General features: G+C 44.7%; 1 long non-coding RNA gene across 1 annotated transcript; it reads left to right on the forward strand.

The window, feature by feature from the left end:
- The first annotated feature begins 5,860 nt into the window (after positions 1–5,860).
- Positions 5,861–24,579, forward strand: LOC142047837 (uncharacterized). Its single transcript, XR_012657102.1, has 3 exons — positions 5,861–5,995; positions 14,536–14,673; positions 24,415–24,579. It is a non-coding gene; the product is annotated as an uncharacterized LOC142047837 (long non-coding RNA).
- The last annotated feature ends 47,510 nt before the right edge of the window (positions 24,580–72,089 follow it).

Below are 72,089 nucleotides of genomic sequence, written 5' to 3' on the forward strand. Positions count from 1 at the left end.
TGCAGCCTGCCAGCCACACATCAATCACACTCTCTGATTTCCACCAACCTTGGTTACCACTTACAAGGTGACCCGAACACACTCCCAGTCCTGGATTTCCCCCTAAAACATGAGTCCTACATTGTCCATCCCCCTCCTGGGCAATCCAGATATATTAGGTCCATTGCCTCCTAAGAGGATCAACATACAACAGTTTGCTACCCTAAATGGAGTTACTGAAACAATTCACAACATTGGATTCGTTTTGATTAAAGAATAAAGCAAATTTAACTACAAGGAGAGAGATTTTATGTGAGCACAAGTATAAGGCATTAAAGTCAGAAATTCTTACAAGAGGAATAAAGATAAACTTTCTGGTGCTAAAACTTAATAAACTAGACTTAGTGCAAGATAAAGTTCTTCCCCCATCCTTTCCACAACAGGGCTTACCTAATTTCAGGTCAAGGTCACTCCCAAAGTCAAATACACTGGTTTTTTTTTTGTTGTCTTAGGTTAAAGAGGAAGTGATGAATAGGAATTGATAACTTTGGGTGGTTTTGCTCTTTGTTTTGAAATGTCACCCTTTGAAATGCATTCTCCTGAGGGTTACTCTTAAATAAATTTCATTCCTGCTGTGAGGATGGAGACAAGGAGTCTGGTGGTGAAAGGTGTGCCAAGCTGCTGTGTGCTAAGGGCAGATCTGTATGTTCCTGCCCTCATTCCTTGCCAATAATGGCCACTTGATTGGTGATGGCCCATCAACTTTGATGGCACCTGGCTAGAGGTGTCAGCTTTGTCTTTGATAACCCCCCCTCTCAGACAGTCACATTGCTGCATAGGTTTCACCATGATGATATTGACCAGCAAGTTATTAGTTTCAAATGATACCTTACAAGTCATATTTTGTGCAAAGATTATTACAAAGGTGTGCAGAGTGGGACTGCAGGAGTGCATTCGATCACAAGATGCTTCTCTGAACCTCTTGAGTAACTGATGTTTAGGTACCAATCTTGGGTGAACAAATGCTGTGGCAGGATATGCAGTGCTTTCTAACTACATTTCTGCTGTATGTCTCTTGCAGAATCAGGAAATGCAAAAGCAATAAGGAAAGATTATGGGGGGTGTGGCGGAGAGCGGAGGAGGTAAATGAGAATGAATTCTTTTCAAACCTCCAACATCCGTTTCATGTCTTGGGGAAAGCTGGAGATAGAATCTTATTTAATCAAAGCCAATTTGCCCATCCTTGCTTCAGCCTGCGGAATGACTCTTCATTAGCAAAGTTGCAAAACAGGAGCAGATCATTAGTCTATCAGTATAGTGAAGGCTCCAGAGGGGGAAAATACACACCCCTCCCTCCACTGGACAGGTTAAAGACTTTGTTTTTTTCCCCCATAATATACTTCTCATGCCTGGAGCAAGTCAACTTCTGCCATCTTTGTAAGCTAAGTGTATTGCACCTACAGCTCTAGTTCTATTACTCAAGCCTTACTGAGCCTTTTTTTTTTTTTTTAAATCTAGTGAGTAAGAAGTAGAAGGGGATTACAATAAACTGGCTAGTGTGCATGAGTTCCACAGCCTTTTACTGGATGGAATCAGAATTGCCCAGCCACATGACAGGCCCCATCCTACCAATGGCTAATTGAGATACTCCTTCTGTTCGACTGGGAGGGGCTCTTGGCCTTTTCCAGCAGTGTGACGGGAGCCCTAATCCTGCGGTGAGGCACTTCCTGGTTGCCGTACTGTTCAGAATCATGGCAACTGTTAAATCTTAGGTGTGTCTAACGTTTTAAGCTGGGAATTCTCCCTCTAGTCTATTCAGCGCATCACTTTGTCAAGCGAGAAAATGTCAGGCAAGATGGGAGTGCTTGAAACAGAGCCTAAGAATAGTTCAAAAAGATGAGCTGTTCATTTTTTGACACTCTTTTGTTGAACTTTGAAGAATTTTTGTGCCGTGTCAAGGAAAGGGTGAACCTTGCTGCACGTTCTCCTGTCAGTGGTGAAGAGCAGTCTGCTCCCTTGTTACCAGAACACAGCATGTTGTTGCCATAGAGATGGGCTCTCTCTCTCATACAGATTGCCACTGCATTGTAAAGAGATTGAGTAATGTTGTGCTTCTAGGATGGAATTTTTTATCTGGAGGTGATATGCTGCAGAAAGTATGCTGACCTAGCTACTGATCCAGAGTCCTCACAAGGTGAAAACACCTGCTTGACTGTTTCTGAACTTCAGCTTCCTCCACATGTGGTAGAATCTCCTTCCAAAAAGGTTTTTAAGGTCAGGCTTGACCCCTGGCTGAGATGATTTAGTTGGGGATTGGTCTTGCTTTGGGCAGGGGGTTGGACTAGATGACCTCCTGAGGTCCTTTTCAACCCTGATATTCTATGATTCTAATTCTATGATTATGATAGCTTTTGGCTATCTTACATTTTGGGGAGAAAGCACCATTTTATAGACGAACATTTGAGTTAGGGCAAAATATTCTTTGTTGGCCTGCTTGCTGACATTCATGTATCTGGGTTTGTTCAGTTGACTCACGTGTTCCCTTAAGGCAAGGTAAAGAATGGTTGGCAATTGTGGTTCCAGGCAATCTAGAAAGACTATAGACTTGAAATGGGCCTGACCAATCTAAATGCCCTTGAAACTGGTGGAGTGAGAATTCCAATCTGAAACTGGACCCAGAGCTGAATTTTGTGGCTAGTTCCAGGCTACACAGTGACCGTGACCTGAGTCTTAAATTCAGATGCTTGCAAAATTTATGGTGCTCAAAATCTAGACTCAGAGCAAAATTTTGCAACATTGTTCCATATTTAGTATAAGTATCTCATAGGTCTCACAATTAAAGATTCTCAATTCTCTTAATTTGCCAATCCTTTGAGATGATATATCCGGTCCAAACAATACCATTTGCAATAATGTTACAGTAGGACAGTTAGGGGGGTCACATTGGGAAAGTGAATTGGTAGGATATCTGCAAGAAACAATCCTCTGTAGGGCCTGTTGCTTTATTGAGCGATGACTAAGGTTGACATTTCCTAGTCTAACAGGAATACAACTTGTTTCCAAAACTGCTGCTTTAATTCATCTAGCAAATTCACTCTTATATGCACAAATTGTCTCCTGGCACTCCATCAGTTTCAAGGGCATTTAGATTGGTCAGGCCCATTTCAAGTCTATTTCAAGTCTTTTTGTAGGCTGGCCACACTGCATGTTCCAAACAAGAACTGCACTAACCCTGATTCTTAGATGAAGTGCAGGGCAAATTTCCTGGGAACAGAACTTCATCATCCAGATAGGCATTCCTCTTTCTTAGACAGCCATTCTCACGTTACACAATGGCAGTAGATAAGGAAACTTTCTAAATGGGCTCAATAAATATGAAAATCTTGTGTTGCATCTGATGTAGAAACCATTTCACTCTATGTACAAGAAAAACATACAGTACAATTCCAGTGAGAACCTAGGAATTAAGCCAAGCATGGTTGGCCTGCAGCTACTTCCTGATCAAGGTCCTTCCCAAACTATCAGTCATGATACTAAATATTAGTACCCAGGAAATGAAAAAATTCTCTAAGTCCCTCTCAGCCCCTGCACTTTCTCCCGTACATAATGTTACTGCGTAAGACCAGTGAATTCCTTCTTGGGAATATATCTGTGTTGCATGCGTGGCCATTTACATTATGTTTTCAGGAAGGGTTGGGTGAGCTGCAAAGGAATGTGCCTGAAAGATGAGTCTTGGACATAAAATGGGGAAGTGCCATGTGAACATGTCTTTATTGCCATCACCAGTTGCATTGCAAACTTTTACCAGGTACAATCTCTTAAACCAGGGGTGGGCAAACTACGTCCTGCGGGCTGGATACGACCCGCCAAGGCTTTAGATCCAGCCCACAGGATTACTACCCCTGTGGCACTGTGGGGCTAAGGCAGGATCCCTGCCTGCCCTGGCCCTGTGCCACTCCCAAAAGCAGCTGGCACCACATCCCTGCAGCTCCCTAAGGGGGCGAGCAGAAGAGGGCTCCACGCGCTGCCCTCATCTGCAGGTGGTGCCCCCCACAGCTCCCATTGGCTGGGAACTTTGCTTTGTTACCCCTGCATGCATTTCCCGGGGCATGTTTGTGCAAGAGGTGGGTGGGCTGTTCTCCAGCCCAGGAGAAGTGGTGTAGGCTATAACAGAAGGAATGTAAAGAGTGTGTGTGTGCACTGTGCTGGTAAGTAAACAAGAGGGCAGGGGAGGAAGGGCTGGGGGAGTGATAAGAAGCATGTGGAATGCTAACAAGGTGTGTATCTCAAGCGCTTAGTAGGCTGGGTCTTGGGGTCAATGGTGCTGCAGTGGAAATTTGTATTTGACTTAGCCTTTCTTATTTGTCTTGAAATATATGCTAGGGAGAACAAGGACTCTTAATTTCTCCTCTCTCTGCCAGCCTTTAAAGTGGGATGTTCAAGAATGCTCAGTGTTGACCTACTTCTCCCCCCACTTGACCAAATGTAATGGGAATTAGGTGTTTAATGGCTATTGGCCTTCTGAACATCTCCTCCTCCTCATCCTGAGTTAGCTCAATGCTGAGTGCTTCTCAAAAGTCCCACCCATACTTATTGGGACACTTGGACAAATGTTTGAAAAAGATGAAAATAAACCTCTCCATCCACTCCTCCATCATCAGTCCTCCCAAAGGTCCAGGAAAGTAGGTTTTTGACACAGCCCCACATGATATTCTCATAAGCAAACTAGGAAATATGATCTAGATTAAATTACTATAACTTGGATTCACAACTGATTGAAAGACCATACTCGGAGAAGTTATCAATGGTTCACTGTCAAAGTGAGAGGACATACCTAATGGGGTCACACAGGAGTCAGTCCTGTGTCCAGTACTATTCAATATTTTTATTAATGACTTGGATAACAGAGTGGGCAGCGTGCTTATAAAATTTGCAGATGACACCAAGATGTAAGGGGTTGCAGCACTTTAGAGGACAGGATTAGAATTCAAAACAACCTTGACAAATTGGAGAATAGGTCTGAAATCAACAAGTGCAAAGTACTACGCTTAGGAAGGAAAAGTCAAATGCACAGCTACAAAATGGGGAATAACTGGCTAGGTTGTAGTACTGCTGAAAAGGATCTGGGGGTTACATTGGATCACAAATTGAATATGCGTCAACAATGTGATGCAGCTGAGAAAAAGACTATCATTCTTGGGTGTTGGGAAGGGGTATGAGCCCTGCACTGGCCTGGCAAGAGTTGAATTAGCTAATTAGGCTGAAAATGGGGGCATTTTAGGCTGGTGGCAGCTAACTGAAGAGACACTCACCTCTAAGGGACAAGTGAGACTTCTACAAAAGACAGGAAATTAGAAGCAGAAGGGGCTACAGTCATTCCCTGGGAAAGTGGAGGTGTGTTGGGGGGCTGGAGAAATGAGCTGTCTAAAGTTACTCCATGGGAGGAGGGAGTGGAGAGACTGGCAAACCAGAGGAGTGGGCAGGGCCAGGACTAGTGCTTAACTTGTGCCAGGACTTGCCAGGGCTAAGCCCTCTAGGCTTGGCAGTTTATAGCCCCAGCACCTCTGGGCTTGCTGCATCCATTATGAATGTAAAAAAAATTGCTTGAGCCATGGCACCTCTTTCATTACATATTAAGCACTGGCCAGGAAGTATAGAAGCAGCTCAGGAAAGGGCAGCAAGGTGCAAGGAATGGATCTCGGCTGCTGTGTACAGGGTCTCTGAGCTGAAACCCGGAGTAGAGGGTGGGCCCAGGTTCCCTTGCCAGCCACTGTGGGAGTGGCCCTGTGAGGCAATGAAGCCTCAGGCTGCTGAAGAGTGGGAACCGTGATACACTCTCCCGGAAGGAGAAACCACAACAGTGAACTGGCTGGAGGGCTGAATCACGAAGAGGACGCTGCCGTTCCTGAAGCGAAAGAGTGGCTGCAGAGGAGAAACTAACGGTGTAATCGCTGAAAGGAGCCTCTGCCTGGCTGAGCTAATCCCCAGAACTGCCAGGTGGTGGCGCTGTCCAGCGGTGAGTAGAGCAACCCTGTCATGGGTGTATTAACAGGAGGGTCCTACGTTAGACATAGGAGGCGATTGTCCCTCTGTACTTGGCACTGAGGCCTTAGCTGGAGTAATGTGTCCAGCTCTGGGCGCCACACCTTAGGAAAGATGTGAACAAACTCGAAACAGTCCAGAGGAGAGAAACAAAAATAATGAAAGCTTTAGAAAACTGGACATGTTCAGTCTTGAGAAAAGACGACTGAGGGGGGACCTGATATCAGTCTTCAGGTGTGTTAAGGGCTGCTATAAAGAGGACTGTGATCAATTGTTCTCCATGTCCACTGAAGGTAAGACAAGAACTAACAGCTTAATCTGCAGCAAGGGAGATTTAGGTTTGATTTAAGAAAAATGTTCTGACTATAAGGGTAATTAAACTCTGGAATAGGCTTCCAAGGGAGGTTGCAGAATCCCCATCATTGTAAGTTTTTACACAGGTTGGACACACACCTGTCAGGGATGGTCCAGGTCATGGGTGCCCAATTTATGGCCCGGGGCTGTACATAGCCCACCAGAGCGTTTCATAAAGCCTGTGGTGTGCTCCAACACAACATACTAATGGCTAAGTAAGGAGAGGGTTATGTGTTCTTTATTTTTTTTCCTCCTGTTTTCTATAATTCTGATACATGTTTTGTTCACTGATTTCTTTATTTGTTTTTGAATAGACAATACTACACATAGGTTGTTTCTATCTAAAATATAAATCAATACAGGTGACTTCGCGTCTTATGAAAATGTGTCGAATCTGTGTGGCCCACACAAGGTTGTGCTTAGGTTTGTGTGGCCCTCCTGGTAATAAGGTTGGGCACCACTGGTATAGGTTTACTTAGTCCTGCCACCGGGCAAGGGGCTGGACTTGATGACTTCTTGAGGTCCCTTACAGCCCTATATGTCTATGATTCTATGAAACATCAGTTGCATAATGGGGCATTAGGATAAGGCTGCTGCACGTCTAGAAAAGAATTTGTCAATATAATGCTGACCAGGAAAGTAGAGTTATACCCTCCTCTTCACAAACTTGCACTTAAACAGCTACCAGGATGAGTGCACCTTCAGCTGATCAATACAGTCTTTTTAGGTAGGTGCTACTGTAACCTGCTGGTGAGTGTGACAAACCTACTTCTGTCCTGATCTGCAGAGGATGAGAGTGTTACAACCCCAGCTAAAGAGATTTGGCCCTTTTGCTCAAAATCATGAGCCTCTATCATCTATTTCAAGAGGTCCCTGGAATCAAGATAGCAGCTGTTGCTCTGCTATAATACAGACCACCTTCCCTAATCAAATAAGGGCCATATTCTACAGTTACACCTGTGCAGCAAACCCTTTAAAGTCGAACTGGTAGAGCAGGGTAGAATTTGGCTAAATGTAGCATTTCCAGGAACTAAACTGCAACTCAGGGTAGAGCAGACTGGATGATATTATGTTGTTTCTTCACACAAGGATTTCTTTGGAAAAGGTGCTGAAATGCCTACGCTGATTGTCACTGGCTGATCGTGCAAGGACTGCAGGTAGTACAGTTATCAGGAGGATCCCTGATCATCTTTTGAAGTAACGTGAAATGTTTGCACTCTGCTACAGAGAGGCTAAACCTGGAAATTCAGAAGTATGGGATGTGAATTCTTGTGAAACCTAGCCTGTGAGAGTGCCATCAGACCTGCTGCTCGATATGCAAATTAGTCTTTCTATGAATAGAAAAGCTGCTTCTCTCCAGAAAGTTGTTCATCCTATTTTTAAGATGTGGAGGTGGCTTGAACTGTGTGCTCATCTGACTCAGACTTCAATGTAGCTCATCGCACTGCATGGATTCAGTTGTGGAGGAGTCAGTGAGACTCCAGGTGCTCCTAGGGTAAGAAAAGGGAAATGGGAAAATACTGAGAGAGAGGGGATCTGTTAGAGAATACTTCAGAAAGTCCATTGGGGGAAAAAGGAAACCTTTCTGGGTGCCAATTACAGTAGATCTTGTGTGATTATCCCTTATTTCAGACCGGAAACAAGGCATGTTTTTAGAAGTGAGAGTAATAAATTGTTGTAACAACTTACCAGGACCTGTGGTGGATTCTCCAGCACTGACAACTTTAAAATCAAGCTTGGCTGGTTTTAGTCCTAGACTTTTTAAGGTCAGAAGGGACCACTGTGATCATCTAGTCTGACCTGCACAATGCAGGCCACAGAATCTCACCCACCCACTCCTGCAACAAACCCCAAACCTATGTCTGAGCCACTGAAGGCCTCAAATCATGGTTTAAAGACTTCAAGGTGCAGAGCATCCTCCAGAAAATGACCCATGCCCCACACTGCAGAGGAAGGTGAAAACCCCCAGGGCCTCTGGCAATCTGCACTGGAGGAAAATTCCTTCCTGACCCCAAATATGGCAATCAGCTAAACCCTGAGTATGTGGGCAAGACTCACTAGCCAGACACTCAGGAAAGAATTCTTTGTAGTAACTCAGATCCCACCCCATCTGACATCCCATCACAGGCCATTGGGCATATTTACCACTAATAATCAAAGATGAATTAATCGCCAAAATTAGGCTATCCCATCACATTATCCCCTCCATAAACTTTTCAAGCTTAGTCTTGAAGCCAGATATGTCTTTTTCCCACACTGTTCTAAATTTTTTCTAAAATCTGCTCTAGGAATTATTCTGGGGAAGTTTTCCGGCTTATGTTTTACAGGAGGTCAGACTAGATGATAGTCTGGCCTTGGAATCAATTAAGTAAATCTGGATATTTTGTGGAATTAACATTTCATATGAACATTGCTATATAAATTTTTGTATCTATGTACATTAGAGTTCTGACCTAAAACCCTTTGAAGTCACTAGAAAGACTCCGATTGACTTCAGTGGGCTCTGGATCAAGCTCCATATAATTACCTAGGTCAAGTCTTGAACTCAGTTTATATTGTTTTCTGAAGTCTTATGTTAGTCAATCGTGTGTCTCAGCTAACTCAGGGGTTACCTTCTTGCAGCGTGGGGCCCTTTCCAGAGCTGTGAAGCCCAGGTAAAATGTTTGGCGTTCTTGCAGGCTTTGTGGCATGGCGAGTTTAGTATTTTGATTTGGGTCTACTGTAACTATTCAGCCATTGTAAGCTATCTACCATGTACTTAGTTACTAATTATTAAGCAGGAGGCGTATGGCATTTGTGCCTTGCAAAAGCCTTGTTTGGTGTTTTACTTGATGGTATGTCAAAACCACCAGATTCTGCCTGGTTTAAACTATAAACTGGCCCAGTTTCACTTGGCAGGTTTGCAATCCTAGTCCAACTCTTGGATTTATAACCAAGAGACCAGAATAACCTGAGTTATGGGCTCGTGTCGCACCACATTGATGGGTTAGGAAAGGATCAAACACATGAGCTGGAACCCCTGACCCAGAGGACCAACCCTATATACTACAAAAGAGCCTCACTGCTTCACCTGAAAAATAAATAAATGACATGTGTCCCTTATTTTGAGTTGACTGGTCTCAATCCATCTTTGAGCCATAATCCATCCCTTTCTGCGTACACTGGGAGACCATTGTTCTACTTCTAATTAACAAGGCTGTGGGGGAGGCAGTTCCCTGAGTGCTTTCCTCTCTCCTGTTTTTAGTGCAATCCTGGTCTCCCATGGTAGCTTGATTTAAACATCTGGTGCTGAGCATATGGGGAATCTGAGGCTCCCTTCCAGAGAGTCAGCTTCATTGTGTTTTGTCTTAACAGTCCCTATAATGTTTCTGTTAAGAGTTTAAACCCAAAGTCATATCCATAACCCAAATGTATTACTAGAGAATTACTTGGCTCTGATATTTGGACGTCCCGAGCCTTTTAATTGAAACACTTAGCAGTATTATAGCTCAATTTCTTGGTAAATCAGTGGTTGTTCCTGGCACATCCAAAGCTTTCCCAAACCCACACTCGCAGCCCTCTCCATCTAGGCAGCCCAGCATGTGGGATCGCTGAGAGCTGAACATTTTGCAGTCACGCTGCTCCAAGTGTTCATGTCTGTTTCTCAGTGTGCCTCCAGTATCCTTGCACCTTGATTTGTATCTCCCTGATGGAGTGGTATTGTAGATAGCGTCATTGCTTGTTTTAGCTAAAGTGGGCAAAACAATGTGCTGGACTCTGGGTAGGGTTGCCAACTCTGACTGAAGCTATTCCAGGAGACTTTTCCCCCCAACATGACGTAATGTCATTTTCTTAAAACGTCCTGTTAAAATCACCCTGATTACTTTCAGTAGAGACTTCAGGCCAATCCTGGAGGGTTGGCAACCATAACTCTAGGCTATGTAACCCACCTGTAACAAGGAATTCTAAGATGAGTAGGAAGGAAGGGCTTGTAAACAGACCTTGAAAGACCTAGGTTCAATTCCTGACTCTGATAGATGCTATCTATACTTGGATCCTATGAAGATATGGGCCATCTAGGCACATACATAGGAGTGGATGAACTAGGTTCTGAATTGACTACTTCTCCAGGGGTGAGCTGGCATGTCAGAATTGGTCCACTGGATCAGACCAGTGGCCCAGCCTCTCTGGTATTATCTCTCTGATGGCGCTGATACCAAAAGCTTCATAGAAAGTTTCAAGAAACCCCATAATGGAATTATCTGCCCACAGGGGAATCTTATTCCTTATCCCATGAACTAGTGGCTGGCTTAGGCCCTGAAGCATAATGTGTTCTTACTCCTTAGATGGTTTTGATCCTATGCTGAAGAGTCTGGAGCAAGAAGCACCTCTGCAGAGTTTAGTTGAAGAGCTAAAATCAACATAAGGAAGTTGGAGTAATTATTTCCTGTCACCCACATCCCGTTTGCCCACCCTGCCTTCAAATGCCAGCTGCCATAATTTAGCACCAAACCAACCACAAGAAAAAAAACTTAGCTAAACTTTCCTGAGTTCCTCAGCACAGCACATGGTTGTTAAATATATTTCTGTGTGTGTGTGTGTGTGTGTGTGTGTGTGTGGTGTTCAGCTTGGCTTTCATTTCCTCTTCTCAAGGGGATTAGGCATTTAAACCCATGAATCATTGCAGAAGCCATTAATGCTGCCAACTCTTCTCGGTAATGAATATAAAGGAACTGATGATAATCCCGATTTAGGTCAGCATGACTCCAAGAGAAGTTCATCGGTGTCTCAGATGTGCCATTGTTTCTGGGGTGCAGCGAGGACAAGATGTTTTCGTTTGGCTGTTAACCATGAAGCAGGCTGCTGAGAAGGGTGGGGAGGTAGGATGGGGATGGATTAGAACACACTTCCTCAGGTAAACTGGATGCCTCCCATGAATACATGCCACTTTGGCATCTAATGGAACTGCGTTCTGCTTGTAACGTTCCACCTGCATCGTGTCCATAGGGAGCCCTATATATCTTGGCACTCTCCTTCAGTTTCTGAGACTGCAATATCTCCTACAGTCAGAGGTGACGCGTGAGGGATGGGCATGCAGGGTTACATGAAACACCCCTCCATGCACCCCAAGATTTGCTGCTTGGCTTGGATGGAGCATGCTCAGTAACACTTCTGAAGCCCTCACTGTGCTTCTCCTCCCGCCCCACACACACACTTTTGGCAGGAACATATAGTTTCTGCAGTGGTTCTCTGCATATGGGTGACTAGTTGTCTCTGCGGAAGTGGTTCAAAAAATTTTTCTGGTTGGTTTCTCTCTGCTCCTCGGCTGAAGCTGATTTGCTCAGTGACTACTTGCTGGGGTCTACTGGCCCCCAAGCCAATTTACAATGCCCATGCTACCTTCTTCAGCAGATCTGGGAATATCCGCTTGAAGGGTTCCAGAGCACTGTTGAGTTGGGGCTGGACCTGGCTGTGATGAGCTGAATGGAATAGCCAGCTGCTCACTGCCACTTGTCAGGGAAGTTTCTGCCTGGCAATGTGCCTGCTGCTCCTCTCCCTTGTGGAGACTGAATGCAGCTTTGGGACACACCACATTGCTGATCTTTTTTCAGAAGCCAAAGTCAGGAATGCAGAATCAGGCCACACTTCCACTGGCTTTGCTAAGTGAGAAGTGCAGGATTGAGTCCCAAGGGCCAAGACCTAAAGCCCAATGAAATCAGTGGAAAGACTCCTGTGGACTTCACTAGGCTTTAGATCAGGCCATAAGTGAAGCAGACAGTGTTCCCAGCTATGACTAGGTATTGTATGGGTTTTTTCTGTTTAAAAATAATGGGAGTTAGATGGGACAGAAAGCTTCTCCTTCATAGCTTTCATAGCAATCTATCTTTGGCTTGTGGTGAATCTTTGATCAGTAGTGCAGTAGCAGAATCTACAACTTCTGTCCTGGAGCTGTCTTGGATTTTAAATCCTGTGGGAAAAAGTTAACAGCAGAGAGCAAATTATCTGCAATTTGCTGTACTTTTTATACAGTGCACTTCTGCTAATGATTGAATAATCTATTCAAAGTATAAGTTGCCTAGTTCTTGAAAAGCTATAGCTCACTGTAAGATATACATTTAATAACAAACTACAGTAGACAAATGTAGCAGAAACCTGCCACAACTGTTTTAGAAAGGGCACCAAGTGAAGTTAAGAAGAATGGGAGGGAAAGCGGTAGCATTTCAGTAGGGACTACAGTTTGTTTTATTTGGATTACAGTAATATCTAGACACTAACTGCAATTAAGGGGGTAGGGAGCCTTTCTGTGTGTGTGAGTTTCTGCCCCAAAGAGCTTACAATCTAAAAAACATGACTGTCAAAAGATCGGAACTGGGGGAGGAATGCAACTTACTGGCAACAAACAGTATGTTGATTTGCAAACATAATGGATGTTCAAAGATATTTGGGCAATTCTGGTGCATTGTAATAGTCATTGATGGAAGCACATGGATTTACTGGGGCAATGCAAGCACCAATTCCAGTATACACAGACAGGACTGAACATCCTGCTCGCCCTCCAGGTCAGATCGACAACATACAAGATAACATTAAGATAGTTATCACTATCTACTGGTAGAGGTGCTGTCTACATTAACGATTACAGTGTCTCAACACAACTCCACTGATTTCAATAGATCAAATCTGTGAGGTGGGCAGGCCCCAGAGAGAACATACATTTGGGTCCAAATTTGATGTGATGGTATCCATCTCCCAGCAGAAATAGAATGCTCTGTAACTCCCATAAGTGGAGTTCATAGTGCATGTTGCCTTGCTTTAAATTGTTATAGCATCTGCCCCACACAAGAGATTTAAATGGCTCAGTAGGCTGGGATTTATTGCTGGGTCCTGGGTTCAAATCCGACCCCTTTTTGAAGCAATGCAAACAATTACTCATTGGATTGCTATTCAGGGGCTTGGGTGTCAACTTGGTGTTCCCAGCACAGACAGCAATACACAAATCATCCTGACAATTGGCATTAGTTGACACCCTCACTAGCAGCCGTGGCAAAAGGGGGTATAAAAGAGGTTGCATAAAGAGCTCCCTATAGATACCCAAGGCCAGTGGGAGGCACAGTTGCCAACTTTCACACAGTAAATTAGCACCCCGACTTTCACAATAAGCCAAAAATCAAGCTCATCTCATTTCAAAACAAGGCCAAAACAAGCCAATCCCTCAGAACCCCAACACTCTGTGACTAGATTCCCCCCGGCCTGCAGTCTGGGACTGTGCACCCCTGACTCTCTCCCCATCTTGCCTGTGCTTGCCCCTTGCCCCTGCTTGCTGGGAGCCAATCAAAAACAAGAAGCAACAAGCTGCAACAAGCTACAAGCAAAAAACTAGCCAACAAGCAACTCTCAAGCCAATGAAGCCACAGGACGGTTCAAAATGTTGTACACGCATCTCCAGGACACACAGTAAAGAGGAGCTGCTTTTTCCATTGACAATGAAAGGCCAGATGTTGAAAACCAGCCTCCCTCTTTGGAGGTGTAATTTCTTGTGAGGCAACATGGTCCAGAGAACAGTGCACTGGACTAGGACTTGGGAGCGCTGGTTTCTATTTCTGGCTTTGCTGTGTCATCTGCAGCCAATCCCTTCACCTCCTTGGACCTCTGTTTTCCCCTCAGCCCTGTGGGTGTGTCTATGTTCATATAGACCCTAGCACAACAGTAGGCAACCTGCAGCCTGTCAGGGTAATCCGCTGGTGGGCTGTGAAACAGTTTGTTTACATTGACCATCCTCAGGCATGGCCACTCGCAGAGGCTGTGGTTCGCTGTTCCTGGCCAATGGGAGCTGTGGAAAAGGCTAGCACATTGGGCCACGAAGTGCTACCATAATACAAACGCATGATGATGAACCATGGGTTCAAATGTATGTATGCATTTGTTGAAGTGCCTAACCTCAAATCTCTAGGTGATGGTACATCAGTTCTGTAAGGTGTGTTGGAGGCAGGGACTCCTCAAGGTATATGACTTGCCTTATTAATCAAATAATCCTGAGGCAAAAGGAATGTGGCTTTGCCATAATAAAATAAGGAGCACATGTGATGGAATCAGAGCTGCTCTGTACTAATTATGAACAATGTATGTTGACCTGTCTATTGGGATGTTTACTATCTGAATTTTTGTTTGTTTGTTTAATAGAGGGCTGTTAGGGGAAAAACAAGCAGGAAGGGAAGAATGACTCAAGACAAGCCACTTCTCAGCAAACACTTGAGACAATTCTAGGAGAGGAATAAAAAGGACTGAAGAGGTTTCAAAAGAGCCTCCCTCTCAAGAAGGGTGAGTTGTTCAGGGGGGCCATCCTGACACATGGGGACCCCACTGGGGTCTCTGCAGAAGCTAGCATTGTTGTTATAAAAATCAGTGAAAGGCCTGAAGAAGAATGGACCAAATCTGTCATTTCCCAAAAGAAACATTGCACCTCAGGAGTCAGAATTAAAAATCATACATGGTAGCACATGCCTGCCCACATCCATCATTCTGAGTGCTTGATTTGAATTAGTGACGGGCAAACATCAGTAGGTTTGGCATTTTGTGGGTTGGTCTCAATAGACATTCAAGCTCTTATCATACTTAGCTCAGGCACTTTGCTGCCTACCTCGAAGGCATAGTGTCGCCTCTGAACTTAGTTCATATCAGGGACAGATGACATTCCAATAAAGCAAGATCTGACCTGAGCTGTCATCTAAAATTCAAACAGTGCCCAAGATTTTCATAAGTGATTTCAAGTCCCCAACTTGAAAGACCTTTTAATAGGGCCTGATTTTCACAACACTTTCAAACAGGGCCTTTTTATAGCATGCCAATTTGGCCACCCAAAAAAATGAGGCTCCAAAAATCTCTACTCATATTTGCAAATCTTGTTACCCTTTAGATATTTCCTAATGCTTTTAAGGATCTACATTTCTACATCTACATTTCTAGGTTCTGGCTGAGAGAAGGAGCAGATATGCCACAACAATGCCATACCAGTAAGAGGCTTCTCTTTATGCAGCAGGGCTGTGCCTGGAGTTCATTCATGAGCACAGGTCTCTTATCTCTCTGACTGCTACTTCATCCTCCTCTCTTTGCCTCTATTATGTAAACACAGCATCCTTCTCCATTGTTAAATCAACGCCCACTCCCTCTTTAACCTGCAACGTTCAAGAACTCAGGTCTATTTTATTAAAGCTTTTTTCAGGCATTCTTCCCTGTACAAAGGGGGCTTCTATCTGCAGATGGGTTTTCTCTGCCTTTAGATCATTGTTGTGCTGGGGCTGGTTGTTGCTACCTTCTCTTTTAATAGAGAAAACCCTGGCACAACACAGCAAAGCCAGAGGTTGCCTGGGGTCCCCATTGATTCAGCAAGCAGAGGCCAGTGTGTGAAAGAGATGACAGAAACACAGCAAGTGTCTCCCTCCTCCCCTTTTATTCAAGGAATAGGAGCTGGTTTATGAATGAGAAGCTGAGGCTCATTCACAGACTGAGTGAATAACTGATAAGCTGCACAATTGCAAGCGGCTTACAAACTACAGAAGTGCTTAAGATGTGGCACTCCCCAAAGGAGAGCTTAATTCCCAATGACTCATTGATGTATGACAGATGGAAAGAGAACTATTAAAATATGAAGGAATTATAAAGCTTTGATCTTCTAGTTTTGAAAAGAGCAGGTTCTGTTGCTGGGGGGATCTTCTTTTGAAAGAACTACTCTGTGAATTGCGGTTTATAGGCTAAGGTCCTCATTCAGCAAGGCACTTAACTGTATGCTTGACTTTAGTCATAGGAGCAACCTCACCCCTGTTCAGTAAAGCATTTATGCACCTGCTTAACTTTAAGGGCATGCTCAAGTCCTGTTGATTTCAGTGGGACTACTCACCTGCTTAAAGCTAAGCACCTATTTAAATGCTCTGACAGAACAGAGCCAGAGTGGAATGCTTTGCCTTGCAATGGTATAAGTGAGCCTATGATCCCAATGTGACACACAAGAAAAGATAACATAACATTTATTTATGGTCCAAACACATCTATCTTCCTTCAGCAGCCTCAACTGTTCAAAAAAATCAAAAGACCCCAAAATACTATGCGATCTTAAATTTTGGGCTCTATTTTCCCGTCTGATGTCTGAGCCCTTATCATTGATGTTTTCAAGTTTTAATCCAGAACCCTGAGGGCTAGATCCTTTATAAAAAATAAAAACGCAACCTGAGATTCCCACATTATTACCTGACTCTAGGAGTTAGGGCTTTAAAAAAACACCATGAGACTTGTGATAAAAGCATAGGAGTTAGCAAAGCTGTGCTCTATAAATTCCTGTGGGCCCTGCATATCTCAGGGTTCTTTGCTACTGCTTGGGGGTGCATGTGGGAGAAGGTAGTAGATTGTAGGATCCCTGCCCCTTTATGCCCCAAGATGGTTGGGACTAGCCCAACCCTGTTCAAATCAGCCCCTCTTGTGTTGTAATTAACTGCAGCCCAGCCTGAGAGGGCAGGATGAGGGGTCAGCTGTTAGGACAGTGAACACTTGAGTCTTGTGATAAAATGGCTTAAAGGAGCACAGTCAGAAGGAAGCTGGGTTAGGAGCTGCAGGCAGCAGCTTAGGTTCCTGTGGGAAGTTCTGAGCTAGGGCCCATAAGAAATAGGGAGGCCACTGGGAGAAGCTTCTGGAATCCCCAGGGAGAGGAGGTAGTAGGAAACCTGTCAGGCCCAAGGGGATAAAGCATGATGTAGTTTGTTTGTTTAATTGGACATCTGCTACCCTGGAAGAGGACTGATCTTATATGTGATCAGTCCAGAGGGCCAAGTCAGTAGAAGAATACTGTGGCAGAACCACATCAGCTGGCAAAAGGGGATGCTTGAGGTGAAGACCCTCTGCAATGCCACATTCTGGTGGGTGGTGTGGTGGTGTGTAGAATTCCTTAATGGAGGCTCCTGTATAGCTTTTTTCTACATTTCCTAAATTCTGTGGGTTTGGGTGTTTGTCCTTAGTAACCATAACCTTAACTCAGTGTTGGGATTGTTTTGACATTTTTTTTTTTTTTAATAATTATTGGAGACAGCTCAGGTTAAAGAGTTACACACTTTTCTTCTGCTTCCGGCTATGGTGCTGCTATCACCAGTGTTCTGGTTTGTAAACCACGTTCCAGCCTCCTGTTTTCCAGTCAGCCTGTGCTGACCTTGCTCGGTTCACTCGGTTGTGCTCACTGTTTAGTGTCAGGGATGTGACAATTCCATCTCTGGGGATGCTATAGCTGGCTCATGGTAAGGTGACCAACTCCTAAACTGGTTTCTAGTTTCTTCTAGCATCAGATTTCAGCTTCTCTGCGTCATCCTGCAAGCCCAGATACAGTCCTGTCCCCACAACATCTCTGGACTCCTTCTATTGATTCCCTTTCACTCTCTCTCCACTCCTCTCAGTTTGTTAGTCTCTGGGCCAGAGCCTTAGATGGTAGAAACCACCACAGCTTCCCTGAAGTCACTGTGCTATAGTGACTTACACCAGCTAGGGAATCTGGCCCTTTGGTTTTCCTTTTCCCTCATATGCCGGTTCATGCCTTGATTCCCCTACAACTGGAACACCTTCCCTGTGTTCAATTGCCAAGCCCCCGTCTTAATCCTATTTCCTCTAGCAATCCCCCTCTCTTCTGATCAATGACCCCCTCCCTTCTTCTCCTGATCTGTCTGGCTTGTCTCTGTCTTGTTTACGTTGTTGCCCACTCTTGCAATTTTGGTGAGCAGTCCTGCAATATCTAGTGTCATTTTTTTTAAAGTTCTGGCTCCTGGAGTCAGGTGACTAGGTGAGAATCTCTGTTTTCATTTTTAAAAGATTTCTAATGCTCATGGTTATAGAAAAGCTTGAAAATGTGACCTGAGTGTGCTCTGATGGCACAGAAGCCAAAAGGCAAGTGAATGTCAATTTTTATTAAATGTCATGGTTTTGGGGTTGGGAGAGGAGATCTGAGTCACAATTATTGAATATGAGATTGACAATACTGGGTTCAGCTTATATCATAAGCTTTTTTTATGCAGTGCATGAGTCTTATTTGAGTTTGTAAAGAGTTGAATACACTTGCAGTGCTATAGAAATATGTTTATAAGATCACTGGGGGGATAGTTACAGCTCTGCTGTGTTTACAAACAAAAATATCCTTGTTCTGCAGTGATGGGACTGGAAATATGAGACTATCACATGACAAGTCTGTGGTGATTTAGTAAAAGACTGTATCAAAGTTTGCTGTAATGCCATGGTGGTTCCAAAAGGCATTTCAGGCGGGTGAACAGGAAGAGAGGAAATATTTTTGACATCAGGGCATACAGCATGCAACCTCAGGGCTTTAATGGTGCCCTTCTATTACATAAAAACAGTACTTAACTTGTTTTTCCATGAGTTCTTCAAATTCCTTGGCCAGTCCCATGGCCATTTAATCATAATAGCTAAGGGCTGCTGATCAAAGCACAGCATGGAGTCTGCAGATGTGTAGCAGAGGAGTAATTATTTCTGCTGAGTATCATGGATCTGACTCTATCTAACTTCACTGTTTTTGTTGTAATCTGTGTGGTGGTATAAAAATCCACAGGGCCTGCTTACTGCTTATTCTGGCCAATCAGCCCCCTGCCAAGGATCGGAGAGAGTCTAACACTTCCAGTAACTGGCTATGTAACCAGTGGCCTGGGGAGATGATGCCATTAGTGGAAGTGCATGAAACACCGCGCAGCAGCCTGATTCTGGGAACACCTCTGGCACGCAGAAACCAGCTAGAACTGGTCAGGAATATTCTGATATAAATCTATCAAAAAGAGAGCTCTGCAGGAAAGAGAGAGCTTTCAGAAACTTCTCATTTTGAAGAAAAAATTGAAAAGTTTTGAAATTGCCAATGACCTGTTTTGACATTTTCTAAGGGGAAAAGTTCTTGTTTTGTATTCTAATAATTATTTTGAAATTTAACCTAATTTAAAGTTTTAAACAAGATTTTAATTGAAACAATGTGATTTTGATCACCCCAATTTAAAACTTTTTAATATTTTCTGTTCACAAAAATATTTGAGACATTGACTTTTCCTGTTCTGAATTAGGACAAAAACTTTTTAAACCTTAGATTCTCGCAGAATGGGAAAACAGCTTCCCACCTAGCTGATCTGACCGTTTGCCTCTATACCTAGGATTCTTTTCCTCACATGTGTTTGCCATCTCAGGGCCTGACCCACTGGACATAGTGATTGGCTGATGCCATGCCATGCCAAGGAGGTAGAATGGGGGATCAAGGATTTGGTCTCTAAAGCTAAACTATTGGCTACATTTATATTTCCTATATGATACCCCGGGCACAGATCCTTTCCCTTAAAAACATGTATACATACCCAGGGCTGGCTCTGGCTTTTTTGCTGCCCCAAGCAAAAAAAAAAGGGGGGGTGGGGCCACCGGAGCAGCAAAGCGGGGGGGAAACGATGCAACTGGAGCGACAAAGCGGGGGGTGGGGGGGACATGGCACAGCTGGAGCAGCAAAGCTGCGGGGGGAACAACACAAAAACAGTGAGACTGGAGCAGCAAAGTGTGTGTGTGGGGGGGAACAACAGCGCAGCCAGCAAAGCAGGGGAAAAACAAAACAAAAAACCCTACAGGGCAGCCGGAGCCAGGGAACTCCCTGTGCTGCAGAGTGCGCACCCAGTCTAATGGGAGGGAGAGGGAGCGGGAGGGAACGAGGGGGAGAGAGAGAAGAGGGGCAACCAGCGCTTCAGCAGGGCACTCGCCCTGTGGCCCCAATTTGCCGCGCCACCTGCCAGGAGGGCTCAGCTCCACTCCGGTCGGTGGGGTGGGAAGGCTGCGGGCTGCCCTGCCAAGTTTGCTGCAGGGCGCTCCCCTTCTCTGAGCCACCACCCCCTACAGGGCGACCAGAGCAGCAAACAAACAAACAAAAAAAAGCGACCGTGCCACCCTAGGATTAGGTAGAATGCCGCCCCGTAGAATCTGCTCCCCCAAGCACAAGCTTGCTCGGCTGGTGCCTGGGGCCAGCCCTGTGGATACCCCTGGCAGCACAGTCTCTTGGCTTCTGTGCAGGTTTGCCTTCTAGCTTTTGGATGGCAAGTACCTCATTTATGCCATAAAGTAAAACTCATTTCACAAAATGCAGGCCACCTGCTCACAGTCCAAGTCTAGACTAACTCACAACAATCTGGCTAGCAATCTGTATCATTCTGATGGAGTAAGACATTGTTAACATCCACCTGGGGCTTGTCTAACTGGAAAGCTAATGCAGGGCAAGCAAGGGTATTGATCTGTAATGCACTAGCCTGCTGCACAATAAATGGCCATGTGGACCTTGCTACCGTGCACTTAAAGGTCCCTAATATGCATTTAGTGTGTGGTAGCAGGGTCCACCCAGCCAGTTAGGGCATACACATTAGTATGCTGTAGACTTATGCTCCAGCTTGCCGCTCACTAACTCTCTGCCTAAGGAAACCCACAGAAGGATGCAGGGTAAGTAATGCTTCTCAGGGGAAATGCACTGCAGAGCTTTGGGATTGCCTCAAAACAAGTCATTAGTGGTGAGACATAAGGCTGGGCTGTCCCTGGTCTTTGTGCCCATGCAGTGTTGGTTGTAAGGGGTGGAAGGGTGTTTTATATCCATACACAGGTTGCCCAGCCCCTTGGGCCTAGTCGTGCAGGGGTAATTCAGTGCTGTGCTCCTGCAACTCCACTCTAAGCAAGCACGCAGGAAGGGGACAGTCACCTAGTACACTGGCCAATCTAACTGAGCAACCTCAGAATGGTCCAACCTCAGTGACAGTTACTATCCCCACATATACCTCCAAGTGCTAGGGGGAAGAGAGGAGAAGACTGTAACTCTGTCTAAGGCACCATCTCCCTTGCTCTCGGGCTGCTTCTGGGGTGGGGTGGCTGCCCATTGTAGTAGGAAGAGAGCCTAAAGGCCCTAAAACGTAGAATCATAGAATATTAGGATTGGAAGAGACCTCAGGAGGTCATCTAGTCCAAGCCCCTGCTCAAAGCAGGACCAACACAAACTAAATCATCCCAGCCAGGGCTTTATCAAGCCAGGCCTTAAACATCCTCTAAGGCTGGAAATTCCACCACCTCCCTAGGTAACCCATTCCAGTGCTTCACCACACTCCTAGTGAAAATGTTTCCCAATATCCAACCTAGACCACCCCCACTGCAACTTGAGACCATTGCTCCTTGTTCTGTCATCTGCCACCACTGAGAACAGCTGAGCTCCATCCTTTTTGGAACCCCTCTTCAGGTAGCTGAAGGCTGTATCAAATCCCCCCGTCACTCTTCTCTTCTGCAGACTAAACACATCCAATTCCCTCAGCCTCTCCTCGTAAGTCATGTGCTACAGCCCCTAACAATTTTCGTTGCCCTCCACTGGACTGTCTCCAATTTGTCCACATCTTTTCTGTAGTGGGGGCCCAAAACTGGACACAGTACTCCAGATGTGGCCTCACCAGTGCCGAATAAAGGGGAATAATCACTTCCTGATCTGCTGGCAATGCTCCTACTAATGCAGCCCAGTATGCCATTAACCTTCCTTCAACAAGGGCACACTGCTGACTCATATCCAGGTTCTCATCCACTGTAATCCCCAGGTCCTTTTCTGCAGAACTGCTGATTAGCCAGTCGGTCCCCAGCCTGTAGTGGTGCATGGGATTCTTCCATCCTAAGTGCAGGATTCTGCACTTGTCCTTGTTGAACCTCATCGGATTTCTTTTGGCCCAATCCTCCAATTTGTCTAGATCACTCTAGACCCTATCCCTACCCTACAGTGTATCTACCTCTTCCCACAGCATAGTATCATCTGCAAACTGGCTGAGGGTGTAATCTGTCCCATCATCCACATCATTAATAAAGATGTTGAACAAAACCAGCCCCAGGACCGACCCCGCTTGATACCAGCTGCCATCTAGACACTGAGTCATTGATCACTACCCGTTGAGCATGACAATCTAGCCAGCTCTCTATCCACCTTATATACCATTCATCCGATCCATACTTTTTTAACTTACTGGCAAAAATATTCTGGGAAACCATATCAGAAGCTTTGCTAAAGTCAAGATATATCATGTGCACCACTTTCCCCATACCCACAGAGCCAGATATCTCATCATAGAAGGCAGTTAGGTTGATCAGGCATGACTTGCCCTTGGTGAATCCATGTTGACTGTTCCTGATCACCTGCCTCTCCTCCAAGAGCTTCAAAATGGATTCCTTGAGGACCAGCTCCAAGATTTTTCCAGGGACTGAGGTGAGGCTGACCAGTCTATAGTTTCTTGGGTTCTCCTTCTCTTTTTTAAATATGGGCACTATATTTACCTTTTTCCAATTGTCCGGGACTTCCCCCGAACGCCTCCAGTTTTCAAAAATGGCCAGTGGATCTGCAATCACATCAGCCAAATCCCTCAGCACCTTTGGATATATTAGATCTGGACCCATGGACTTGTGCATGTCCAGCTTTCCTAAATAGTCTTTAACCTGTTCTTTCACTACTGAGAGCTACTCACCTCCTCTCCATACTGTGTTGCCCAGAACAGCAGTGTGGGAGCTGACCTTGTCTGTGAGAACCGAGGCAAAAAAAGCATTGAGTACTTAAGCTTTTTCCACATCATCTGTCACTAGGTTGCCACCCCCATTCATTAAGCCACATAAGTCCTTGTGTCAAAGGCCTGGCATAAGGCAAGACCTTCTCACAAAGTCTTGAAAGAACAAGGCTAATATTGCAAAAATACACATTCTTAAGAAATGCTAGTCACAAAGTACTCAGGCAAACACATCTCAATATCAAGTGGTACCAAAACATCCCAATATTAAAAATGGTACAAAAACATTCCCCCAAAATAACAGGAACGTACTAATCCCTCCTAAAAGATAAGGTCAGGATAATAGTACGTAATAAAAATGTTTTGATGGAACCAACATGTACAAGGTGATGGGAAATAACTAGCCACATCAGAGGGGTAGTACTAACTTGTTTTTATCAGGGTATAAAGATGTGTCTTGGAGGGAATGTCTTTATCTGCCATTCACTGAGCTGGTCCTTTGTTATGGGCATACATGTATTAGTGGTCCAGTAAAGTCAGTCGAATACTAGTACAGTGCTTCATTGAAAATAAACCTGGCTGAGTGTCTTTGTCCCTTAACGGATCTTGTGGTCATTGGGTGGTTCGCTCGAGGTCTGCCGTGCCAGCTATCTTCACAGGGCTGGGGTGGCACACAAAGAAAACACACATACACACAGTCAAACGTTATCAACTTTTAACCACACCCATCACCATAAACGGAGGGACTGTAGCTAAGCCACAGTCCAGGAGAGCTGCTTGACACATACTGTACAAAAAATGACCTTTTTGAAAACCACTCCAAAAAACTTACTTTTTTGGTATAACTTTTTTTGCTGCCTCTTATCAAGCCAGTTACAAAAAGGACATTCACTAATTTAAACGTGGGTTTTCTTAAAGGAGCATTTCAAGAAGATTTTCAATTAAAAACTTCACAACAAACCTTCAAAAATGAAAAATGAGTGTCTCATGAGCCGTGGAAATATTTCAATTCCCTTCCCATCCATTTTTGACTTGCTCTGCAATATAGCACATAGCAAAATATATAGAAAAAATGAGACTGAAGTTGAGTTGTCTTTTGTAAAATGATTACTTTCTCCCCTGTATGTATCATCTGGACCAGATACAAATTCTTCTGGCCTGAACTAGAAAATATATTACCAGATACTGGAAAAGTACATTTCCTATTGAGGAATGGAGGGTGGAGGGGAATAATGCACTGCTATAAAACAGAGGGGCATGACTGTGCCAGGAGATGCTATGAGAGACAGCGTTTTTGTGTTCAGTATTAGTGTGTGGAGGGGGAACTTGGCCAAAACATACTTACATGTCACTATGGTGATGGAGTTGACAGACTGCTGTGACTAGCTCCATTTGTAAAATGTGGAGGGGGGGGGAGCAGGGAGTAAGATTGTATTAAAAAGGAAATATATTAATGCATCCTCTCTCCTACCCTTTGTTGGTTTTGTCTCTTTAGAATGTAAACTCTTCCAGGCAGCTAGTGTCTTTCACTCAGTATACAGTGTGTTTAACACAATGGGGCCCTGACTGCCTCCTGAAGATACTACTATAATACAAATAATATATCAAATTGCAAAAAAAACCTGAACTACACTCCAGAAGGATTTAAAAACCTTTCCATATATAATTGATTCTGTAACTGTGGGATTCGTTTTGGTTGTCTATAGTCTTTTTAGAATCAACAACAGAGTACAAAAATGTAACTGACCATCTATAACTCTAATATTCAGTTTCATTCAAAGTTTGTACAAAGATTTGAACCAGTTTATCTATGAGACATCTTCCAAAATGCCAACTTCCACTGGAGTCACTGAAAAGACTGCTGTAAATGTCAGTGGGAGTTGGGTCAGGTTCTAGGTGCTGAAATAGGCCTTGATTCAGCAAGGCACGTGCTTTGGTGAATTATGTCAATAGACTCTAGTAAGCACTATGGGCCTGATCTGGAGCCTATGGGAGTCTTGACACTGACTGAAGTGGGTTTTTGGATCAGAAAAATCTCATTTTCTCTGGTACTTTTTGCTGTCTCTAATGGGGAATTCCATCATGAATACAAAGCTTGGGACCATATCTCTTGCGGAGGTTTTCTGTTGCAGGATGCATGTGCATTAACTCTGGGTGCCTGTGGTTTAACCCTGCATTGTCTTGTCTACTCTTAAAATTATACACAGAAAAGTATTGGCTTGTGAGGTGTTGATTTTTCCAGACTCTGTTTCCATTAGGCTTTTACTGCTTGCAATAGTTGCCATGTCTCTTCATCAATCCAGACCTCTGCAGCCTCGGTTAGCCAGAGGTGAATATAAGTTTGCTTGATATGACTGTTTTGATTGGGAAGTATAAGCCCTGGGGTAAATGACTGAGTTATCGGTACTCAGATAGAAAGAGCATCCTGTATACACCATAGTGCCTGCAGTATCCAGTGCGGGAGAGGTGACTCCAAGTGAGAGGGACTAGAAATAATACAGAAAGTCTCTGCTCATGGAGAGATGATCAGATTTAAGCCCCAGTTCTTCACTGTGGGCCATGTGAGCTGATCCTTATGCCTGTATGAAGTCCCATTGATATCAGTGGGTCTCCATTCAAGCATAAGGCTCTAATATTCTGTTTCAGACTTGGGGCAGGACAGGCACTTCTTTTGCATAACTTCAAACCTACTTGAACATAGTGGGTTAGAAAGCTTCACTGGCACTAGATTGTTATTGGGTTCCCATCCTGTTTAGGAAAGATTGTCCCCCTCTCCTGCTATCTCACAACCCAATGGAAACAGTTGGGGGGTGGGAAAGAAGTAGAGCAGACCGTGGAAAAACATATAAAGAATATGGGCTAGATGGGGCCTTGGGCTGTATGACCACAGAGGAAAGGATGTGGGGGGGGAGTGTAAGGACTGCCTCTTGCATCTCTACAGACCCCAAGCGAAAACAAAGAGCGCTGCCCCGCCCCCCTCGAGCATCGCGTCGCCCAAGTCCCCTGCCCTCAAGCATCGAGTCGTGCCGCCCAAGTGCCCGCCCCCTCAGCACAACACCACGCCTCCCAAGCCCTGCCTCCCCCCAGCACCGCCCGGCTGAACCAAAAAAACCAAAAACAAACCCCAAGTGCTGCCCCGTCCCAAGGTGCTGCCCCAAGCACGTGCTTGGTAGGCTAGTGTCTGGAGCCAGCCCTGCCTACAGAGGTCACCTACACCATGAGTACAGGTGCAAAGGAGGGTGGTGGGTGGGTGGAGAGTGGATATGGGGGGGGGGATGAGAAAAAGATCAATTTGGTCCCATCTCTGGCCAGTGCAGCTGAGCAGAGTTGGTGGGGGTGGGGGTGGGTGTCATAACTGGCTGCTGAAGTAGGCTGTTGACAGATTAGTATCTCTGGGATGGTGCTGCTTAAATACGTCTCCTTACTCGGGGCTGTGTCTAAACTCAATCTAGCCCTGTGGGGAAATTGGCAGAGGGATCATTCTAATGAGGGATAAATACTGATACCAGTCTAAGCCTTGGGTGAGAGGATGCATAGCTAATACAGAGGCTTTACCATGGGCTTCTGATAACTAGAGGAACAGGGCTGGATTTTGTTTTAAATGAATCCTCCTGTAACGTAAGGTTGAATTACTGGAAGAGAAGGCTTTAGGGGTGTGGGTTAGCTCTGCATCCCCCCTAAAATAGCACCAGAGGTCCTGGCATCCTCAGATTCTAGGAAGCTTGCCCAGCCATCATCCATGTAGCAAACTTTGTTTCTGCCAAAACCTCACCCTTGTTAGGCATCTCTCATGCCTGTAATTCACAGCAAGAAAATGGGGATAATAGCAAGCTTGTGGGAAACAGAAGTAAATTTGGATCGAAAATGAGGGACCATTGAGAGGTGGTGTGTTCAGGGGAAATCTTCACTCTGGAGCATGCGGTAGACCTACATGATGGTTATATCTCCTATCACTGTGTTTGAGAGGCTCTGTGCCAGCTTAGCTTGCTTATATAAATCCCTCTGACCTGCCTGTCCCCTGTGGGAGACAGAAACCAGCTCACCTCTCGCTTTACAGTAAAAGGCTGTAAATGAAACAGCCCATGACCACATGCCTTCACCATCACTAGGAATGGTTGGCTATAGCCCATATATAGCATGGGGAACAGAACTCATAAGAACCTCCATCACTGGAACTAAAAGAACCTGCCAAGAGTATTGGGGCATATGAAGCCTGATTTCCAGACATGCTGAGTGCCTGCCATTCCTGTTGACTTCCAATGGAGTGTAGGTGCTTGGCATTAGAGCTGGTAGGAAATTGTTTTCACAGGACAGAAAGATTTCAAAAAGTCTTTTTCTACAACAGGACGAAACTGAGACCTTTGACATTTTTTTTTTCCTGATGAGAGAGAGAGAAGGCACAATGCCCCAGAGTAGCCAATAGCTCATTGGTCAGGGTCTTCCCTAGGTTGTACGGAGGCTCAGGTTTTTCTGATTCAGAGCAGGGATTTGAATGTGGGTCTTCCATATCTCCCATGTGTGCCCTACCCGCCAGACAATTGGCTAAACTGGGATGCCCCTCTCTGGTTTTGATCAAAATTCCATCCTAGAACTGTTAGAATTCTGCAAAAAGGTTTGGTTTTGATTGAATCTGCATTTTCTGATTGAAAATAAGTTATTCTTTGAGAATCAGGCCTGCAGCCTCTAACTGAGGCTAGCTACAAGGCAATGGATTCAAATACTTGGGTGGGTCTGATTTCATATCTGAGCAGTAGGGCACATACCAAACAGCACTTTACACTACAGCTCTGGGGAGAGGGATTAACTTTTTTGTTCCATGCTCTGTCGTTAAAGGGACTTACTTTGACCTCTAATCATTTAGAGCCAGCCTGGAAATGCTTCAGTTGCATGAGCAGTCCCAAAGGGATTGGTTCTGTTTCAAGAGTGTTAGGTGCCCATTCTTTGAAATGGGGTCCCTTCAAGGTGTGTCAAGTTGGACATCCAAAAAATGGAAAAGCTAAAAGTCACTAGTCACTTCATGAATTCTAGGGGCTGGATCCCCGGATAGTGTAAATTCAAAGATCTACTCTAGCAGAGAATGTAACTGGAGCTACCCTGAGTCACACCAGCTGGGAATCTGGCCCTATGTGTTGAATCTATTACATGGCATATGTGATGCAGAAGCAATGCAATCTTATTGATCATTTTATTCTGTCAACACCTAATTCAAAGAATAAAAACTCTTTTCAGACGTTTCTTCTATGGAAGGGAGTATTTCCAGGAAACTAAGAATAGAAGAGCAAAGAGGCAGTATGATGACACCCATAACTACCGAGGAAAACCACATTGCATACCCCAAAGTAATTATGGAGTGGTTGTTAGGAATGTAATTTTAGGAGGCGATGCACATGGATGCACTACTTGTGTTCATCGGTCCCATCCAGGCACTATACTGGAGTCTTCAGATGAGATGTGGCTCCTAGCCAGTTCCCTGGTGTTTACCTCTTCTGACTTGTGTTTTTGTTTTCTGTCCAACACTTTCAGCAACCATAGATCCAAGATCTAATGGCTTAAGAGTTAGTTTTAGCTGAAATCAGAACTAGGTGAGAGGCCATGATATGGGGATCCACTCCCATAGAGGGCTGATATGTAATTCTATCACACTGTTACCTAGTTGGTGCACATATGGTGCCACCTGTGACAGGCCTGGTTTGATCACCACAATGAGGCCAATTATCAGAGATTAACATGTTTATCTTTGGAAAGGCTCTGCTAATCTTGCCTTTGCTCTGACTGCAGCAGTTTGCAGTTCCTTGTCACGCACAGTGCCAGTGACTGTTGGCCTTCTGGGGTGTGTGCTTTGCTGCCTGAAACAATTAGACTTCAGAAGATGATTCCTTGTCTCATGTGGGAAGGAAGAAAAGCAAAAGGAGTATTAGGTGAGGATAAGGGCAGGGATGTTTGCCTAACCCAGTCTGTCAACATTACAACATAAAACTAGGTGTCCACTGTTTACTAAAGAGTTTCCCAAGGTGAATGGAACTGAAGGCTCAGAGAACAACCACCTGTTGTTCCATTAATATGGAATGCAATAGTGGCTTAGCTCAGGCACGAAAGCTGCTGTCTTATAGTGTTATGATTTAGACTTGTAACACAGCAGCCATCGTATTCAGGAAGTGTTTCGTAATAAGGTTATACTGAGGGACAGGGCCAGATTCACTCTCCTGTGGGCCCGGGGCTATTAGACTTTTGAATACAAGTCTTTTTCCTGGGAGGGAGTTTGGGGCAGGGGACTGGGGTGCAGAAGAGGGTGCAGGGTCTGGAAAGGAGTTTGGGTGCAGGAGGGGGTTCTGACCTGGGCCAAGGGTTTGGGGTGTGAGGTGCAGGCTGCCTGCCATAGCCCCACATTGCTCCCAGAAGTGGCTGGCTGCTAGCACGTCTCTGCAGCCCTTGGAGGGAGGGGGGCAGCAGGTCTCCGTCTGTTGTCTGTGCCTGTAAGTGCCATCCCCATAGCTCCCATTGGCTGGTTCCTGGCCAATGGGAGCTGTGGGGACAGTGCTGGGACAGAAGCAGCGTGCAGAGCCGCCCTCCCATCCCCCACCAGGGGCCACAGAGTCTTGCCAGCATCCAACCACTTTCGAGAGCAGCGTGGGGCCACACAGGGCCGGCGCTACCATTTAGGCGACCTAGGCAATGGCCTAGGGTGCCATAATTTTTGGGGTGCGCAATTTTGCCGGGGGGGGGCAGCACAGGGCTCCGGGGGACCTACCACAGTCATGTCGGCGGACAGTCAGCTGCTGTGGCGGCTCTGGTGGAGCTGCCGCAGTCGTGCCGGCGGATGGTGCGCTGGTCTAAAGGCTCCAGCAGACCTACCTCAGTTATGCCTGCGGCAGGTCCACCGGAGCCTTTAGACCAGCGGACCGCCCACTGGCACGACTGTGGCAGCTCCACTGGAGCAGTGGGGGGCGGCGAAACGGCCGTCCGCCTAGGGCGTCAGAAACCCTGGCGCCACTCCTGGGGCCACAACATGCAGGCAGCCTGCCTGAGCGCCCCTTTTAGTGGCTCAGAGATTGCTACCTGTGATTTTTTTTGCGGGGCCCCCTTTGAGCCCCTAAAGCCCCTGCCTTAATCCAGCCCTGCCGAGGGACCCCAATCAAGATCAGCACCTGGTTGTGTTGGGTGCTGAACAAATGTACAGCAGGAGACAGTTCCTGCTCCAAAGAACTTACTTTCTAAACATACAAGGCTCAAGGGAACTGGAGGCACAGAAAGGAGACGTGCCTTGCCCAAGGACTAGGAATTAGAACCCAGGTCTCCTGATTCTCAGTCCAATGCCCTGTCTCCTGGGCCATACACCCATAGATATTTCACCATATATTTGAAAACTTCCCCCAGCGGAAAGAGTCCGTGCAGGGCCTATAGAGCACTTAAGCCCTTAAAAGAGGGTTTTAGCAGCAGACAGACATTGTGCAGTGCCTCTGCTCAGGAGGGCATTTCAGCCTATACAGCCTTGGACATTCCTCTCTCAAAACTGTTGAGCCAGAAAACTGGGTTTACATCCCTCTCTGTTCATAAACTGCCAGGGGCTTCTAACGCCATCTGCCCAGCCCCAGAGAAAGGCCAAAAGGCCTTTTGTTGCCTTATCTGAAAGGAAAGTTCAGTCTTCCCTCCAGTCTGTTTGTCCTGTTTAAGTACTGGCATGGCACCAGACAGTGACACTTGGATGTCCTGGCCATGTCTCGATGGCCTGTCATTTACCACCAGGGGCACTACAAGTGAATTCAGTAAGGCAGGGTGGTTGGCTACAAAGATGCCGTCACATAGACACTGTTTAGGAGGGACCTGGAATGAAAAGGCACAAGTTCTGAAGCCACAGAATGAAGGATGTCAAGAAAACAATGAAAGGTTAGCAGAGGATGAATCAATCTCTCTCTCTCTCTCTCACGATTCCTTGTCTCATACCAGTGCTTGACTACTGAAGAGCAGCAGCACCTTTAGAGATACTATACTGGTGCAAACACTCATGACAAAATACTTGGCTGATCTGATCTGTGGAAAAACCCATTTGGCACCTGATTATAAAGAATTTTCTGATCTGTTCCCACCTGCCTCTTGTGTGCTGATTAGAGGAATCCCCCTGTGGAGCCTAATGATCCCTTTCACCACCAACCATGCTGCAGTTGCGAGTACAACCTAGGCTTGCCATGTCAGACTCTCACTGTAAGTCCTGACCCCAGTTGGAATGGAGAGATGCCAAGAACAGATATAATTACATGCCTCATACACCCTCTAATAATCCTCCTGCCTTTTTAGTTTACTTCAGCTTCTTGGACTAAATGCAAGATAAATGGATTAGACAGAGGGGAGGGGGGTCCTCGCAGAGTAACAGTGGGCTATGCAGCTTTTAACCCATATGTTGCCAGTTCATATCCAACCCCATTTAGTAGTGCACAGAAACAGGTGCAATGTGATATTGGGGGAAGTCCCATTATAGACAAGTGTCTATATCCAAGAAACTGGTATTTGGTATTAATTGGCCCTTTATCAGTTTCAGCAGAGAAGCAGAAGACTAAACTGTCCCAGCAGTTCTCAAACTCTGGGTCAGGACCTCATTTTAATGTGGGGTCGCTAGGGCTGGCTTAGACTTGCTGGGGCCCAGAACCAAAGCCTGAGGGCTTCAGCTCTGGGCATCAGGACTCAGGTTACAGGCCCCCCCTGCCTGGGGCTGAAGCCCTTAGGCTTAAGCTTTGCCCCCCACCCCACCAGGGGCTCAGGCTTCAGTCCCCTATCCTGGGGTCGCATAGTAATTTTTATTGTGCAAACATGGTCACAGTGCAATGAACTTTGAGAACCCCCTGAACTATCCTCTTGAGAGGGTGTCCTCCAAACAGGGTTGAAGCAGACTGGCAGGGACTAGAACTCTGAGATGGGGGCAAAATAGAAGAATATCAATCTAAAGTTTTTAATTTCAAGAAATATTAAAATATTGTTGGTTTTCCTGGGATGATTGGACCAGTAGACCTACAGCATTGAAATAAATTGGCATTTAGGTACCTAAAGATATTGGTGGATCTGGGTCTGTTATGATATTTCCTTCACACTTAAGCATATTTCTCCTGGGATCTTTTTTTTCCCCAGCTAATGAGATGTTTTGTGGGTTTCTGGGTTTGTTTTGGTTTTGTTTTGTGTTTTCCTATCTTGTACTCATAAATCTTCCTAAAACCTCTTGAGTGGCACATCTCACAAGTTTCTTACACTTCCTGCACATTCAGATTGCAGCATTTTCTTACAGACTTTGTATAGTCCTCTTTTTGTTAGAATGAACTGCAGAAGAGCCAGATGGTTTGGCAGAATTCCAGTTACCTAAGAAACCTAGTACTAGAAACCTACAAACAGTAATGTTTTCTCCAAAGATCATGTTCCATCTGCCTTATTCTAATAACTAGTTTCAAGTCAACATCTAGCTTTCTAACTCTTTCCATCAAGACCAGACGGGAATCAATATAATTGATCTCATTGCTTTTTCCTCCCCTTAAATTATGTTTCTCAACATGACTCCTCCCTCATACAGCTGGATGCCATAGCACATGGTGCTTTTGTTGTGTACATCCTCTTCAGGAGTTTGATTACACTACAATTAACTTCTTAAAGGTAAACTACTGTTGCCTTACTTAAGCTATAGAGTCAGATACACTAGATAGGGGGAGACCTCAGACATGAGGCAGTATAGCTGCTTATGGGGTATTTATTTGTATCGTAGTTGCACCTAGGGTACATCTACACAGCAAAAAAACTGCCCATGGCAGCAGACCCAGGTTCTGGGACTTGCTGCCGGGGGCTGTTGTGAAGACACACCTCTAGAGGCCCCACACAAGCTCAGAATCCTAGTCTACTAGGTGCTGTATCAGCATAGTGAATGACAGAGCCTGCACCTGAATAAACAAGGAGGACAAAGTAGAAGATGGAAAGTACCATTCTCCCCCTTCTCTGTGCCTCTGCTCCCCCTCTGTAAAAGGGTGAGGTGAGGTGAGATGCAAGCTCCCAGCAAGCACCTTTAGGGCAAGGCTTTCCAACAAGCGCAGCCCACCCAACCAGCTGTCGGTGGTATGTGTATTCAGGCTTTAAAAACAGCTCAGCATCACCTGGGCTGAGCTGTCTGGAAATCTGCTCCTGATAAGGCAACAAAAGAAGTTGCTGGAGTTGAGTTCTCTTTGAAAGTGCACCTCTGAGCTCCTGCAGAAAGCCAGCCCTACTGACTTGCCCAAGGTGTGTCACTCTCAGAACTGAACCCTGATCTCCAGAGTTGAGGCCAATGCCTTAACCACAAGATTCTCCTTCCTCTCTTCAGCATACAGATTGTTGCCAAGCCCTTTATGTTATTGGGGGTTATCTATTGGAGGTTAGTCTTGCTCCACTTTTTAATTGGCATCCATCAGAATAACCGGGTGACATCAGATGTCCCCGCAAGCAGATGTAAAATTTGTTGTCTTTCTGGTGCCTCTACACTTATTTTGGGACTTGATTTTAAAAACCCTCCTTTACCCAGGCCATGTAGGAGTTTCTCTTAAAGATGTGGAATGTTTATTGCATACCACAGGCAAGAGATTATGCAGACATGGGTCTTAAAAACACCTACTATTTCTAGACTACATATGGTGTATATGGATTTCCTTGTACTGACTTCACATGGGAACACACACACATGTGACATTGTGTTGCTTTTCTAGGAAATATCTGAGCACAGCCTTGCAAAATAATACTTCCTACTGTTACATCTGCTGCATGAGGGGGAGGGTGCTGCCTTCATGTCCCAGGCTGCTGGAACTGCATGCCAAAGCTCATGAGTCACTCACCCTGAGTGTCGTGCTTTCCAGGAAGGCAAAGCCCAATTTTAGAAAATGTCAGACTGAAGAGTGCTGTAGGGAAATAATCAAGGAAAGGTCACCAGATGTTATCAACTACCCTGAGAACTGGAGGTTTCCAATGGGGACAGTGCCAGGAAATGCATGATTGGGAATGAGAGAACCTGTTATGTCAAGGCAGCTGGAATAATGCCAGCCAAGAGCTGGAGCATGCTCTAAGTAAGGGGGAAATGAGCTGGTAATGCACAAGTGGAGGAAATGGGGGTGTGTGTGGGGGATCTAACTAAGTAATAGCTAGCATTTAGCTGCACACATTCAAAGCACTGTACAGATATTAGCAGGTGATTCCTCATTGTCCCCCTGTGATATAGTAGCTCTCCTGTTTTCACTAGAGCCAGGTAAACTGCATATCCCACAGAGCATCTTGAACTGCAGCCATATTGCTTGGGCTGGGATCTCTCAAGCTAAGCAGTGCTGGCCAGGGCAGTCCTTAGGTTGGAGGTGTTCAAGGAAAACTCAAATGCTGCAGGAGTTGGTGTTAGGTGGAGCTCTTCCTCCTAGTGGGTGCTGAATCAATGCCTTGCCATGGTGCTAAGGGGCACTGTTCTTCTTGCAGGTGCTGCTCTTCAGATAAAATATCGGAAATCCTGCCTACTTATGGTCCTAAGGCTGGGATTTTCAAAGGAGCCTAAGGGAGTCAGGCACCCAATGGGAACCTAAATTCCGCCTACAATTTCCATTGCATTAGTAGCAAGAACAAGAGTGCTTAAGGGTGTGTCCCATCCAAATTCTGACATAAATAATTCCATTCTGCCTGCATCAACTCTTCCTTTTACAGTTTAATTGAATATTATTATTCCTACCCATTTTGGAAATAGTGCCTGGCTATTGTACACAATAGCAATAGTTGATGTATGCCACTCCAGTCATGGCTGCATTTCACTAAATACAGAGTAATACATTTCCATCCAGATCCTTGGTCTGCTTAGTTTGAAAAGCTCACAGTCCTAGATGGTCATGCAGGCCATATAGAGTGTGTCTACACTGCAAAGAAAAACCCATAGGTGCCAAGTCTCAGGTCAACTGACTGGAGCCCAGGCTGTAGGATTAAAAATAGCAGTGTAGACATTCCCACTTGGGCTGGAGCCTGATCTCTGAAACCCTCCACACTTGTTTTGTTCCAGAACCAGGTTTTTCTTTGCAGTGTAGACGTACCCATAGTTACACAGAGTTACTGTACCTGTGACTAGACCTGGATGGCAATTTTTGACTAACAGGTGGGGTTTATCACACTTTTTATGTAGGTAGAAGAGGGGCTTTTAAGATTTTTGAGTGGAAAAACTAAAACAAATCTTGATTTCTTATGTCCAGTTTGGTTTTTTTGGTCATTGTAGGGCTAAAAATAGGCAGTGTAGCCATCCTGCTCAGGCGCTAAAACTCAGCGGCGGGGTGGGGAGAGACACCTGTGAGACCCCCTCCCCTTCTTTCCCTTGTACTCCAAGGCTGTGGTAATATTCCCTAGCTGTGACACTGTTTATGGGTAAGCAGTTGGTCAATGGGCAATTGGTCACTATATCTGAAGCTCCAAGATGTAGAAGTTCCTCTGTGGCAGAATGAGAACAATGTAAAAGAGCTGAATCCCCTTGATTTATCATGGTCCAGAGGGATTATGTGAGCAACGTGGATACAAATTCCTGCCTCACAGAACTGAGACTAGTAGTTCCAGGGTATGGCTGGGCGACAGCTAATAACGTATCAGTGGATAGTCTCACTCCCATGTATCCAGAAAGAATTGTGAGATATAGGAGTTGGACACAGTTAACGGTTCTGCTAGTTTTCCAAGATGGAAACCACAAAGTTACTTGTGTACCTCAGTTGGCCTATAGCTAAAAAATTGCAGCTAAAAGTTGCAGTGTGGATGGAGGCCTTAGAGTATTAACCATAGAGAGCGGGAAAATGTCCAGTGAGAATGATGACTCTGACTATTATGGCTGCTTATAGCAACCTACGGACCTTCTGGCCATGATCCAATGCCCCTGGAAGTCAATAGGCTCCCACTGATTTCATTGGAATTGGATTGGGCCTTAAATTGTAAAAGTTTGTCCCTTTAAAGCCACCATACATTTGTAACCAAACACCATTCCCTGTGCTGCTGGAGGATAGACTTTCAAGAGCTCTGCGAGAAAGGAGAAGGCTGCTAGTAAAAACAGTATTCAACTCGACCCCGTGCATGCTCCTGAAGCTATTTTCCAAAGCAGTGCGTAAACGAACATTCAGGCAATAATACTGAGCCTGTTCAATGTGTTCTGCACTAGAAATGAAATATCATGAATTTCTCTCAGTATTGCACCTTTGTCTATTTCTACTACTGCTGAATGTAGCTTATTGAACTCCTGAAATTCTAGTGCATGCAGCATCAAGGCTGGATATAAAGCAGCAGTGTCCCCTTGGCATGTGTCGAGCAGCCACACAGGAAGTATTTGGGTTTTATATTTAGGGGGTGGGAAAAAAGTCTGAAGGTTGGCTGAGGTTCATAAACTGCTGCTAATCCTAGGGTTTCACTGACTTTAATCCTGCACTAGCACAAGGGCCACCCAAAGGATTCAGGGGGCCTGGGGTCTTCGGCAGCGGGGGACCCCCACTTCAGCGGTAATTCGGCAGTGGGGGATGCTTCCACTCCAGGACCCGCCGCCGAATTGCCGCCGAAGACCTGGCACTTTGGCAGCGGGTCCCGAATCAAAAGGACCCCCCACTGCCGAATTGCTGCCGAAGACCCGGAGTGGAAAAAGCTCCAGGAGCCCAGGCCCCGTGACAGTTTTCCGGGGCTCCCAGGGCAAGTGAAGGACCCCTCTCCAGGGCCCCGAAAAACTCTCATGGGGGCCCCTGCGGGACCTGGGGCAAATTGCCCCACTTGACCCCCCCCTCTGTGCGGCCCTGACTAGCACTGGGGCGAGCTCAAAAGGCGTGTGTGTTTTGTCTGCTTCAGATAAGCAGCCAAAACTAGCGGTTCCAGGAAGCTCAGTACCAAAATGATCACAGAAGAGCAGCAAAAATGAATAAAGAGATGGAGGTACTGATTGATTGAGGAGAGATTAAAAGGAGTAAATATTCATAACGTAGCTAAATGATGAAACTAATTTCTTTCTTCTAGTTTTCAAAAGGGCTAAACACTTTGGAGGAAGAGGGAATTCTGCTAGCGGGACCCAGAATGGGAGGAATTGGATGACCTTAAGAAAAGGAAAACATAAATGGAGGGTGAAATTCTCGACTGGTGTAAAGTGTTGCAGTTCCATTGAAGTCAAAGGATCTGTGCCAATTTATACCAGATGAGGACTGGACTCTGAACGTAAATTAGATAGGGTAATGATCTCCCAATGGAGGCCTCGTTGTTGAGGCCCATCTAAAAGCAACCAGCTCACAATCTCCCCAATTTACTACAGAGAGTAATCCTGAAAAGAAGTGTTTTGGAAGGAATATAAACCCTCATGTTTTTGGGGACATCCCCAACCTCTAACTAATGGAAAGTTAGGAAAAAAACTTCTGTGGGCGTTTTGTCAACTTTCTAATAAAAGGGAAGACAAAAAAGGGAAAAAGTTTTCAAAGGATTGAGGGTTTTTTTTTCCTCGCAAAAGTGACCAGCACCCACTTTCTCCCAATGAGACTGCTGAGAACTTTTGGCTACCGTACTCTTTTCAAAATCCAGCCTTTGAAGACTTTTTTCCCTCTTCCTTTTTATTACCTGATTTCCTGGCTTCTGCCCCCATGACTCCAGCTAGCATTTGTCATTCTGCTTTTTTTTTTTTAAATGACAATTTAAGGAGCATAAGAATAAGCAATGGAGTTTGGGGGGAAGGGTGCTCTTGCAGAGCTTTGAACCATTTGAGTTTGCTGCGCTGTGCCAACTTGACCTATATCCATGATGCTTGGACTGAAAAGAAAGATATACAAACGTGTAATCCTAAGCACTGCATCTGCTCACTTGGTTAATGAGGAAAATGATCTGTTAAGGATACAATAGCAGTCCAGAGTGGCACACAATTAACTGCCTCCCACTGTGCTGAGAGCATGCACAGAAGAACCATTCAGCCCTAAGAAGTTACATAACCACTCTCCACCTACTTCTTCTAACACAGTGATCAGACACAGTGGCCGTACACATAGGAGCACTGGACATATACTCCACACTCACTAACCTAATGAAGGGACATTTGTGTAACGTCCAAATACAAATGTTTTCTAAAAGCAAAACGGGACAGCCACGCCCCCTGGAAGGTTGGTAGATTCTAGCATGAACTTCCAGTGCAATGCTGTGGCTAAAGGAGTTAATGCGAGTTGGAGATGTATAAACAGGAATATCATGTGGAGGGAAGTTGGGGCTGCTCTGTAATATGTACTGTCTATTAACCTGGTTATTGAGAAGCTTACTGTATGACTGTATTTGTGTAGCTTCATAGTATCCTGTAAGGAAAAGCAGGGAGGAAGAACATACTGGCTCCAGATAAGACACCTGTTGGAAAATATCTGAGGATGGTTACTGGACCATGAGAGAACCACGGGTTGTGATACTTCTGGCCTTAAACGCAGGGCTGTTCCTAGCCATTTGGGTGCCCTAAGCAGCGCCCCCGCAGGGCGGCTCTTTGGGGCCCCAGGCCTCCCCCCCAGGGTCCGGAAGGCAGGATCTGTGGGGGGCCACTTTTGGGGGTTCCACAGGCTCAGAGTGGCCCAGGGGATTAGCGGGGGAGCAGGAGCAGCCTGCTCCACTTCCCTCACCCTGGCCCCAGCCATTTCGCTCAGGAAAGGGGACTTAGAGGAAGGGATCCCCCACTCACCAGCAGTGGCAGGAAGCGGAGCAGCCCAGCCCCAGCCCACTCTACTCCGCCAGCTCCCAGCCGCGGTGCTCTGCTTCCCGCTGTCTGTGAGAGCCGGAGGTGGTTCTTTCCCCAACCTGACTGACATGGCTGGGGCTTGGGCCAGGGCCAGGGAAGCGGAGAGGAGTGGGGCCTTATCTCTCTGCTTCCCGCTGCCGGTGAGTGCAGGGGGCAATCTTTTCCCTGCACTCACCAGCGGCAGGAAGCAGGGCGCCACAGCTGGGAGCTGGCAGAGTAGAGTGGAGCTGGGGCTAGGTAGCTCTGCTTCCTGCTGCTGCTGGTGAGTGTGGGGGTCAGTGGGGGAAGACGTTAAATAGGGGCAGGCTGGGGGCGGAGCAGGGGGAAAGGGTAAGAGGCAGGGTGGAGGGAGTTGTCTGGGGCCTCACGGGCCCCTAGAGATGGCCCTGCCCCAGATTTCATGGTGCCCTGCGCAGCTGCATATGCCTAAAGACAGCACTGCTTAAACTCAATGGATATGTTTACACTGACCCATAAGCCCAGGGTTAGTTACCAAATTAGCAGACCCTGGGTTTGTTAACCTAGGGCTTGAGCATCTACATTCATTTGTAACCCCAGGTTAGGAATCTCTACTGCATCCCTGAGTCCAGTCACCCATATCCCAGGCTTTGTAGCGCCCTTCCAAACTGTGGCAACTCTGTACCCCTTTGTTCATGGTGCAGTCTGGAGAAACTTGACTGCTCAGTCAAGACCTGCTCAGTAAGCACGGCTGATATGGAGGACAAGGTATTTCATCTCAGTCTGGTCACACCTGGAGAACTGTAGAATTCCACCATAGCAGGGAAAGGCACGAGGAGCAGGGGAAAGAGGTGCAGCTAGCCCTGCAACCACGACAGGAGGTTATATTAGCTCTGTATTTGGCACTGAAATACTGTGTCCAGTTCTGCTGTCATTCAAGAAGAATGTTGGTAACTTGGAGAGGGTTCAGAGAAGAGCCACAAGAATGATTAAAAGATTGGAAAACCTGCCTTATAGTGATCAGCTCACGGAGCTTAATCTATTTAATTATCAAAGAAGGTCAAGAGTAGACCTACTCACAGTTATGGGGCTGTCCATAAAATATATGATGCCTTTTTTTGGTCATTTTCACACATCCACCCACCCTTAACACTGAAACACATAAAATTAATGCAGGGCCGGCCCTCAACATTTTGGCACCTGGGCAGGGAGCTCAAATGATGCCCCCATGGGCCCTTGCTTACGCCAAAACTTTGAAAGCTCTCAATTCTGCCTTCTTCCTGTTCTACTCCTCTCATGGCACAGTAACTCCTTACTTAAAGTCGTCCTTACTTAATGTTGTTTCATTGTTATGTTGCTGATCAATTAGGGAACATGCTTGTTTAAAGTTGTGCAATGCTCCCTTCTAACATTGTTTGGCAGCTGCCTGCTTTGTCCACTGCTTGCAGGAAGAGCAGCCCATTGGAGCTAGCTGGTGAGTGGTTGGAACCAGGTTGGACCAGCTGCCCCCCATCAGCTCTTGCTATCAGCTCCCCGCTCCCCTAAATTCCCTGTGCAGCAGCCGCCCAGCAGGCTATCAATTGCCAGCAGTTCAGCTGTCCCTCCCCCCACTGCCATGTGCTGCTCCTGCCCTCTGCCTTGGACTCTTGCTTGCTGGGGTGGGGGGGAGGGGCAGAAGAGGGGGGCTACTGTCAGGGTATCCCCCTGACCTCCTGCTCCTGCACCCCGCTTACCCCATCTTCCACAGAGCAGGCAGACACACGATAGAGGGAGCTTCCAGACAGCAGCAGCTGCCAGGGCCGTCCTTAGGATTTATGGTGCCCTAGGTGGGATTATTAAACTGGTGCCCCTGTGCCTGTCTTGCTCTTAGCAACATGAACATAAGCTTACACTACTGGAAAACTTGCCACATGCATGTTATTAAAACCAGTTTAACATAGTTAAGCACACTGTAATGCTGATGGACTAGCACTAAAGAAGTAGCACTATAGAAAAAATTCTGATTTGACAGAATAATGCAAATAATATCATTTTTTTAAATTTGTCAACGTTTTATTGGAAATTTATATGAAGAGGTATTGGAATAAGGATTTGTCTTTAATCAAAAGCAATCTTTCTGGCTTTTTTGGCTGCAAAAGCAGTAATAATGTCATCATATGACAAAGACAAAGTGATGTCTTGTTTGATTGCAAGAATAGCAAGACCAGTCAAGTGTTCCTGACTCATTGTAGAGCGAGAATATGTTTTAATGATTTTAGTTTGAGAGAACTCCGTCTCCTGATGCTACTGTTACAGGAAATGTCAGTAGAATCACAAGTGGTAATGTACACATTAGGATATATATACTTATTATATATATATAATAAGATATATATATTACTATATTATCAAGAAGTTTGCTGGTATGAATAAACTGTGCATGTCCATCAATTGATTTGCATGTGGCAACATTGATGACAGTGTACTTAATTCTTCGTACAGTTCAAGTCATTTAAATCAAACGATCGCCGTGCTTCAGGAGGCTCTCTAGTCAGGGTCCACAACGCTGTGCCTGTGGGTGCCAAATGCGCCCACAGAGGCCCTTCAGTACGCCTGCGTACTGCCAGCGGACCGAGCATCTGCCGAAATGCTGCAAAATTTGACCAACATTTCGGTGGCGACGGCTTCTGGATACACCTCTGCGCTGACAAGCAGCAATCAATCCAGAGCACCACTGCCGAAATGGCCACGGAATTTGTGCAGCATTTGCGCGATGCTCCGTCCACCACCACGGTAAGTGTGGGGACCACTGCTCTGGGTTCTTGCACTTGGTCATTAGTTGCTCTTGTTTCTATTGGCGTTGAATTAAGTCCTGCCAGCCTGCTACCCAGCTGACTGAATGAAGCCCAGCTGACAGCAGTTGAGTGGCTCAATCAGGGTACAAACCGCAGGCCTCCTCACCCACTGAGCCAGCCGGTTGCTTAGGGAGTTCCAGGCCAGCATGAGTGCGAAGGCCGATTGGCAGGAACCCTGGGTGGCAATAGGGCAGCAGCCGGAACCCCAGAGCACGGCAGGCTGCCGCATGACTCTCACCATGCCGCTGCATACCATCAAAAAATCAGCTTGCGTGCCACCTTTGGCATGTGCTCGTCAGGTGCCGACCCCTGCCTCTATAACCTAGTAACAGAGATGAGCATATTTAGCAGTAACAGGGCTATAGGAAAGTAATCAACATTTTTTTTCTCTGATGAAAACTGGCCCACTCCCCTTCCCATACCAAACTTTCACAATAATTGTCAACACTTAATCTTCTGTTTTTGGCCTAAGATAGTGATTTTAAAAAAAATATTTGAAAAGAATCAGGATTGTTAGGCAAGAATTTTGGTGAACAAAATTTGTTAAATGACAATCTTAAATGGCAACACAGTACCCGCTTTCATGCCTTGGCTCACACCCCCAGCCTGCGTCCAAAAGCAATGCAATAGAGGAGGAGAATAGGTGGGAAAAACTGCAGGACCAAAATCCACCTCTCTGGGGTGCAGAGTGGGCCAAGAGCAGCAAACCTCAGGTCTGATCACACGCCATTCGGCAACCACCGCCACCCAACCAGAACCATAGGTGAGATGTCTCCAGCACAGCATCTTCTCAACAGACGGGCACCCATGGAGCCACACACCGTCATCCTGCCCTGTGCAGCTCCCCCCGGATGAGATGGATCACTGCGAGCTCGGAGGAGAGACGCGCTCCCCAGCTAGGGTGACCAGATCCAGATGTCCTGATTTTATAGGGCCAGTCCTGATATTTGGGGCTTTGTCTTATATAGGCACCAATTACCCCCACCTAGGGTGACCAGACAGCAAGTGTGAAAAATCAGGATGGGAGGTGGGGGGGAATAGGAGCCTATATAAGAGAGAGACCCTATTTTTGGGACTATCTCTATAAAAGTGGGACATCTGCTCACCCTACCCCAACCCCTGTCCTGATTTTTCACACACGCTATCTGGCTATTCCCAGCCCAGCCGTGTGTGACCATTCCAATCCTGGCTGCCTGCGAGGAAGTAAGTTACTTTCACTGTCATTCCTCAGCAGGCAGGCAGCCAGCCTCCCCTCCCACCCAACCCAGCCCTGATGGAGGGAAGGGGAGAGAGAGGGGTGCTCCATGGGGGGGAGGAAGAGAAGGGAGGTGGTCTGTGGGGCAGGGGAGAGAAGAATGGATGTTATGGGGGACAACAAAGGATACTGCCAGAGCCGCCAAGCCTGCCTCACCTCACACTGGGGAAAAGAGTCACACTCACAGGTGAGTTCCTTCCCCCATCCCTTCCCAGAGACCCCAGCAGCCAATCCCCTCCCTCAGACTGTGCTGCATTTGGCTCTCTCTAGGACCCAGCAGCCCTGCTCTTACATTCTCCACTGCTTCCTGTCTGTCCGGGCTCCCGGCAGAGTGGTGCCCTCAGACCTAGTGGTGCCCTAGGTGGCTGCCTGTTCTGCCTATGGCTAAGGACGGCCCTGGCAGTTGCAGCCACAATCAGGTCTTAGCTTTCTGATCTAATTAACAAGGCAATGGACTTTTGACCCCACTCTTCATACTTAAAAGGGAAATGCGCGTCTCTTTCTCTCTCACACACACACAGGGTGTGTGTCTCTGTCCCTGTCTGCTCTCTTTCCTTTCCTGCTGCCTTGTAGAGTGTGAGAGTTAACCCTTGAGGGCTCAGCCCAGGTATGGCTCTATTTTTTTGCTGCTCCAAGCACAAAAAGAAAAAAAAAAGCTCCGAATGCATAACTGCTGAAGCAAAAATGCCGCCCCTGTAATTGTGCTGCCCCAAGCACATGCTTGGTTTGCTGGTGCCTGGAGCCAGCTCTGGCTCAGCCAATTGCTAGTTCATCATTTAGCAGTAAGACATTCCCTGTGAAATATCCCACCCTCTGACTCTTCCACCTCAACCAAGCTTCACAATCATCATCACTGTGTACCTGTATTAAATTGTTTGTTTAAAACTTCTAGTGTGCGTGTGTGTATATATATATATATATATAGTCTTTTGTCTTGTGAAAAAAAATTCCTGGAACCTAACCCCCTCATTTACATTAATTCTTATGGGGAAATTGTATTCGCTTAACATCGTTTTGCTTAAAGTCACATTTTTCAAGAACATAACTACAACGTTAAGTGAGGAGTTACTGTACTGCTCTGCTACCTACCCCAATAAAGGAGAACTAACAACTTAAAATGGCTTGTTCAAAAATTTTAAGTAACATTTAACTTTAAAACACCTGAACAGCAAATGTAACTTTTCTTGTCTGCATAGTAAAAGCTGGCATTTTTATCTGTTTGAAAAATCAAAATGGTGCTTTCCATGCCATCTTGGTTGCAAAGATTTGAACTGTTTCCTGCTGAAGGTCCACAGTCTGGGCTGCACATGCTCTATTAAGATGGTTGCAAGGCCGACCAGCCTCCCCTGTGTAATTGTGGAGCGTATATGTGTTTTTATTAACTTCAGCTTGGAGAGGCTGCGTTCTTCACTGGCAACTGTTACAGGAAGTGTTAGAAGTATGCGCAGAGCAACAAAAGCATTTGGAAAGAGGGTGGTCATCTTATTTGTGCACATATATTCCAGAACAGCCTTTGGAGTTGATTCTGCTGAAATGTATCTTGAAAGGGCTTTCAGTTCATCACCTAAATCACTTCTTCTTCGGTGACTCTTGTATTCTTGAATGGGTAGGAAAATAGTTTCAGTGTGAAGTTCCTCTACCAACTTCTGTGCACTCTTCAGAACGTTTTGAAATCCCTCATCTGACAGGTAAGACTGTAGTTATGATTTTGCTTTGTCCAGTTGTTCCATTGCTCCAGATATATTGAGGTCAACACTTTGGAGTCTCTTGCTTACAACATTTATTTCAAACAATACGTCATGCCACAACACTAAGCCACACAGAAATGTGAAGTTATGTATGTTTCTGGTGATTCCATTTCCCTCTGCCTCTGTTCTCCCACGAACAGTTTCTGTCATATCATTATACTCCATAATGCCAGTTATGGCACCATCTCTCTTCCCAATTTGGTGTTTGATAGGCTTGATCGCCTCCACCTAACTTTCCCATTGTGTGGCACTCAGTGGTTTCAGTGTCAGAGAGGATGTTTCCAGATGTTGCTTCAAAATTTGCCATTGATGAGCTGATGCAAAGAAAAATACATAGATGCTTTGAATTACATTTAAAAATTCAGCAGCCTCACTAGAAGCTGATTCTGCATCACTGACCACAAGTTCAATGAATGAGAACTGCATGGGACAAAAAAAGCTTGAGGGTTTAACTCTCCAATCCATGTCTGCACTCCTCTGTTTTTTCCTCTCATGTTGGCACCATTATCGTAGCCCTGACCTCTCATGTCAGCTATCGCAATTCCCGTATCTTCCAGCTTTTTAAGAAGCACATTTGTCATACCAGCTCCTGTAGTATCACCAATCTCAATAAATTCTAGAAAATGCTCTCTGACAGTCACCATTGCAGGGACATTTTCGCTAGGTTCTGTTGTTGTTGTTGTTGTTACAAAATGCACTATTAAAGTCATTTGTTCCATATGGCTGATATCAGGTGTGCAGTCCAGAATAACAGAGTAATATCTTGCTAACTTCAGATCTGCTACAATCTTCTGTTTGGCTTTTGTTACAAGTAACTGTATGATCTCATTTTGAATTGTTTTTTCTGAGGTAGTGATGTGTGTACATTTCTTGGGTGGTGACTCTTCTTAGATGCTCATGGAGTACAGCATCAAATTCAGCCATCAGCTCCACAATTTTAAGGACTTTCCATTATTTGGCACATACAGCTGATCTGAAGTGCCACACAGTGCTAGGTTTTGGGTAGCAAGCATTCTCACAATGGCAATGAGCCTTTTCCGAACATTTTGCCAATAAAGAGACTCTGATGCAATCTTCTCTTGATGCTGATCATCTGTGCTGGCCTTGAACCTCTAGTCTCATCTCAAGCTCTTTCCACCTATGGAATGCTCTCTGGTGATTTGCTGCCTTCTCATGGCATGCCAGATTTCGAGCCAGATTTCTACAAGTCCTTTGTTCCTATAGAACCCAATGTGGCTGGAACATTAGACTGGAACAGTATGCAGCATTCTGGGTTTTTGAATACATAAGCCATGGCTTCTTCACTTTGTCACCATTGGGGATTTTATGCCATTAATGTATTGGATGGAAATTTCTATTTTCATTGTCTTTGGGGAACATGAAGTTTTTCATTTGCTGTGGCCCAGGCAGTACAAGGAAATCCCTCAGGCTACTGCTCAAATGGGTCCACAGTCCTGGATCATCTAGACTTAAGGAACTAAACTCAGTAGCAGCTGTTTCTTGCAGCTCCACCACACTCTTCTCTGATCTACACTTTTCTTCAGGAATGTGCATGGTTACATCCATTTGACATGGAGATCATAGAATGTCAGGATTGGAACGGACCTCAGGAGGTCATCTAGTCCAACCCCCTGCTCAAAACAGGACCAATCCCCAGATATATTTTTGCCCCAGATCCCTAAATGGCCCTCTCAAGGATCGAGCTCACAGTCCTGGGTTTAGCAGGCCAGTGCTCAAAGCACTGAGCTATCCCTTCCCCCCATCCAGATCTGGATGCTGCAGTAGCTGCCAGGTCACTTGAACTCTGACTAACTAACTGGAAGATCAGGCATCTCCTCACCACTCACATCTCACTGGGGCCGGAAGGCTCACTGTGAACATTTGTGTCTATGTATCTCAGGAGAGCTCCTTCCTGCTTAGATAGAAATGCTTCCTTTGCCTCTTTCTTTTTCTGAACGCTGCCCCAGAGGGGCGTTTTCTTCTTTCACTCATGACTGCTGTTCTGTGCCAATTCTTTCTTTTTCTGAATGATGCCCCAGAGGGGCGTTTTCTTCTTTCACTCATGACTGCTGTTCTGTTCCAGCTATAATGGCTCTCAACACTCAGTTGAAGGGGCAAATAAGCAGGCTGGTAGCAGGGCCTGAGTGAGAGAAGATATCAGCATCTTAAGGGCCTATCTGGCTCCTGCTACTTCAGTTGACTGTCTGTTCTCCTCCAGTGGGTTCAGGGAAGCAGCAGGAAACAGGAAGCTCCCTGAGAATCTGGTGTTAATCAGCCCAGGCTCCTGGGGTGCCAGAGAGGTACATAAGAGGCTGCTCCTCCTCTTTCTCCCTGCAGCTCCTGTTGCTTTCTATTATTCCCTCTCACCTTTTCTCCTGCCTGAGTTATGTCTCTTGTGCCCTCCTTCCTCCAGCACAACACTCCACCATCTCTGTGCATCTAGAGCAGAGAGGATACATGCACCAGCAGCAGACACAATTTTCTACACTCTGGGTCTAGTGGTCTCTCCCTCCCTCCATCCCCAGTCTGACATCTGAGGCGGCCGCCTCAGTTCACCTCATGGTAAGGCCAGCCCTGAATAACGGATACCCCCTAAGCCCTGAGAGTACCAGGGGAACAGATAGTTGAAAGGGGCTCATTAATCTAGCAGGCAAAGGAGTAACAAGATCCAATGGCTGGAAGCTAATGCTAGGTGAATTCAGACTAGAAATAAGGTTCACATTTTTAAATTGCCTCAGTGGGGTTTTCAGATACTCTGCACCTCTCCGGATTTGACCTCAAAATAAAAATAAAATTGGATCAATCATTGTCTATATCTGGCTCTGTAAAATTGTTAACACATTACCATGGGCTACTAAAAATAAGACCGATGATTAACTACTGCATAAATGGCTGCTGTGGTTTTTTAATCCTATATAATAATGCACAGCTGTGTCTTTGTGTATATGTTACCAGCAGGTGCCTGTAAACGGCATGCTACTTCTCTTGGTCTGATCCAATCTGGAGAAGAGAAGCTTCATTCACACTTTATTTATCAGTAGGTAAATCAAAAACAGGATCAGGGACAATCTTTTTTTGAGGGAGGATTTTCAGATGTTCCCAGCGCTGGCCTAACTCTGCTCCGATTTGAAGTCGTCAAGGGGTTTATCGTCATGTTGCATTAGGTCACTGCAACACACTGGCTCACACTATAGATCTTTTTTTAGATGAGAGCCACACCCATTTCCCCTTAAATCGGGAGGAGAGGGGACTAAGGTCTCAGGCACACAATCACATGAAGGCACACCATGCACCTCACCATGCACCAACAGCAGCAAGGTTCCTTCTTCCTCCCCCTTTACTAGTGGAGAGCCTGAGATGGCAGTATGGGGGTCCTCTGGAACAAAACCCAGCACACAGGGTATGTTTGGTTTGGTTTGATTTGATCTGATATGTGAGGTTTATTTTGAGTGAGTAAGTTGGGTCCACTGCTTTCTTCTCTTGCCATTCAGAGTCCTCCATTGAGGTGATTTGGCAGATCCTCTTAGAACAGCAGGACTTGTTGTTTACATGCTAGTAAGTAGAATAGGCAGTCCTGGCTTCTCAGAGCTATTGTTTCAGGCTGCCTGCAGACTCAGGCAGACGTACATGATTTTCTTGATCATCAAGAGGGCTAAAAATGTACTTTTCATTTTCTCAGAGTCCCATTGACTTCAGAGGGGTTCTATTGAGGATGGGATGGTCCATCCATGTTATTAATATTGTAGTATCACAGCTTTTGTAAGGCTCAAAGAAAGGTTGGACAATCATACCATGAAAGCCCTAGAACAGGTAGTCAGTAGACTGACCGCAGGCCAAATCCAGATTGCCAGGAGCTTTTGAATGGACCCCAAAAACTTGTTGCTGGGTTTTTATTATTTTTTCCTCTGGAGTCTGGACCTTGACTATTCCTTGACCAAGAAATTTGGAACTTGACAAAAAAATCGACTGCCCCTGCTCTAGAATATTTGGGATTTTGTAAGATCAGCCAACACAGCTTGCTTCAGCTTCCCCTCTGAGAGTCAGTTGTCGACTCTTCATCTGGACAAATGGAAAGGATGTCAAGGGGATTTTCATGTCCTGATAGCACCTGTCTCTGGTAGCTGCCTCTCCTCATTCAAGACTGAGACTGTTTGAAGGGCTACAAAGTTTGTGAATGAGGAGAGAAGCCCTGTGACAGAAAGGAAGAGTCTGCCCCAAACACAGGAATCTAGCCACTGTGTTTGCTAATAATGGGCCCAAATCCTAGCCAGGTGAGTCCCATCAAAGCCCCTGGGAGTTGTGAAGTCAGTGTAATTCTCTGGAAACATAGCAGCCCTGAGGGCTGGATCTTCACCTTCTATAAATCAAAGTGGCTCCACTGACTTTATTTTAATATGACTGCACAATGTGCATTGTGCAATGCCAAGTCACGTAGCTAAGGATCCAGCCTTTGGTGTTTTTCCGTCCTTGTTGCTATAAACTCTGGCTGTCCTGCCAATCCACTAAAATATCTGCAGGACTCATGCGTACTTCAAACCATCGGATGATGGCAAGATATTGCAAGGCAAGGTGAGGTCCCACTGAGCACCATGTCCGAGAACTGCACCAAATACTCTGAGCTTTCAGTATTCCATATCAACAGGGTTACTTCCCACAGAGTTTGCACACTGCCTAGCACAATGGGGTCCTGGTCCATGACTACAGCTCCTTGCTGCTACAGTAATACAAATAATAAGAGTGGAGATCCATCGTGCTGAGTGGTCCCAAACACAAAAGAAGGCTCCTTATCTCTGCAGATGAATGGAGCCTAGTGGATGATGATTCATAAATTTTCTTATGTTTGCCCCTATAATGTTTCCCAAGTAGTAAATCTTATTTTCACTTACCCTAAATTAACTTCTTTTTGAAAACAATAGTGTTGCCCATGAGTCACTTGGAAGACACATCTATTTGTGAACGAAAGGCTAATGGATGGTTTGGACAGAGTCCAAGACACAGAGACAAATCAGTCATGCCCATTCCAGTGGAGCTTTAAAAATGTCTGCACTAACACTACCCAGAGACAAGCACAAAAAGGCACCTGCAGCCAAACAAACAAGTCCTTCCTCTCCATGTACCTCTGTCCATATCCACACGAGCAGATATCTGCCCATGCTGAGCCGCCATCAGCAGTTTGGGATGGATTATGATGTAAATTCTTCCAGGGGATTGCTTAACTCCAAACATTCTGATAGCAAAGCCCTCAAATTTCAAAATAGCAGGGGCCAAATCTCCCTTTTTCAGGTGCAATTTGTGCCTGTGCAATGAATTGCAGATCCAAATCAGAATTCGTGCACCTTCTGCCTGGTTTATACTTGCGGCCAGGTAGCTAGAGATGCAGGGACTTGTGCCGTTCAATTGCAGGTGCCAAAATACAGATGCACATTTTACAGACGCAAATTACATCTGCAAACCTGTGCCGACCCTTTGGAAAATTAAGCCCAAATCCACTCCCTTTAAAGTCAATGGCGACCCTCCCATTGACTTAAGTGAGGAAGGATCAGGACTTGTATAAGCAAATGGCTTTGGTGAATGATCCCAGGTATGCCAGATGACTGATTTTAAAACTGCTACTCCATGACCAGATTCTCCACTTCTTTACTGCAGCTTTGCGCCAGTGAAGTTACATTGGCATCAGACCAGTGGACCGAAGAGGGGAATCAGGCCTCATAGCTCTGTGCTCTGTAGATGACAGGCAAATACTTTCTGCAAACTCTAGTCTCTGCAAATGACAACATACTTTGCCAGTTCGGTTGCATTCCATATGTGAAACAAAGTTTGTTGCTAGCCTGGCCACTTTCCTTCACCAAGCTAAATGGCTTGATTGTAGTTATCTGTCTGATCTACTCAACAGGAATCATGAATGCTTCTAACATCATCAAGAATAGAAATGTATAGCTGCTTGCATCTCCTCACCTCAGGATAAAATAGACCTCTGTGAACTCATTTCATTCTCAAGATGAATGCAGACATTAAGCATATTGTTGTCTTTATAATAATAATAATTAATTTATTAAGAAAGCAAATGTGGCTTCTCATTCTGCATTGAGGGACCTTGTGCGATGTATCACAAACACGTAATCTCACTAGCTAACATCTTTGCTAGCACATTAGTCCAATAGGGCACTTGTAAACTGTAAATGGAAGCCCTAAACTGATTGTTGCAGCATAGCCCAATGGATAGTGAATATCTGGGTGCCCTTGGGCAGGTCACTTCACCTCTGTGTATCTTTCCTCTTCCACCTTTTGCCTGCCCTGCCTATTTAGACAGCAATGCTTTGGGGGCATGGACCGTCTCTTCCCATGTGTTTATACAATACCTAGCACAGCGGTTGGCACTTCTAGGTTTCTTTGTACTACAACTAATCATGATCTTAGTACAGTTCTAAATGGAGTGGAGCCTTCATCAGACACTAATTGAATTATTGTTGATGGTGTTAGCTGAGAGACCAGGGATTCAGTGAGCATGAAAACTGAATTAGCTTCTCAACCCCTAGTCACGGAGGCTGCAGGTAAGACCTGATGCACTAAGTGTAGCATGGACACCTTTGGACTAGTCTACTCTCTGCCTGGTACCACTTATGTGGGTAAATCACTCCAACCTTCCAGCCAATCTTAACATTGTCCCAATCTTTTTCCTTTTTTTTTTTCCTCATTTCAAAACTTATTTGAAAATCAAAAAAAAGTGGCTAACTCAAACTTGCCTCCTGTTGGTGCACTTGGCAACTTCCCACACTTTATTGAAATCCCTCCCAATGACAAAAAGTCACTTCAACAAGACATGGACAGCTGTCTCTTAAATTCACAGATCCATAGATATTTTTTAAAAGGCAGTAGGGTCTATTATGATTGTCCAGTCTGAGCTTCTACATAATGCAGGCCATAGAATTTCAATCAGTATTTCCTGCATGTAGCCCATAACGTATGGCTGAGCTAGAGCATACTTTTTAGAAAAAAATCTAATCTTGGCCTTTGAGATGACTTAAGGACTTCAAGTTACCTCCAAATTGGGTTTCAAGCATAATCATAATACATAATTGTTACCATCTTAATATTGCAATAACCTCAGGTCAAATTAGAGTTTGTTTTCAATAGCAACTGTACAATTACATTTCCCCATGGCTGACAATTTCTGAGAATTCAGCAGTTCAGTCATTAGAGGAGTTCACCCTTTCATATGCGCTACTGGATTCATCATTTTCACATGAGCTCAGCTCTGGGTAATTCAAGACCTCTTTGTGCTGTTTGAGTCCAAATGGCCCATTTGAATCATGCAAACTACTTTTTCCTGAGGCAGACATTCCTCCTAGAAATGTAGGACTGGAAGGGACCTCGATAGGTCATACAGTCCAGTCCCCTGCACTGAGGCAGGACTAAGTATTATCTAGACCAGGCTTGACAGGTGTTTGTCTAACCTGCTCTTAAAAACCTACAGTGATGGACATTCCGCAAACTGAGGAAATTTTTTCCAGTGCTTAACTGGCCTTATAATTAGAAAGTCTTTGCTCACTTCTAACCTAAATCTCCCTTGCTGCAATTTAAGCTCATTACTTCTTGCCCTGTCCTAAGTGAATAATGAGAACAATTTATCACCCTCCCCTTTATGACAACCTTTTACTTATTGAAGACTTGTCATGTCCCAATCCAGACTTCTTTCCAGTTTTTAAATCTTTCCTCAGAGGTCATGTTTTCTTGACCTTTAATCATTTTTGTTGCTCTCCTCTGGATTTTCTCCACCTTTTCCATTTCCCAAAGTATGGGGCCCAGAACTGCATGCAGTACTCCAGTTGAGGCCTTTACAGTGCTGTGTAGAGTGGAAGAATTATTTCTCATGTCTTGTTTACAACACTTTCGCTGATACACCCCAGAATGATGATCATGGGATATGGGAGTTTTGGGTTTTTTTGGAGGGGAGGAGGTTTGCAATTGTATTATATTGTTGACTCATTTAATTTGTGACCCATTATAACCCCCTGATCTTTTTCTGCTTTACTCCTTTCTAGGCAATCATTTCTCATTTTGTATTTGTGTAACTGATTGAATATCATTCTGTTTATTTCAGATCATTTCTTCAGTTTGTCAAGATCACTTTGAATTCTAGTCCTGTCCTCCAAAGAACTTTCAACCCCTCCCACCTTGGTATTATCCTTGGACTTTGTAAGTGTATTCCATATGCCACTATCCAAATAACATCTGAAGATATTGAGTAGAAGTAGACCCAGGAAAGATCCCTGTGGGACTCCACTCAATATTCACTTCCAGCTTGGCTGTAAAGCATTGATAATTAGTCTGAGTATGGTTTTCCAACCAGTTATATACCCACCTCATAGTACAGGAGTGGGCAAACTATGGCCCACAGGCCGGATCCAGCCCCTCAGGGATTTGGATCTGGCCCATAGGATTGCCACTCCTGTGGAGCCGTGGACCCCGCGCCACTCCTAGAAGCAGCCAGCACCTGCCCTTGCCCTGGTGCACGCTGTTGCCACCCTGTAACTGCTCCAGGTAAGCGGCACCAGGCCAGAGCCTGCACCCTGAACCCCTCCTGCACCCCATACCCCAACACCCTCCGCTGAGCCCCCTGTCACACCCTGCCTGCACCCAACCCCCTGCCACACCCCGCACCCCTCCTGCACTGCAACCCCCTTCCCTGAGCCCCTTCCTGCACACTGCACCTGTCCCTGCACCTCAACTCCCTGCCCTGAGACCCCTCCTGCACTCCTCCCTGCACCCCTGCCTTGAGCCCCCTCCTGCACTCTGCACCCCCTCCTGCACCCCAACCCCCTTCCCTGAGCCCCCTCGTACACCCATACCCTCCTCTGCCCCAACCTCTTGCCCTGAGGCTCTTCCTGCACTTCGCACCCCTCCCACTCTGTGCACCCAAACACCCTGCCCCAGCCCTACATTCATGGCCCAGCATGCAATTTCCTCACCCAGATGAGGCCCTCGGGCCAAAAAGTTTGCCCACCCCTTTATAGTAGGTTGTCTAAGCTGTATTTCCCTAGTTTGCTTATGAGAATGTCATGTAAAACTAACAAATTGCACACTAAAGTCAAGATATACCTCCTCTACTGCTTCCCCTCCTCCGCAAGGCTTTCACCTCGTCAAAGAAAATGTCTCATTATTATTATTTATTTGTACTAAAAGTAAAGTCTAGAGGCCTTGAGTCCAGTCAGGGCTCCTGCCCTGAAACTTTTACCATCAGAAAAGATGAGCTAGACCAAGAGTGGGAGAAAAGGAAAAGCACTTTTATACTAGTAGAACTACATCCCCACTAGAGAGGGTTGTATTGCTTCTACTGTGCTGGGGTAGAGCAGGTTGCTGTATGTGGAACTTCTGACCCTATGTCCAATGGCATGGTTATAAAGCCAACTTTCCTTTCCCAAGGTCACAACTGGGACATGGGCAGTCTTCCCTAGCAGTCAGAGCATGAATCAGGAGACAGGCTGGGTTGGGCACCTGGAGATCATAGTCAAGCAGTAGGGTCTGGTAGCATAGGGGAAAACCACTTGCACTGACAACTTCCTGTCTCTCTGCTTGGATTAAATAGAAGCAGGGAACCAGTGAAGACCCTTGGATTTCCACCAATCAGATCTCAGGACTGGTGTCCTCTGTCTGTGTTGAGCTTGTAATTCTAGTAATTTAACAGGGTACTGGATGGCAGGTTGAAACTTACTAATGCCTAAGAGGGTTGAGGTTTCAGACCTGTGGTCCCTCAAACCCAGCCTGCTAAATAACTTCATTGGGTTCAGTTTTCAGAAAAATACACTAGAACTGAAGAAAAAAGAGCAGTAGGGGAACCCCCCCATCATTTCCCAGCAGGGCATGCCATTCTGCCATCCAGAGAGATCCTTTTCACAATCCTGTTTTATTTCCTAACTAGAAATAACCATGTGTTTTGTGTCAGGAAAACTTTCTGCAATGAAATATTAGACCACTTTTGACAGCGTTACTAAAAATACATATATCTAGATATACTGGCAGAAACAAACGTGAAATGTTCTTTGGATAATTATGAACATGCTTTTCTCTGGAAAGATGCCTTTTGCCTCAATTCGTTGTTTTTCAAGTAAATACAGAGAAGGAGTTTGCTGAGGAACAGATGGGCTGGAATGAAGAGTAGAAATATTTTCAGTGAAAGAGGGGCCATACGATGTAATAAGCCACAGGAACAAAGTTCAGTTATTTTATACACTCATCCAGACCTCAAGACTGAAAATGCTTGTGGTGGTAATTTCAGTCTCTCTCATCTGCTTTTTGAAGTTGGCTTCATCTTCAGCGGCTTTTATGATGCATGTGGAGTTATACTCAGACAATATGATTCAGTAATGATGGGGAAACATTTGTCAGTACTGTAATGCTTGGGATTGTGTTTGTGCTAAAGATGATATCCTGGTGAAAAGCCAGAGTATCTTCATTGAGTTTAATGCAGTTACTCTACATTTTCTTTTTTACACCCACCTACCTGAGAGAAAAATTGGCCTGTTGTGTCTCTTTATCTGTGTGACAAGGAGGCTGGGAATAACTGTCCACATATTTGAAAGAGCTTAATTATCCAACCCTTAATCTGGTATCTCCCCAAGACTCTCACATGTCATCCCATTGGAGAGTGTTTACATGAGTAGACTTCAACGTGGTTATGGGTTGCATGAGGAAAGAATAACTGTTTAGGAGGGTTGACTGGCCATAACTAGATGTCATGGAAATACAAGGAAAGCTCGGGGTGCACATCAAGAGACGTCACTTCTACTAGGCTGGGGAATAACCTCTTTAGGGAAATTATGCAATAGAATGATTCATAGACGGACTTGAAGGAGAGAAGGGACCATTATGATCATGTGGTCTGACCTCCTGCATAATACAAGTCAGAAAAATCTCCCCTAGTAACTTCTGCATGAGGCCCACCACTTCTGATGAGCTATCACATCTCTTTTAGAAAGAGATCCCTTTGGTTCAGTAATATAAAACCACACAGGATCAAACACTGATGAGTATACCTGTATTGATAGGAGAGTGGCTAAGTGACCTAATGCTGTTTTACTGCATCTGTTTTATGGCTCTTTGAAAAGAAATAGGGGATTTGACATGACAGTCACATGGCTGAATTCTTCACTCTGTGAAGTAACGTGGAAGTCAAGGAAATTACAGTGGAATATAAACTAGAGCAGGATTAGGCAGAGAGCTGAGTTTGGCCTTGGCATAGTTTCAGTAGCCTATGAGCCCAACTCCTCCAAGGTATTTAAGTACCTAAAGATGCAGAGAGGTGCTTAGTGGGATTTTCAAAAGTGCCTCTGCAGGTGAAACATCAACTTACATGGCGTTCAATGGCAGTTAGATGCTTTTGAATATCCCACTTGCCTCTTTGGGCAGCTAAATATCTTTGAAAAACTGGCCCATACTGTCTAGTGTTTTAAATCTGTTGTGTGTTTATTTTCCAAACAATTTAACCAATGCCGGTGTCTTGTTCCGGACACCCCGTATGACAGACGAGGATTCATAAATGCTGTTACTTGGCTGCACGGTGGAGTGTCTTTCACTTCTGGAGAACTATAGCACGGTTTGGCCATAGCTTTTAGTATAGCTCCCAGGAAAGAATCTGCAGGGCAAGCCTCATCTTTCTGCATATCCCCAAACTGCTACACATCTGGCAGCCTCTGCTTGAGTGAGGAGTGGCTGTGGATTTAGTAGAGGCGGTGATTGCAAAACTGCAGAGCTAGGGGTCAAGGGACACGTACACAGTCCATTATCACTTGTTGTTTGGCTCTGTAGAGCTAGTTCTGTTAGCTCTTCACAAATGCTAAATTCACTGATAAATGTTGATCAAAACAAAGCTCTGCCAGGTGTTTGATATTTATCACGTCTGTCTCAGTAGTGTTTCCGTAGTGGTAAACACTAGTCCTATTTACATTATAGTTAACCTTTTACTTTAAAGACAAAAGTGCTGCTCATGAGCCATGCAGAAGAATCTATTTGATAAGAGAAGCCTAATGGATGGTTTGGATGGACTCCAAAGGCTCTGTTGTACCTATTCGGACTGAGCCGAAATTTTTCAGCACTTAGTAACAAAATCCAGAGGTGCATATTGGCTCAGTGCTGCCTACAAAGCCAACAGACAAATGGGCCTTTTCTCCCCACGTAACCCTGCTTCCCTAGTGTGTCAGCAATGGTGGCCTGCGAAGCAGGCTATGTAACAGCACAGCCCAAATACCACTGGTTTATGTCTTGCTCTTGCCATTTAAACATGAAGGCTGAGATGTTAAAAGCTACGTAAAAGGGATTCTCACGCCCAGTTCCCATTGGATGTGAAAATCTCCTAGGTGGGGCTGAAAATCTCCAGCTTCATTTGACTTCAGTTTTCAACACTGTAAGCACATGAAAACAATGTGACCTGGATATCTGAAAAACAAAGTGCTATGCAATGATACACCCAGCTAGCCCTAGGTCCTGCAAGGTCCTATATGGCCTTAATTGCATCTGCAATGTTATGGGTGTGAAAAGGGAAGCCTGGCCCTTTTTAATTCCCTGATCCAAGTTCATTTAAGTGAATGGGATGAGGCCATAGACTTCAGTGGAAGTAAGATCCAAGTTACCGCAGTGATCATCCTCCAAAAGGTATAACAAAAGAAGTCTGTAGTGGGCCAACTATACATGATATGGTCATCCATGCCGTCCACCACAGTTCTTCTCCGACGTCAGGCCTGAAAGAGAATCCATTTCCTGCAATTTCCCACTGTTGCTTCTGTGTGTCATTAGCTGAAGGTTGTAGGACTCTAAATGTCTCCATCTGGAGCATAGGGGACAGCATGGGAGGAGCAATATGTCCCACAAAACAAATACATGAAGCAGCGAGTTAACAGGATTTAGCCTGTTGGCACCTAGCACTGCTTTCTAAGATCATGCTGGGTATTAATTAACACCAGAATGCTTTGGCTCTTTTAGGGCGACTCCTGCACTACCATCCTACCCATTCCAGACAGCAATTATAAGTTTAGTTACTCTCAATAGACAAACCTCAGCAAAAGAAATGTGTTCGGTTTGATGTTCAGATATACTGCGGGGTCCAGCATCCATGAATGATCCAACTCCAAAGAGTTATGATCTCTTCATGGTACTATTTAGATTGATTGACGTGTTGCTGGAAACAGTGTGTGGGTATTTTCAATGACAAAACCAGCTCTAACAGGCAGACACAAGTACAGCCAAATTGTTATATAAATCATCAGTAGAGTAAAGAGCAGCACTACTTGTATACAGTAAAGTCTGGAACTACCGTACCACAGATCTTCTGGGACCATTGTGATTGATCACACTCATAGGTTATCTTTTCTCTTGGGATTCAAGACTGCATTCCTAATACCCATTCATCTTCTAAACTTCTGTTTTCATGCCTGCTTCTGCTGATGGTATTGGTGCCCTTACATTGACTTTGTGCTAAGCACTTTAGGGACCTCTCCTAGTGGAGCTGATTGCTAGGCTAATAGGCTACCTTGTCTCCCCAGGAAAAAATATTTATATTATTTAGGTAAATATTTCTTATCTAGAACATCCTGTTTGCTGAAATTTCATAGAGGTTGATTTTCATTCTAATTGGGTAACATTTTATAGTGTAAATGACTGTGCAAGGTGCAGGACAATGAGGCCCTGACTGCATGTGTATTTCCAGGTTCAAAGTCTCATCAAGGTGATGTGACTTGCCTAGATCACCCAGCAGTCATAGAACCTAGCTCTCCTGAATTTCTGTGCTAACTATTAAGCCACACTGCAGCCATTTATCTTATGTAGAAGGCAGTGATGTCCCAAGCTAACCAAGTTTCCTCATGACCTAGAACAGGACAGCTCATGTAATGTTTCCACATGAATGTAATGGAGTTGCACAGTGATGCATCGTTACACCTCCCCCGACACTGTACCATGCAGTACATGAGTCTCACTAGCAAGGACAGAGATTACATTCAGTCTTTACAAACTGTACTGAGTTCATGTTCCTCTGAGTCCCTGGCTCCACAAGGAGACTCACGCTAAATATGTCTCTTTATCATCGGCTTTGGCTAAAGAGAAAATTGTGGCCAGTATCCTCTCTAGCTGGATCATTTGTGCTGTTTCCCTTGACTGTTAAGCAGGGGAACAGAAGCAGCAGCAAAAACTTGACCTCATTTAGAAGAACTCCAATTATTTATGACCCTTTGTTATGAACAGCTAGTGCCAGCACCTTTCGTCTTACTTTGCTACTGTGGGCTGCATGTACTGTTAGAGGTAGCCATCTCACAATGCTGCATTGGCTGCTGCTTAGATCTGTTCAGATGTGCAAATACCACAAAATATTTTCCATGAATGTATGTACACGATCAAAAGTTGGAGCGTCTTCAGCTGATGAACAATGAGGAGTACTTGTGGCACCTTAGAGACTATGCTCATCTTTTTGCTATGTCTGTCTCTTCATCTATCCACCCACCCCACACACTACTGGGGGTTCCATCCATCCATGCACCCATATACCACTGGGCATTCCCTCAACATCAAATGGTTACTGCCTGCTACTCTGAAATTAACTGTTATCTGAAAGACAGTTCTTAGTTCCCTTCCTGTGGCTGAACCTCTCAGAGAATGATGTTTCACCTCTTGCCTTCCATATTTCTTCCCAGTAAGTTCATGACTGTGCTAAAAGCATAGGTGAAAACTGTGATCATCATTCCAAAAGCTGAAGGCTGGATTGTCTTCTCTTGAAAGGGATTTTAGTGCTGATGGAAAGGACCAGATTGAGATCCCTGGAGGGACTGAAGGCCTCTGTTTGTCCACAGAATATTACCATGTGGGCAGGAACAGCCTAACTGAGTGTGATTTCTGAACACAAGGTGTTGTTTCCTCAATAGCATGGTACATCAGGATGAGATAATTTTAAACCTAGGACTTCACACTCTTCTCCACCAGTGAAGGGGGACTTGCCAAACATTCAGAGCCATAGCATTTAATCTCATTGTTCAAGAGGCATTGCATGAACCTATTTAAAATTATCTCAGGTTGGTGGAGTCACAGTCCTTAAGTTTCTCTTTGTGTTTCAAGACTGAACAAACTCAAAAGACTCAAAGCAAAAGTCAACAGAATCTGCTGAGTGTTAGTGGCTTGGGGTTGAATCCATGCACAACTGCCAAGCATCACATTTTCTAACTGAAAGAATAATTAGTCCCAGACTTGTCTTAAATTTGGGATCCAGGTTCATTTGATACGTCCAATATATTTCTGGTAGCAGACAGTGTGCTAGCCACTGTTCAAACACAGAGAGAACCACAGATCCTGACTTGAGGGACTCACAATTTAAAGATACTTGAACCAAGTTCAGAAGATAGGAAATGTGGAATCCTAAATATTAGCAATGGAAAAGTGGTATACGTCGTACAATCAATTCCCACTTTCACTTAGAATCATAGAATTAGAGGGACCATCTGTACCAATATTCTGTCTCCAGCAGTGGCCAACTGCTTCAGAGGAAGCTGCAAGGCAGTTATTCAGTAACCTGTTCACAGGGAAAGTTGTCTTGTTTTTTCCTGATCAAATTAGATACTGGCCCTGAAGCATGAGGGTTCCTAAATTATTTTTCATCCTTCTCCTAAAACACTCTATATTCTTGTTATCCCTACAAATGTCTAATCCTCTTCTGAATCCCGATAAGCTCTTGGCCTCAGTGATACACTAAGGAATTCATTGCCACAAGATACGTACGTGGTGAAGGATTTCACCAAGTGTTCCATAAAACTATGCCAAACTTTTGTCAAGCCCCTCCTATGCTAGTGTTTGTATGATCTACTCAAAGGTGGTAAAATATCAACATGTTCCAGCTCTGTTTCAGATTTCATTACAGAAGTTTTGTATCCAGGTAGCTCCAGTTTGGATGCTTCTCTGAAACACTAGTGTCCAAACTTCCAAAGTCTGCAAAATCGGGCTGCAAATCACATTAGAATGGGGGCGTGGGGGTGGAGGCTAATGCTATTTCCCAGACTTCCTGCTTCAGCTGGGCTATCCTCAAAATATTTACAGCACACTGTCTTGGGATGTTGGTCTTTTTGCTCCTGGCCCTCACTAGAACCAGAAAAGAGAAAGAAGCTGGAAAATGACAAATGCAAACATGATTTACTTGATTTTTTCCCCTGCAAACCTCAAAGCAGTTTGGATGAATGTTCAGGTCACTTCCCAGTATTGACTTGGCTTACTTTGTTCATGCTTTCAAGATAAAGTATTATAGAACTAATCCAGACTGATGTTGGTGTCCATTTTGGCATTACTTGATGCTGCAGCTAAAAGCGAAACCTCAGAAAATGTTAAAACAAGTTTTTTACATTATTTAAACATAAAGAAGGGCCAAAGATTTAGAACATGCAGTCTCCGTCCGACCAAGGATAACACATGAAAAGTGTCTCTGAATACAATGTGTTCAGAACTCTCCCGGGTTTTAGATATTTTTGTTTGTTTGAAAAAGGAAATATAGAGTTTAATTTGGATAGTGAAACTAGGAGGTATTTTTAAACATTTATAATTTCAGTTGCCCACATGACATTACTTTGGTTGTTCCAATCCAGTACTTAGTGGACAGGTAGCCACCTCACCACACAGAAAAGCCCAATCACCAATGCCACTAATTGGCACCCTTGCTGGAAGTTTCAGCAAGAAGGCCGAGGCTTGAAAAGACCTGGAAGACTCATCAAGACCATTTGAGCCACAAAGGTTTGAAGTACATTGTCAGGGCAGTGTGGGAAGCTTGAACTGCTGTTACCTTTGTTCTGTGGGGAAAAGGGTTCAGACTCAAAGGCTGTCAACCCAAAACGTAACCAATTAAGTTCACATAAAAATTTATAGAATGGTTCTTCTTAGCTCTTCAATAGCATCTTGTGCCCATAGCTCTTCTCAGGAAGATATCTGGAACCTTTGCAGTATGGGACTGATGAGCCAGATGGAGGCTATAGCTTGAGGTAAAAAATTGTAAATTAAACATCAGCTTTTCCTGTAGGATTTCAGGTTTGCTTTGCCCTTGTTTTGCCCCTATCTTTCAGCTTCGGATAACAGAAGCTAGTGGTTTTTCTAAGTTTTGCAGCTGAACACAGATTCCCCTGCGTTCACTAGGTCGTAGGCCTCATGCGACTGTGGATGTGAAGATCCTTCCTGGCTCTGCCTTTATTGTGCAATCTCTGACATAGGGCCTGACCCTGTGTAATAATGAGCACCCTTAACATCTACTGAAGACCACGGGTACTCAGCAGTGTGCAAGGTTAAGACCTTTATTACCATGAGATTTGCCAACAAAGAAAGAACTCAGTTCTAGTTCTAAGCACTTGTGTTCCAAATTGTTCCAGTTTCTTTGGCTGCTAATTTATACCTGCTTGTTTCTTTGGTTTTATTCCATAAATCCCTGAACTGAGGCCCACTGAAGTCAATGCAAAGACTCCCATTTACACCAAAGAGCTCTGGATTAGGCCTTGTATTTCTGGATTGGGAGTTAGGACAGCGTATCCTCCCTCCCTTATTTCGCTGCTTCATATGTAATTTATTTCCATTGTTGTTCTCCAGAGTACCACAGTGCTCCTTGGGGAACACAAGCCCCAGGTGCAGGTCTTTGTTCTCTAAAGCCATAAAGAGGGTGTGTGAATATTAATAACCTGTTGAGCTTGCACTGTATAAATGAGGTGTTTGTTTACATAGCTGTGGTTTAGCATTAGCAATTTAGGGTAGTGCAGTATTAATACCATGGTAGTTGTGTGAGCATTATGAAAGAAAGGCTCTAATTAGGTGAGGTAGTGTGGGCCAGTGAATAGGCTCCCTGGCCTATGAGTCAGGAGATTAGGGTTCTGTTCCTGCTTCCACCACTCTCCTGTTTGTATGACCTTCATCAAATCATTTCACTTTCTCTGTTCCATTTTCTTCTTGTAAAATTGGGGTGAGGATACTTGCCTGCCTCTGAAGTGCTTTGAGATGCATAAAAGAGAAAAAGCACTATTCAAGAGCTGCATATATTGGGTAGGCTTTGACTATAACTGTACTTAACAGGAATAATGTTGCCTAAAATGTTTATATAACCGACAACAATTATATAAAAAGATCAACCTGTGGAACTCCATGCCAGAGGATGTTGTGAAGGCCAAGACTATAACAGGGTTTAAAAAATGAACTAGATAAATTTATGGAGGATAGGTCCATCAATGGCTATTAGCCAGGATAGGCAGAGATGATGTCTCTAGCCTCTGTTTGTCAGAAGCTGGGAATGAGCGACAGGGGATGGATCACTTGAGGATTACCTGTTCTGTTCATTCCCTAGGAATCACCTGGCATTGGCCACTATCAGAAGACCGGATACTGGGCTAGACTGACCTTTGGTCTGACCCAGTATAGACTTTCTTATGTTCTTAAATGCATTTATTCTGAATTCATTCAGTCCTCAGATGGTGGAATTCAAAAGTCTGAATGCACACCAGGGACGCAGGCCACAGTGTAGTAGATGTTTTAGCAGTGAGTATAATGTACTTTTGTACAGGACGTAGGATTCTTATTGGGACACTGCCAAAGGGAATCCACTAGTAGAGTGCAGTTCATGGAACCACTCAGCAAAAAATCTCCCCTTGCTGTATGCAGACCCAGGAGAATAAGTGCTGTACAATTTTTTTCCCTTAATATTCAGAGTTCCCCCACCCCCAAAAAAGAGATGACTAATGTGATATATAATTGTATGGTGACTGACACTAAATTTGCATGTTACCATTCACTGAAAATCTCAGAATCTGATGCATTTGTTTATTGAGCTGCTGAACATAGGGAAAAATCACACCTTCGAACTTTGATATTTCCAGTAAAGTCATCAAGAGCTCATCGTACTGGATTTCAACTCAAGTGCCTCGGAATCCCAGAAACTCCACCCTTGAGGCCATGAATGTTTGCTTGATGGGCTGGTCTTTGTAGAATGGGCTCAAAGGTCTGGTATTCCTACAACCCTGGTAAGTGAAGGGCTCAGTTGAGCTGGTCTGCAGGTGGTAGTTCCCATGTATCATGCAGATCCTATGGTGATGGGGACCATCTAAGCATCTCTATAAATGGATTGAGTTGGATACTACTGCAGAAGCTGGCTCCTAAGGGAAAAGTATTCCTGAGCGGGCAGGTAGACCAAATTTATATCTTTTCTCCTTTTCTCTTCTGCTGGCTCCACAAAGAGCGTCGTCACAGCCTCACCCCCGCATATGGTTGGGTGTTATTTTATCCTTTCTACAGATGAGGAAAGAGAAAAATATACTACCCAAGATGACACAGTGAATGAGTGGTAGGGCTGGGAACAGGACATAGACATCCTGGACTCCTAATTAACTGTTCTAACCACTGTACTGAGGCTCACTAGCTCCTTTGTGTTTATTACTTAAGAAGGGGTTTGACCCTCTTTATCCCTAAAGCTTTAAAACTTAAAAAAGCTTTTTGACCTCTTCCTATATTCTACGGGAAATATTTAGTATGAGCAATGGATGAGACAACAAGCTTCTACTCATATTACATTGGCATCTAATGGCCCCAAGTCAGATCAGAGCCCTAATATGCTACGCACAGTGCACACAGGGAGAGACTGTACAGGAGCTTACAAGCATGCTCTCCTCAGAGACAAAGGGTGGGTGAAAGGAAGTAACATCCCCATTTGCAAATAGGCCCTGATGCACCGAAAGAATGTGTCTTGTTCAAGGTCACAAAGGAATATCCATGGCTGAGTTAGGAATTGAAGCCCAGATCCTCAAAGGTATTTAGGTACCTAAATCCCACTGAAATCAATGGGAATAAGGGACTAAAATCCTGAGGATCCAAGTAGAGTTGCCAACCCTCCTGGATTAATTCCTGGAGAGTTCAGGACAAAGATTAATCTTTAATTAAAGATTAATGTTATGTGACGAAACCTCCAGGAATATGACCAGCCAAAATTGGCAACCCTAGATCCAGGCCTGAGGCCAGGTCTCCTGCATCCCAATCTAGTGCCTTAATCACAGAACCAGCCATTCTAGTTAGTGCTCTTAGATACAGTATGTCATCTGGGCCCAATGCATGGATAAAGAGACTCTCTGTGCCATGCTATGATCATTGGAGCTGGTGTTTGTACACTTCATTATCCTCCATCCCCAAAGATATGATCCTGGGTTTAACCAGGCTTTGATTTAGCTGGCTGTTGTTTGCTTGAATGATGCTAACAATGCTGACTGTTCTTCTCACTCGGTTGCTCAACTGGGGAATGAGGAGGAGGGGGTAGAGACTGGCTGCACAGCAGTGAATTCTGCCTGCATTTCCTAGTGTGAATGTGAAAATTATTCTGTGTTAACCAGCACATGCTGTACCTGTTACTGCAGATCTCTAGCTGTCAGCTGGAAACAACTGCAGTGGTGGCCTGGTACTGAGGAAGATGGCTAATCTGATTGCTGCTACGTCCCTGCTTTCTGCTGCAGAGGTTACCTGTCCTTGGTTTGCTGCCAGTCACATCTGGTTATCTTCATCAATGTCCTAATCCAGGGGACTTTATCTCTTCTGTGGGAGGAAGTCACCAGGTGACCATCTGTGCACTGTGTGATTTGCTGCTGCCACCTCTCTCCTTGTATCCCCTGGGGGATTAAATGAATTAGAGAGGATTAAATGGAGACTGAATATGGTTGTACAATGGCAGGTTGCTGTTAAATCAGCAATAAGGATATGAGTTTTAAGAAAAAAGCTAAGAGGCAGAGAGGCAAGTGGATCCCTCTTAGGGCGGAATTAATTACTTAACACTTCATACATGAATGGCATTTTGTTTTACATACTGTGATCACCAGCACAGTCAGTAACTTTTCTCTTTCCTCAGGCAGTAGGTCCAATGCTTGTTTTATTGTGGTTTGCCTTCTCCTTACATACCTCTAGTAAATGAATGGTAAAGAGGGTAGATGAAATAGTCCTACTCTGACACTCATTATACACGGGGAGAGTTGCTGAAACGGAAAGGTGGAAAATACAACAGGATCAAAGGAAATCCCTTTTGCACACAATGAGTTTGCAGAACTCATTGCCACAAGATGTCATTTCTGCCAACAGTTTAACATGATTCAAAAAGGCATCCACTGCAGATATGTGTGATGTTCCCCTGGTTTATCCAGACCAGTGATCTGCTAGATCACTTCAATCCTTGACTCTGGGAGTCAGCCTTACCCTGCTCTGCTGTGAGAATCCCCACTCCTGGGCAGTTGACACACAGCCTCTAGCATGTAAGCTGTTCCTTGGATTGTGCAACCAAATGACACTAGCCAATATCTCCGGTCCCAGACATAACCCTAGGAACCTCTGTCTTGCAGTGTCCAGTTATGCCTGCTGGGCACTGCAAGCTTATATGAGTTCGTCAATTTAACAATGACATTGATATGTACAAGGCTTGTTATCCCAAGGGGAATCTCTGTCACACTTCAAACCAAACGCACTGCTTCAGGCAGAGTAAACAAAAAGATTTATTAACTATAAAGATAGATTTTAAGTGATTATAAGTCAAACCACAACAAGTCAGATTTGGTCAAATGAAATGAAAACAAAATGCACTCTAAGCTGATCTTAACACTCTCAGTGCCCTTACAAACTTAGATGCTTTTCACCACAGACTGGCTGGTTTCCCTTCATCCAGGCTCTCCTCTTTGATCAGTGCTTCAGTCGCTTGGTGGCGGTGGTGTCTGTAGATGTAGGAGGAAGAAAGAAGAAAAGCATGGCAAAAGTCTCTCCCTTTTATCATGTCCTTTCTTCTGTCTTGGCTTTGCCCCCCCCCCCCTTCAGAGTCAGGTGAACATTACCTTATTGCAGTCTCAAACTGACCAATGGAAGGGGAGGGGTGACTCACTCGAGAGTCCAACAGATCCTTTGCTGTTGCCAAGGCCAGTGTCTTTTATTCCTGTGAGGCTGGGCTGGGTTTGTCCCATACATGGCCTCATGAGGTGTGAGCTGTCCCTCTGCTCTTGGAGAGTTTTTGCCTGGGCTTGCTTTAAGCCATGAAGACACATCCTCAGCCTCATAACTATATACATGAAATGACAACCTATAACATTACTATAACAACGATTACTATAACATTCCTATAACAACAATGCTCAGTGCATCATGAGCCTTCCGAAGACACTCGACATGACAAACTTTGCATTAGATACCACACAATCATATTATAAGGATGAACATGGGGTGCTGGGTGTTCCCTCGAGGTACAGAATGTCACAATATGGATAATGAGATGATCAGGAGTTGTAACAGTAAATATTAAAAACTAAGTAAGGGTATAGGGACTAATGCTGTCAAGCATGAGGGTTTTTACCAACTTCTGGCTATTGAGAGTTAGGAGGAAACCTTTCTTAGGTGCACACGTGCAATCCACTGATCAGAGTGTCTTATGTACTTGCCCATGCCTGCTCCCAAGTCTTACGTACTTGCCCAAGCTTGAGAATGTGTATTTATTGCTCCAATCTACTTTACTCAGTTTTTTAGCTCAAGCTGTAGAAAAGCATGGTTTTATTACTAGAGCACCCTTATTTAATTTCTAGTCACAACCAGTTTGACAGTCATCGCACATGCATACACAGCACATTAGGGTTAATAGAGCAGTTTAAACCTTAACAGAATTTTCTACTGTGTATGCACCATAGCACATTTTCAAGTGTTTGCAGCTTTGTTACAGCCACAGTTTTTCTAAATTTAGCAAAGCATATACTCTTCCTTGGGAACTATTCATATGCCAAGTTTCAGGTTTCTAAGTTCTGCCAGTTTTGAGCTATTCCCCCTTTTCCCCCCCACGAAAAGAACTTTTTTTGCACAAGGAAAATTGTTTTTTTTCCACACATTCTAAAACATTGGCGGTGGTTTTGCTGCTTGATAGTTACAACTATATCGGATTTTTTTTTAAAAAAAAAATGTGTGAAAATTTTAAGCTCAACAAATGAATGTCTCAGCACAAGATTCTGCAGGAAGCAGCAGCCAGCACGGCCCTGTGGCCCGCCACTTCCTGTAATTTCCATTGGCTGGGAACAGTGAACCGCAGTGACTGAGAGCTGCGGGGGGCCGTGCTTGCGGATGGTCAATGTCAGCTAAATGTCTCATGGCCCGCAATCAGATTACCCTGATGGGCCACAGGTTACCCACCACTGCTCTAAGTATTTAGGCTCCTACTTTCCAGTGCAATCAATAGGAGTTAGGTGCCTAAATACCTTTTGAGGGACTGGGCCTTTGATCCAGATTTTCAAAAGTGCTCAGCCCAGTGGGTGCTGCTGAGCTCTTCTGAAACCCTGGCCATAACTGTCATAATGGGAGTTGCTGGGCACTCAGCACTGAGCACTGTGGAAAAATCTCTCCCTTATTTAGGTGTCCAGATGGTAGTCGAACTCTTAATGACTTGGCCCCACATGCTCATTATATAACCAAGAGCCCAGCCTTGGATACTGAAGCCCATTTCTTTGAGGTGTGGAAAACGCTGACACACATGCTTAATGTTAATTCTATATCCTGCAGTGGGCATTGACCATTCCAGCTAACTGTGAACTACAGCACTGCATCATGATTAACAATAAGGCTTTAAATGTCTGGGGATTTTCAAAGGAGACAAGGTAGTTAGGTGCCCAATTTCCCCTGACTTTCAATGAGTTTGGCGCCTAACTCCCTTTGACTCCATTCCTAACCTATACATTGATATTAAAGTGTAGTCTCTCTAGTTCTGGTTTTAAAATGAACATAACTTTCCTCTTTGACTTTTGATGAACTGTACCAAGGAGTGGCTTCTTCATCCATGGTACACTCAATTTTGAAGCCAGAAGTGAACTGTAATTAGGCCATTGAAATAGGACTTTCTGCTTCTGTTTTTGTTTACATGGTGAAAAGAATTCTTCTGCCATACTCTATACCACTGAGAATAGACTAATGGCTTGACTTCATGATACAAGAGAGACAAAGTGGGTCAGGTAATACTTCTTGTTGGACCAACTTCTGCTATTGAAAGAGAATCTTTCAAGCTACACAGAACTCTTCTTAAAGTCTGGGATGGGTACTCGGTGTTCATGATGCAGTATAAGTTCAGAGATATTGCTTCTGCAGTTTCCATTGGCTTGGGAGATCCCAAAGCTCCTGCTGTCTTTGCCACTATTTTGCTCTCTGCTGGTATTGTAGTGTAACTAGGACTTGTGAAACTGCAGTGTTGGAATTCACCGGTTATTTATTTGGCACGGAGAAGGATTTTGAGCAGTATTATAGCTAATCTTGGCCATTAGGCTTGCTACAATTAGATTTGGATCTGAATAAAAGCTACAGGCCTGAACAGCACCTAACTCTGGAGCTGTTCTTACCAACTTTCTTTCAGGTCTTTATCTTCATAATGATCTAAATCCAGATCCTAGGTTGGAACAACCTCAGGCTTTGGAAAAGTTTGGACTTAGGTTTGGATCTGAACTGTTACAGCTGAGGCACTTCTAGTTCATGTTTGAAAGAGCTATACTTCCTGGCACCATATCGTAGATTGAATCCTGGAAGCGGTGAGTCAGACCTTCATCCTTCCAACCGATGGGATTCTTTTGGTTGCATTTGTGTGTGTGTTGTTTTAAAGATAGATTCAGAGCACAAAGAGTTTGGAATATTGAGTCATTTCTAACTAGAAGCTGTCTCAGAATTGGTATTGTCTTTACATCAGAGATTGTCTCAGATGGGTCACTGGTTCAAATCCTGGGAAGTCTAAAACAGATCAGTATCAAAGCAGGGATCATCTCAAACTTGACAGTTGCAAATCGTTGGCCATTTAATTTTAAACATTTGTGACTTAAATACTAAACTTATTCTCCTCAAACTGGGCCTGTTTGGTAGATTTTTGGTGTCTTACAGTCCAAACAAACATAAACTATGTAAGAAACCACTGTTTAAATTATCATTATTTATCGGTATTATGGCCTTGATCTTGATGGGGTCTTTTGGTTGCTACCACATTATAGTAGGCACGGTATAAAAACATAGTAAGATGATGATGATATGTTAACTTACAGTGATATAAAATCTATTTTAAGGCATAAATAGAATAGTGTAGTGCAGTGGCTCTCAACCTTTCCAGACTACTGTTCCCTTCTTTCAAGAGTTTGATTTGTTTTGCGTACCTCTAAGTTACATCTCACTTAAACTACTTGCTTATAAAATCAGTTATAAAAATGCAAAAGTGTCACAGCACAGTAGTACTGACAAATTGTTAACTTTCTTATTTTTACCATATAATTATAAAATAAATCAGTTGGAAAAGAAATATTGTACTTCCATTTTAGTGTATAGTGTATACAGAGCAGTATAAACAAGTCATTGTATGAAATATTTTGTTTGTACTGACTTTGCTAGTGCTTTTTATTTAGCCTGTTGTAAAGCTAGACAAATATCTAGATGAGTTATTGTGCCCCCAGAAGACCTCTGTGTGCCCCCAGGGATACACATACCCCTGGTTGAGAACCACCGGTGTAGTACACAGGGTATTCTGCTTCTAAGAGAGGCTGATTAAATGTTACTAGTTGTTGTTGTTTCTAAGGTTGTTTGTTTTCTAAAGCAAGCTGCAGTTTAGATACAGGAGGCCTTTTTGTGGCATACTGTTAGTAAACTGCCTTATTTGATTTGGCTTCTCTGTGGCCTGCCATCTGTCCCTTGCTAATTACACACAGATTAAAAGGTGATCATCCAGCTACTTATCTTTGGACTCCAAACAGCAGCACCAGCCAATGTATACTTAATGCACCAGTCGGCCTAGAAGCAACACACTCTTCACACCAGCCTGACTTCATCACTAGCGGCCGTACTCACAGCCATTATACCGCTCTACTTCTACTTGTTTAATGTGCTTAGTAAGTAAATACCACCTTCTGAATGCATAGGCCAGTCGTCTAGCTCCAAACTTCTGCTGCGGCTGAGGCTGTCTGCTTGACTTGGCCAGGATATATCATTAGAATCATACGGGCTAGAAAGTTTGTTTGTTGCCTGCTTGCCAATTTGCCTGAATAGCCCATAGTGTAATCTGTCTTTCCTTAGTGGGAGGCAATGCCAAAAATAGCAAGCCAAGAATTTCTTCGTGTTATTTCTGGGATTGCGCCATCAATGGACTTCAGAAGAAAGGAAAGAAAAAGAGGGAGAAAAGAGTTAGTGGTAGGGTACAAGTGTTTGTTGTTGATGTTTTTGTTCACTGGAAAGGCTGCATCTCAACCGCTTAGATTCTGATCTCCGTCTACAACACGTGATTGCTGCAAACTAGGTACAAATACACACCTATGACAAGAAGAGGTTTTATCTGACTTGGGAAAACTGTCTGGAGAGCGAATGTACAGTTGAGATGGAGGGAAAAGTAAAACAACCCCACATATGCTCTCCATGCATTGAGTGCTCATCATTAGTTTGCATGAGGCAATTTAAGTCTCTTCTTTGCGGGTAAACGTACTCTGTATATTCTATATATAGACTATCAGTTCAAGGGACCGGTTATGCCACCCTTTCTCAAACTGAGTAGTCCCTTACTCCATGAGTAATCCCACTGCCATCAATGGGACTGTGTGTGCAGTAAGGTACTGGCCATTGTGGCTAAGGATGGCACAGTCGGGGCCCCAGAAGAATCAGGATTGACAGCAGCCTCTAGCTGAGCCGTGACTCTTTGTGGCAGGGCCTTTGTTCCATTGTTCAGTTTGTATTGTGGGAGATATTACTGGTTTTGGTAGGCGTGCAAGCTCTGAACATGGGGGGTGGAGAAGGAGAGATTAGGATTGCGCAAAAGTAGAGAAGGCCCAAGCTGTGAATTTTGCCTCCAGGTCTATACTTTCCTTAAGCTCTGGGGGTGTTGGGATTTTGGTTTGGGGCCCATCCCCAATGTGACAAGGTCATATTTTTGCTTCAGGGATACACTGGTTGGCTGGAGAAGGGGAGGTTGAAGGTGGCTCTCAATTTAGTACCCAATTGTATATATTCTGTGATATTCCTCCCAAAAATATCACTGTAAAATACCTTTCTAGGGTCCCACTTCAGTGGAGGAAGCAGAGTGAGCATGAAAGTTGATCAGTAGATGATGTCTTATTAATGTTACAACACGGAAATTAGGGGCTAAATGCTGCCCAAAAACAGGGGACGGCACTTCTCATAATCCTTTCCCTCTACTTTTATTCTCCCATTATTTCTACCTCTCACTCAGATTGATTCTTTCAGCATGAATCCGGCAGAGTTCTGGAACCTTCCATAGAATAAAGGTCCTTTCTTCCTGTCTGTTTCTCTCTCTCTCTTGCTCTTTGTTTCTATCGTTTCTTAGCATTGTCTTGGAGGTTTTATTCTCGCATACCCTGTAACCAAGAGTACAGATTCTGGGCTCAACTTTCAAAATGTGGCTCAGTTAATAGGGGGCACAAATCCTGCATTTGGCTTTGTAAGAGCCTGTTTAATGTGCTGACTTGAGCCTCAGAATAGCAACTTGTTCATCCTGTTTGAAAATTGGACCCCCAAACTCTAGCAGGCACTCACCACTGTACTGATTTAATAATGTATCGTACTGTGGTGAACTGGCTGGCTTGTAGGAGTGCCACTGGTTGGAATCACAGTAGCTCAGCTGTGTGCCCTCAGCCCTATCCT

The sequence above is a fragment of the Chelonoidis abingdonii genome, chromosome 16 (genome assembly GCF_003597395.2).
Source record: "Chelonoidis abingdonii isolate Lonesome George chromosome 16, CheloAbing_2.0, whole genome shotgun sequence".
In the NCBI taxonomy this organism is placed as follows: domain Eukaryota; kingdom Metazoa; phylum Chordata; order Testudines; family Testudinidae; genus Chelonoidis; species Chelonoidis abingdonii.